Source organism: Vipera ursinii (genome assembly GCF_947247035.1).
Source record: "Vipera ursinii genome assembly, chromosome: 2".
NCBI classification, from domain to species: Eukaryota; Metazoa; Chordata; class Lepidosauria; order Squamata; family Viperidae; genus Vipera; species Vipera ursinii.
The window spans coordinates 20,494,414-20,566,502 of record NC_139513.1 but is presented as its reverse complement, the minus strand read 5'-3'; the positions used below and the strand labels follow the sequence as shown (position 1 = coordinate 20,566,502).

Below are 72,089 nucleotides of genomic sequence, written 5' to 3'. Positions count from 1 at the left end.
ATATACTATGTCCATAGAATTTTGTTGGTCTACTAATTTAGTCACTTTGTCAAAGAAAGAAATTAACTTGGTTTGTCATGAACTGTTTTTAACAAACCCATGTTGGCTCCCAGTTATAACTTTATTTGCTTTGAGATATTCACAGATCTGTTTTTGATTATCTTTTACACGATCTTCTCAGGTATTGATACCAGACTGATTGTTTTGTAGTTTCCTGGCTCTGGGTTTTTTCGTCATTGTTTTCATTGGCAAGAGATTTGCATCTTATCTAAAAAATATAATTAGCAAATTTTCTTGATAAAACATCTCTAAATTGGTTTCAAAAACTTGTGGGACCTGCTTTTTATTTGCTTGGCATTTTTGCTATTCTGCTTCTGTGAGCCAACCTTTGTAGTCAGTAAAAGGAAAAAAAGCAATTCCGTTTTTATGTTTGAAGGTCAGTTCAGTTGTCATGAGGGCTGATGAAGTGACCTGCTTGCTGATTTTAGAGAAAAGAGTCCCTCTGGACCAGCCTAGTATGTAGATGTTAGGGACTAGAACCCTGAGGGAGACTCATATCCTCATTCTGCTCTTCGGAACTACAATCCTGAGTGAGACTCATATTTTCTTGCTGCTGTTAGGGAATAGAACGCTGAGCGAAATGCATTTGGCTGCTCAAGCTTAAAATTTGGAGAGACAGGAGAAAGAGGGTGGATAGAAATTGGAAAGATAAATTAAGTATGCAAAGCAGATGTCACTTCCTGATTGGATAAACGGAAAACAACAATACTTGTTAAGATCATGGCTTTTGAAGATTATAAAACATAAAATATATCACAAGATAGGTGGCATTACAAATCTTTTAAAATAAATGAATAATTAAAAGAAATTATGTTGAGCTATGGAATGTTTTTGAGAACTGACAATCTGACAATATCTCTTTGTCCTTTTAAAAAATTTACACAAGGACTCAAAGCCAGATTCTGAACAAAACAAAGTTAAACAGTATGTTTCCAGATCAGTAAAGAAATGTGACAACACTGTACATTCCTTTCTTTATTCATCTCGTACATTGAATGGATATTAAAGAAATGTAGATTAGAAGACAAATAACATGATTTTAAATTGGTGGAGGAAACATCAACAAACTTCACTATGCTATTTATTGATAGTAAGATTAATCACATGGGAGGAAGAAAAAGTCTTTGAACAAATATGTCAAGTTTCCGACGTGTGGGCTTTTCAACTGACTTGAGGCATTGTTTACCGTAAAAGTCCTTTATGCTTCTTCGAAGGAAGCTGGAATCTGAAATCTTCACCCCTTGCACAATATATTAAAACACAATTCTCCACCTTTCTAATTTTGTCATTAATCATATTCTCCAATTAAATTAAAGAATCAGTTTCCCTTCCATTAGAAAACCCGCCAAGGTCTTATCTTCTTTACCTAGAGAGATGGCCTTGAAGGTGAAATTCTACTCATGCCCCCTCCCAACCTTTTAAAGCAATACACAAGTTTAACATATGAAATGGCTACTTCTTTATCTCTTGTCAAGCAATAGCATTCGATGTTAGCAGCGTTGAAAAAATAACTGTTTGTAATGTCTTATTTTAACTTAGCAATAATTTGGATAAAATATAACTGCCACAATCACGTTCACTTATTATTTTTCATTATTAGATTCTCCTTCAAGTTCATCTCAGGTCTTAGAATGATGATGTAACATTTGGGGACAAAGATGCAGCCAAGTAAGCCCAGGCTGGAGGTCAGGATGGAGAAGATCTGCACAGCCACCATGTATTTTCCTTTGGTGCTTAGGTAGGCAGGGACAAAAGAAACCCAAACACTGCAGAAGAGCAGCATGCTGAAGGTGATCCACTTGGCTTCGTTGAAGGCCCCTGGTAGTTTTCGGGCTAGAAAAGCCACCAAGAAACAAATGAAAGCCAGAAAGCCCAAGTAGCCAAGGGCAGAATAGAACATGATGACTGAACCTTCATTGCATTGCAGTACAATCTTCCCTTTTTGGGAATATAAGTCAGAATCTGGGAATGGGGGAAAGATTCCCAGCCATATGAAACAGATGCCCACCTGAACACCAGAGCAGGAGAAGATAATGAAATTGGCCAGAGATTTCCCCAGCCATTTCCTCATTTTGCTGCCTGGCTTTGTGGCCAGAAATGCCATCACCACCATGATAGTCTTGGCCAGCAAGGATGACACAGCAACTGAGAAAACAACACTGAAGGCAGTTTGTCGAAGAAGGCAGGTCACTTTCTTGGGTTGACCAATGAACAGAAGGGAAGTCAAGAAGGAAAGCAAGAGAAAGATCAGAAGAATGTAGGTGAGATCACGGTTGTTAGCTTTGACTATGGGAGTTTCTCGATATTTAATAAAAATTCCTAGAACTAAGACAGTGATAAGAGACAAAAAAAGGGCAGAGACAGCTAGGATGAGACCTAGGTTTTCTCTGAAGGACAGGAAAGTTATAACTTTGGGGACACACTGATCCCGCTTCTCATTGGAGAGATGGTCATGTGGACATTTTGCACATTGGGCTACATCTGAAAAACACAACGAATTTTTAAATAGTGATTCAATGGTATTCCACGCATCATGACCAACTGACAAGAAGCAGGATGTAGATAAAGCAATGAAGTTTTTTTCTCTCTATTTTTTTAAAAAATGATATGATTAGAATAATGAAATGCAAGGGAAAAATGCTTACTTACTAAGCATGAATAAAGTAGATAATTATGTTTATGGAAAACATTCCTCTCTTCCCTTTTGTTGTTTCTCCAAGCTGTGAGCAGAATAAACACACACACAGAGAGAGACATACAGACACACACCACTTCCACATATAATCTATTTGTTTCTGTGTTTGTGTTTTACTTTAAAGTGTAAAGATTCTTGCTGGCATCTGATATTAGTTTTGATTCATCTCACAACTTTCTGACTAAAAATCATGTTCTAAAGCTTATATCCTGCTGTGCAATGTGTTCCACATACGAGACCTATTTTTTTAAAAAAAAGTTACTTAAGCTTCATCACAGATACTGTAGATCAGTGTTTCTCAACCTACACAACATTAAGACGTGCACTTCAATTCCCAGAATTCCTCAGCCAGAATTCCCCAATTCCCTGAATTCCATGACTCCCAAGGAATTCTGGGAGGTCATGTCCACATGACTTAATGCTGCCAGGAATCAATGCTGTAGGTATTTGTGTCATTGCTGCATATTCTCCAAAGTGACCTCCCAATCTGACATCACTGACAAAATATCTATTTTTCCAATTCTCTCCTAAATTTGTTCTTGCAATTGCCAGAAAAAATATCTTACTAGAATTTGAGGTTAGGTTTGTTTTGTATAGGTGTTTCAAATGCTGTCATGTTTCTTAAGGTCTCTCAGTATTTTTCAAGATTGCTTGTTATTGTTTCAGGAACTTGTGAAAACATCCACCATGGTGAATTTTACCTTCACTGAACAGTTGTTGCAGTGTTTTTAGTCTGTTTCTTGAATCTAATGGTATATTGGTATATGAGAACAAATCTTGCTAATACCAGAGCCGTGGTGGTACAGTGATTAGAATGCAGTATTGCAGGCTAACTCTGCCCACTGCCTGGAGTTCGATACTGACCAGCTCAAGGTTGAATCAGTCTTCCATCCTTTCAAGGTCAGTAAAATGAGGACCCAGATTGTTGAGGGGCAATATGCTTAGAGCATGCTGTAAAGCACTATGAAGCAGTAAATAAGTCTAACTGCAATTCCTATTGCTACCATATTATCCTTAGAATAAAAGACTGGTGCTGCTTCTTTGTTCTTGAATTACCTACCTTCCTGCACAGAGATGGTTCCTTCCATACATGGAGAACAGTCATAGCAACAAACTGGTTCTCCCTCTCTCATCAGCTTGGTATATCCTGGGAGGCAACGTTCCGTACACCTAGAAAAGGGGGCCTTCTGAACAGAAAAAAAATCAGAGAAATGTATGAATGAGGGGATTACTTCTAAAAATGGAAGTGAGCACCAAAGTGGGTTCATGAATTCAAGAGGGTACTTTCAAGATCTTTTCCCACATACAATTAAAATATGTTTGTTTCAGTGAAATTTCTCCACTAACAATTTCATTTCAGCAGGCTATGATCTCAGAGTTCCCTTAATGTTCAGAAAGAGCTGCTGACTCTCCAGTCCAATCATCATTATCCTAGGATTATTCTGCATTTGGGCTTCAGATCCTGTCAGCTTCAGCCAACTGGTCAAAGATACAAAACTGTGGAAAGTCTAGTCCAAAGCATGGAAAGCAAAGGGTTACTTCGTCTTGTCTTAGCAATTGCTAGAACACCATCTGTCACAACATTTCCTCTGCCTTCTTACAATATGTATTTCTTAGATCTCAATTTACTATCAACTCAGTCTCAAAGAAGACTCCAGTTCTGAAAAAAAAACATTGAATGATTCAATAGAAGAAAATCTGTGTAACTCAGGGTTGAATTGTAAATTCCTTGATGTTCTCTGGTTTTGACTGCCTGTTTGTAGATATTTCATCACTTGAATAGATAACATTATCAGTGCTATCATCAGGCATTGATGATGTTACTTAGTTGGGAAATTAACCAGTGAAATTACCTGCAAACAAACAAACAAGCTCAGAGAACACCAAAGATTCCACTGAATAAAATGCCCTACCGTAAGTCCCTCAGTGTCGAAGGCCAGTTCATTGGTTTGTGATGCTCCTAGGTTTCCTTACATGCTACAAACAGCTTTGGGATAGCCAACAACATGTTTTCCATTCTACATCACAACAATGTTGGTATTCCCATCATAAGCAATAGATTTTTTAAAAAAGTATTCTATTAGTTTTCTATCATTACAATTCATTTGTGCTTAATGAACAATGTGTTGTCTGGGTTGATTTTTGCCTAGACATAATGGTTAAATTCTTACTCTCTGTCCCGCTTTTCCAATCATTGATAAAAAATAAGTTCTATATTTGGAAGTATTCTGTATCTTCTTTTCCTTTGATTCTCAATCTGAGTCTGTCAATTTCTGCCCAGTCCAATATTTTCTTAATTATCGCTTCTTTTGATGGTGTTATCTGATTTTTCCAGTGCTATGCAAACACAATCCTTGCTGCGGTTAATACATGTAATGTTAAATATACATTTTGTTTATCAAACTTTTCTGGCATTATGCCTAGTAAAAAAAGTTCAGGTTTAAAATCTACATGTTTTCCTAACACCTTTTCTCACCAAGTATGTATTTTAGTCCAAATTTTTTTTTGCTTTTACACATGTCCACCATAAGTGATAATATGTACCGGGATTTTGATTACATTTCCAACATTTGCTAGACATATTTTTAAACATTTTTGCTAATCTAAGAATAGTAATTTCAGTCAAGAATCTTTTCAATCTCTCTGCTATTATTGAGGCAAAAAAATTATAATCCACATTTAATTATGATTTTGGACTATAATTTTTTATCTGTGTCAAATCTGAATCTTCTCTTGATATTAAAGTAATACTTGCTTCCATCCATGTTTGGTAGTTTGGCCTCTAATAATACCTCGTTACACACTTCCTTCATTGGTAGACTTAATGTATCTTGCAGACATTTGTAAACCTCTGTGGGTAGCCCATCCGGTCCTGGGGTTTTATCGTTTTTCTGGTTTTTTAATAGCTTTTATCACTTCCATCATTGTAATTTTTTCATTTAATATATTTTTTAGGTTTTCTTGTATTTTTGGTAGGTTTGCATTTTCAAAGTATTGTATCATTTTTTCTCAAGAAATTCCTTCTATATAATTTTTCATAAAGGTCTTTCTTTTTTTAATTGCATCAGTTTGGAATTGTAAGTCACCCTTCTCATTTTGTAGTTTATTATCAGTTTCTTCTCTCTTTCTTTTTTCAGTTTATATGCCAACCATCTTCCTGGCTTGTTTGCATTTTCAAAAAAGTTTTGTTTTACCCTTTTTATTTGTAGAGCCAATTCTTCTGACTCTATTAAATTTAATTTACCGTAGTTTCCGGCGTATAAGACTACTTTTTAACCCATGAAAATCTTCTCAAAAGTCAGGGGTCGTCTTATACGCCGGGTGCTGAAACTTTAGGGACAGGGCTGGCTGGAAACCCTGGAGCGGATCTCCCATTTGGTCTTTTTTTTTTAAATCCCATTTATATCCTGCCCTTCTCCGAAGACTCAGGGTGGCTTACAATTTAAAGCACAAATCAATGTGCTTAGCAATAGCCTTCATTCTGTGTATATGCCTGTTTATTAGGGCTTTCACACACACCCAGCAGCATTATTACAAAGTCAGCTTATTGCCCCCAACAATGTGGGTCCTCATTTTACCTACCTTGGAAGGATGGAAAGCTGAGTCAACCTTGAGCCTGGTGGGATGCGAACCTGCACTAATTGCAGGCAGCTTGTGTTACTTAAGGCTCTGTGCAGGGAAAGCTTTAGAGTTAATTAGGAAAAGTGAAAAAGTGAATTAGGAAAATAGAGAATGGTTGCTGGAATCAGGGGCTGCCACAAAGAAGAGGGAGTCAAGCTATTCTCCAAAGCACCTGAAAGCAGGACAAGAAGTAATGGATGGAAACTAATCAAGGAGAGAAGCAACCTAGAACTAAGGAGAAACTTCCTGACAGTTAGAACAATTAACCAGTGGAACAACCTGCCTCCAGAAGTGGTGAATGCTCCAACACTGGAAGTTTTTAAGAAGAGACTGGACAGCCATTTGTCTGAAATGGTATAGGGTTTCCTGCCTTAGCAGGGGGTTGGACTAGATGACCTCCAAGGTCCCTTACAACTTATTATTATTATTATTATTATTATTATTATTATTATTATTATTATTATTATTATTATTATTATTTAATCCACTTGCACTGTTTTATGTCTACATATTTGATGACAAACAGCCTTATGTTTATAAGTGACAGTTTTCCTACTAAGCGCCTGCATGTCATAAGCATTTGAATTAAAATTACCATATTAAAATCAAATCTGATGTTTTTTAATTTTTATTTGGTGTGCATTGGAAGAGGGGTAGTCTTATACGGCGAGTATAGCCCAAACCCTATAATTTAACAGGAAATGTAGGGGGTCGTCTTATATGCCCAGTCGTCTTATACTCTGGAAAATACGGTATGTTTCACTGTCTCCATTTGTCTTTTCACAATTTTCTTTTCTTGATGTATTTGTAATTCTAATTCCAGTTTCTTCAATTCTTCTCTTAGTGCTGTAAATTGTTCTTTTTTTCTTTGTTCTTTTTAGCCATATATGTTATAGCTAATCCTCTAAAATATGCTTTGGCTGTGTCCCATGTATTCTGAATTTAAATCTCTTCCTTTTTATTTTTTTTAAAGAAAAACTCTGTTTCCTTTATTGATAATTCTACAAAGTGTTTCTCTTTTAACAAGGATTGATTCAAACTCCATCTTGATTTCTTCTTTATCTCTTTCTGGGTCAGCTTTATTGGATTATGGTCTGCCCAAATGTTAGGTTTTACCTCAATCTCATATATATTATTACTTAGCTCAGGGGACATCCATATCATATCAATTCTAGGCCAAGATTTACTGTATGTCTATTCAAATAAAATGTGTACTGGGTCTTTTTAGGGTTTCTTTCTCTCTAAGTATCCTGTATGGAAATTTCTTCTGCCATTCTGTCTTTCTTCCTTTTCCCCTCCTTTGCTCCTTCTATAATCTAATTTTCTATCAACAATTGTATTAAAATCTCCTATCAAGCAAACGTTTTGGTGTTCCATTTCCATTATTTTCCTGTTATGTATTCCAGAGAATAGTGTTCAAAAATGATAGCTAGAAACAGGATCTTCTCACCCAGTTCCATGTCATGCTGTTATTGATCCTCTCATTGGGCTAGTCCTCACCCTTCCCAGCTGTCAGAAGCTCTTGGTCAGACTGCATGAATGCAGTCTGTCCTTCTTCTGTCAGTTTGGAGGGATTTCCTTGGATCAAATGGGCTAACTGACATTTGCCCATTATCAATGAGGGTTTCCTCCTTTGTTGTCGCCTCTCCGGGACAACCTTTGGCCCGGCAGAAGGAAATCAGCTGTGGGGTATGGAGCTCTCCTCTCCCCACATCTATATCGCTATGACGTCAAACTGGATATCTCTTATCATAAAAATAGATCTTTTGATAGGAACAGGAGAAATAGTCTCCTTTAACCTATCCTTTTAGCTGTGGTGACTCTCCATATAAGTTAAAAGACTGATAAACCACAAAATCACATGGATAGATAGGAACAGGTGAACAATAAAACCCACATAGAGGCAGACTTGGTTACCTTGTTAAAAGATGTTGGCCATATGATGGCGCTCTCATCGACTGAGATCTTGATGTCTGAAGAGACTTCTTTTTCAATATTCCCAATTATCACCCCAGCAGCAGATTTGTTGGGAAATACTGCCCAGTCCACGATATTAAAGTCAGCAGTGGAAATTCCATACTCATCCAAATAAACGTCATTTACAGAAAAATTGTAAATCTGGAAGTTTCTTAGAAATGGATGGAGCTGAAAAGACATGGAGAATCATCCTTGCAATGTATACATTCTCATTTGAGCACTAAGTCAAAACAGAGGTACTTTATCGCAGCGCTTCTGTATGCAAATGTGGTAGGAAGATTCTATTTTTCTCTCTAATTACCTCTCTCCCTCTCTTTCTTTCCCACTCCCATTGTTTCTCCCAGGCTCTTTCCACTCTTTCTGTCTCTCTGTCTATGTCTGTCTGTCTCTCCCTCTCACACACATACAGATCTTTTTAGTTTATTATTTTAGCCTGCTCTGCTTGATGAAATTGGTAATCTCAGATCCCAAACATGTTGTGCAACAATGATGGAAGTTCAGTAGAACATGATGGTTATTGTCCCATCCTACTGCTTATTTATTCAGCAATTCTGAAAAGAACCTTCCAGTCTCTTCAGAAATCATAACCTATTCTCACAAGCATCCTCAATCAGCACACCAGGCTTAATCTAGAAGATTCAGCAGCACAATCTATCTGTTTCTCTCTCTCTAAAATGTCTCATCTTGTCAGAACAAATATTAGAAACAGGCAATTGTTCTTGGGTTATCCCCATCATCTCTGCTTATCTTTATGATAACATGTAAGAATTGAAAGGGAACCATTATTAAAATATTGAAGAAGCATTACATGCCACGGTTGAACCATCTGGAGTGTCTGGTGGTCCCCAGAAGGCATCCTCCTCTTACTCGTTTGGGAGGAAAAGGCAGCACTGGAGACTGATGCCACAACCTGGATAGTTGTGGAAATACTGGAGCCATCCTCAGACAAGATTCTTGCAACCAGATCTGGGAATGGGATTTCCCAGGTCTCTTTTTCCAGGCATGTGATCCAAACTTTCTTAGACAACAAAGGTCTTGAATAAGAACACTGAAATGCTTCCTCCCCAAACATCCCTGTAGCAAAATGACGTGAAAGAAAATCATGATATTGTGTCCATTTCTTTGCCTTAGTTGAGAAGGATAATAAAAGATGGTAATGCTGGAGATTAACATATTGGTAAAATAATCTCACATTTAAATCTGACAAAGCTGTAGCAATCCATACTTTTCCCTCAAACAGGATTTTTGTCTTTTCAATGTTTGGTATTAGTAATGCTAGTATTAATGAGGACTGAAAGTCCAAGTGACAAACAATACTTTTCACTTTACTGTCGCTAACATATTGAAGGATGTACTCATCCCTCCCTGATCTAAGAAAAATGGGTAAGCTTTCTGAGAAGGCAACACAGACACCTTTCCTTAAGGCTTCTGGCACAAAGGTTCTTCTGAATTTTTCTCCGGTTTCATTGTCTGGAGCAACAAGGCCAATCCACGTCCATCGGAAATGCAGGAGCAACTTGATAATTGCCAAGTGAGGAGGCTCTTGTTTTGGACTCACCCGGTAGAAAAAAGGGAAATTATATTTCTGCTCTGGAATGTGGCTGATGACCCCATAGTTGATCTAAGGTGAAACAGAAAAGATGGTTGATTGCTTTGCTCTTAAGGACAAAAATAAGTGCTTACTTCTAAGGGTTTTTTTTTTCTGATGCTAACTCTCTACTCACATATCAGCTGGTCAATTATATTCACTAAGTTATATAACTGCACAGAACTATTCATTAGATATGCTGTTTTCTTGTCCTATTCTTTTTTTTCCTTTCCCCAATAACAAATTGCTGTATTACACTGTTTCTCTTTTTGCTGTGCTCTTTTATTGTAAAGGCTTTAAAAATATAGAGAGATTTTGTTTGGAATTGGTTGGAATAAGGGTGAAAAGTTGTTTTTTTTTCTCCCAAGACTGCAGTGACCAGAAGACAGGGAGAGGAGGCAGAAGGGTGGGAAAAGAGGATGCAAATTCCATGCAAAGGATGATTGACAGCACTTCATTTGAGCTATGGGTGGAGGTTCGTTCAGATGAAAAATCTCTTTGTAACCTGTTTATCTTTTAAAAACAATCACGATATACAATGATGTAAGAATGAAGAAAGGTATTTGAATGCCTGATGAAAATAGAATAGTTCAGGCGTCCTTTAAGATGTGTCATCTAAATCATTTTATTTATTGTCTGACCCCTTTTGGATTATCATTAGACTTTACAAAATGAAATTAGCTTCAGTGTTCATTCCTACTTGTGGAATTTTGTAGATGCCCAGCATAGTTGAAATGGAAGGAAAGAGCTCCGAATCGGTCCCTTCAAGCACAGCCAGAAGGTTATTTGGTCTTCCACAACTGTAGTTTGGGACATTCTCCTGCCCTGTAGACAGCAAGTCCATCATGACCTCGTATGTTATCCTTGCATTGAAAAAGTTCTCATAGATGCTGTAGCCCAGGGTGATGTTGGGTAGCAGCTTTGGATTCTGGTTGATCTCATGAGTGGCAAAGAAGAAGGGCAGGACATGCCAGAAGCTCATACTCTGTATACTGCAAGATAAGAGACTGCAGTTGGTTTTCATCTTCAATTCATAAAATCACATCATATTTCCTGAAGCTGTTCCTTTAAGGACATTTATAACTAATCACTTGGATTGCTGTATTATACGTCTAGTGCACAGGTTTGACAATCTAACGATCTGTAACCCAGGATGATGTTTGGTAACAGCTTTGGATTCTGATTGATCTCATGAAGGGGAAAGCAAGAGAAGATCAGACCAAAAGCTCAATTCCTATATTGTACTGCAGGAAATATTCTCAGAAATTCACTCTCTAATAAAATAATGTAAGATGCCTGTATCATTCATTTCTTGGACCTTGCCAGGAGATGGACTTCTTTGGATCTTGCTATTAGAAGGACAGTCCTATTGACCACAAATGACTTTCTTTCCAATGGTTTTCTTCAGGCTCAAAATCATCCCAATTGGAAATTGTAGATCTGATCCCAACCATGACCTCCAAGGTCCCATTATTATTATTATTATTATTATTATTATTATTATTATTATTATTATTATTATTATTATTATTATTCATTGCACAGTCAGCCAGATGTTCAGACTGGATTTGGCATTTTTGTCGACCTATCGAGTCCTTACCAAGGACCTGGGATAGGCAGATGTGGATGTTTGATGGTATTACAGATATCATCGCAGGATGGAAGCAGTTCCTAGTAAGGCTGCCTTTTGCAATTGACTAATGGAGAATTTGTCAATGCCAATGGTGTTCAAGTGGTTCTCCAATTGTTTTGGGATTGCACCAAAGGCACCTATTACTATTGGTACTACCCTTGCCTTTGCCACAGTCTTTCTATTTCTATTTGTAGGTCTTTGTATTTTGTTATCTTCTCCAGTTCTTTCTCGTCTATTTTGCTGTCTCCAGGCACTGCCATATCCACTATCCAAACTTTATTGTCTTTCTTATTGACAATTGTTAAGTCCAGGGTGTTATGTTGCAGGTGCTTCTCTGTTTGAATTCTGAAGTTGTTGTTGTTGTTGTTGTTGTTGTTGTTGTTGTTGTTGTTGTTATTGTTATTATTATTATTATTATTATTATTATTATTATTATTATTATTATTATTATTATTATTATTATTATTATTATCCAAAGCACCAAAAAGAAACAATGGATAGAAATTAACCAAGGAGAGAAGCAACCTAGAACTAAGGAGAAATTTTCTAACTGTGAGAGCAATCAACCAATGGAATAGCTTTCCTTCAGAAGTTGTATGTGCTCCATCACTGGAGGCTTTCAAAAAGAGACTGGACACCATTTGTTTGAAATGGCTCCAGCAGGGGTTGGACTAGAAGACCTCCCAGGTCGCTTCCAACTCTATGTTCTATATTCATTATTTTCTCCAAATGGTGACTTGGAAATGCATTTTATAGTAATTGATCAACTGTCTTAGCAACTGGATACATTTATTTAAAATTCACTTCAGAAAATCATTTTCACATAAAAAACAAGGTTCTATGAAATAAGTCTCTTTATGTTGATTTGATTGCTAATTGGAGGAATATTTAAGTGGAATTATTCTGGGAAAGGTCTAGGTGATTCTCAGAGAATGCCTGGACAAGTTCCTGTAGTTTTCCTGGCAAGGTTTTTTAGAGGTGATTTGCCATTGCCTTCTTCCTAGGATTAAGAGAAAGTGACTGATCCAGGGCCAGCCAGCTTAATTTATATCCAAGGAAGGACTAGAGGTCATGCTTTCATGATTTCTAACCTGAAACATTAACCACCACATCAAACATTCATTTAATAGGGCGATTAAATAACTCTCATCTCTTCAAGGTTCACTAGATCGCCTACCAATTCTGATGTCTTTTACACCTTTTTCTTTCAGAAAGTTTTCCAACAATAGCTTATCATATTTCTGAACTTTGTGGATCAGCTTGCAAAATTAAGAACAGATTTTAACAGTAGACCACTAGAATCATAGATGTCAATGTTAAAAATTAAAACATAAAATTGTAGCATTCATACCAGCTAACCATCCATATTAAAAGGAAAATAGTGGAAAACATAAAATTAATCACCAGCGTTAAGTACATGTCAGGAATTATACATATAAAATGTTAACATTTATATCAGCTAACCTTCCCTATTAAAAGGAAAATAGTGGAAAAGATAAAAGATAAAAGATAAAATTAATCACTAGTCTAAAGTACTTATCAGGAATTACCTTTCAAATCTGTGGTTTGGAGGCTCAAAGAAGAGGTATGGTTTAAATATTGTGGTAGATGTAGATATGATTCCACTAATCAGGAAATCTCCTGGCTTATAATAATTAAATCTGTGGTCTTCTTTCTGTATATTTAATGGACATTTCATTGTCAGCATCCCACATGGAAAATGGGACACCAGGAGAAGCAGCAGCAGCAGCAGTATTTCAGATATCATGATGAAGATCTTCTGTAGTTCTCTGAGACAGGCACCCACTGTCTTTGGCCTCAGAGCTGTCTAAGGAGAAGCACAGTTCTCTTGCAAAAGAACACAGATCCACTGACTTGATCAAGCAAGAGAAACTTTAATCTGGCACATTAAAGGGGCAGCATTAAAAGTCAGACCTGTACATTTGTGCCGACAGGAGTTTCACCGTGTGTTCTTCATCATCCTTGAGCTCCTCGTGGACCAGAGCTTCAGATTTTTATAAGAATTAATAAATATTTGTGAAATCCATTGATGTGGGTTACTAACATCTACCTTGTTTCAAAATAACCTTGGGTGGGAAAAGTCCCCTAGGCTTTAGTGGAAGATGAAGTAATCATTCTGATTTTGATAATTAGACAGGGATTTGAGAATCACAGTCGATTCTCTGTATGACCTCATTTACTACTCTGCATGAGGTGGAAAACTTTACTTGACTTATGGGTGTATTTCCAATTTAATCATCAAAACAACAACTCAGGGTATTTCTTAATCCTGTTATTCAAGAAACGTACTGTGCAATGAGTACTCTGGGGGAAGGAGAATATCTGGTCCTTTTATATTTGGGTTTCTCATTGAGTCACAGCACAGAGAAAGTACTGATTGTGCCACTGGTGGACCCTGAATCTCTGGTGGGGTATTCATCTTGCCTCTGCTGCATCTCTCCCGGGCTTTCAATATTCAATCATGATTTAACTTTAGAGTCTAGCTTTTAATGCCATCAATTATGCTATGCTTCTGGGTTGCCTGAAAGAATTGGGACTGGGAACCACATATCTGGAAAAGATAATCAGACAACAAATCAGCGAACACCTTGATACAAACAAAGTCATCACTAAAAGTCAACATGGGTTAGTCAAAAACAGATCGTGCCAGACAAATCTTATTACATTCTTTGACCAAGTGACACAATTAGTGGACCAGAGGAATGCTGTAGATATAATTTACTTGGACTTCAGTAAGGCATTTGATAAAGTAGATCACAAGCTACTACTTGATAAGATAGAAAAATGTGGGTTAGATAGCATCACCACCAGATGGATTCGTACCTGGCTGACAGGCCGTACTCAGCGTGTGGTCCTCAATGGAACTGCATCTACATGGAAGGAAGTGTGTAGTGGGGTGCCCCAGGGCTCTGTTCTGGGCCCAGTGCTCTTCAACATCTTCATCAACGATTTGGATGAGGGTATAGATGGGGAACTCATCAAATTTGCAGACGACACCAAGCTGGTAGGAATAGCCAACACTCCAGAAGATAGGTTTAAGATACAGGAGGATCTGGACAGACTCGAACACTGGGCACTATCTAACAAAATGAAATTCAATTGTGAAAAAAGTAAGGTTCTACATTTAGGCAGGAAAAATCAAATGCACAGGTATAGTATAGGTGGTACCTTGCTCAATAGTAGTAACTGTGAGAGAGATCTCGGAGTCCTAGTGGACAATCACTTCAATATGAGCCAAGAGTGTGCTGCAGCTGCCAAAAAAAGCCAACACAGTGCTAGGGTGCATTAACAGAGGGATAGAATCAAGATCACGTGAAGTACTAATACCACTTTACAATGCCTTGGTAAGGGCACACCTGGAATACTGCATCCAGTTTTGGTCACCACGATGTAAAAAAGATGTTGAGACTCTAGAAAGAGTACAGAGAAGAGCAACAAAGATGATTGGGGGACTGGAGGCTAAAACATATAGGGAACGGTTGCTGGAATTGGGTATGTGTAGTTTAACGAAGAGAAGGGTGAGGGGTGACATGATAGCAGTGTTCCAATATCTCAGGGGCTGCCACAAAAAAGAGGGAGCCAAGCTATTCTCCAAAGCACCTGAAAGCAGGACAAGAAGCAACGGATGGAAACTAGTCAAGGAGAGAAGCAACCTAGAACTAAGGAGAAACTTCCTGACAGTTAGAACAACTAACCAGTGGAACAACCTGCCTCCAGAAGTGGTGAATGCTCCAACACTGGAAGTTTTTAAGAAGAGACTGGACAGCCATTTGTTTGAAATGGTGTAGGGTTTCCTGCCTGAGCATGGGGTTGGACTAGATGACCTCCAAGGTCCCTTCCAACTACTTACTATTATTATTATTATTATTATTATTATTATTATTATTATTATTATTATTATTATTATTATTATTATTATTATATACTGATTTAAGCACCAATTAAATCGAGCTTTTTTTCCTTTCACCTGTGTCAAAATTATGTGCTCAGTAAAGTTTAGCATTAGAATTGGATAATCTCGGCTGTGTTTTTGTTGGCTTCATCAGTCAGAACCTTGACATCTACAGCTTTAAAATGCTCTGGAAGAAATAGATTATGGATCCATGGCAGTCATGGTTGAGGCCAGAATACAGTACAAGACACCATTGATCATGCTTGTAGATGACTTCTGGTAGGCTTGGGTTGGATGTGGTAGATCAAACCTGGTCCATACAATAACTGAAGAGCAACCCCTTAGATTTTGGAATATTGCTATCAGGTCACCCTTAGTCCTTCTTTTCATTAAACTAGACATATCCAATTCCAGCAACACTTCTGAATATACATTTTAGCCTCCATTCTCCTAATTATCTTTGTTGCTCTTCTCTGCACTCTTTCTAGTCTAGGCCAATTGAGAGAGTGGGAATGAATTTCCCTCTCCCCCAAAATTTATCACTTTCCTCTACTGAATCAATGCTCTTGTCATTTGCAAGTACAGAGCACCAGGGGAATTCTTTGTCTCATTTCTCCCTTTGTGAATTTCCATATACCTCACTCAAAGAAACTAAGAATATAGAACATAAAATAATATAATTGGATCTTCTCATCCAACCTCCTGCTCAGACAAGAGACCCTCTATAATTTAAGATAAATGGTTGTCCAGGCTCTTTTTTGAAAACTTTCAGTGATGGAGCACCCACAATTTCTGAAGGCAAGATGTTCCATTGGTTGGTTGCTCTCACCATTAGTAACATTCTCCTTACTTCTAGGTGGCTTCTATCCTTGATTAGTTTCCATCCACTCTTTCTTGTCTTGTCTTCTGGCGCTTTGGAAAATAAGATCACCCCCTCATCTTTCTGGGAGCCCCTCAAATAATGGAATACTGCTATCATGTTACCCCAAGCCTTTCTTTTTTCTAGACTGGCCATATCCAAATCCTGCAACCGTTCTTCATATGTTTTAGTCTCCAGGCCTTTAATCATCTTAGTTGCTCTTCTTTGTACTTTTTCCAAAGTCTCAACATCTGTTTTGTAATGTAACGACCAAAACTGGATGCAGTATTCCAGGTGTGGCCTTACTAAGGCTTTATAAAGCGCTGCTAATACTTCATGTGATTTTGATTCTATGCCTCTGTTTACACAACCAAGGATTGTATTAGCATTTTTGGCTGCTGCCACACACTGCTGGCTCATGTTTAAGTGATTGCCCATGAGGACTCCAAGGTCCCTCTCACAGCTATCTGTTGTTTTTCTTGCCTAAGTGTAAAACCTTGCTTTTTTCCACATTAAATTTCACTTTGTTGAAGAAAGCCCATTGCTCAAGTCTGTCAAGATCCTTTTGGATCCTGCATATGTCTTCTGGGATGTTGCTATTCCTGCCAGCTTATTCCCTTCCTTCTACTCCCTCATCTAAGTCATTTATGAAAATATTGATGAGTAGTGTACCTAAGGAGGATAGTTGTGGTACTTCGCTGCTTACTTCACTTCATGTAGCCATAGTATCATTAAGGATTACTCATTGATCTGTTTATCAGCCAGTTACAAATCCATCTGGTGATGATGATGTCTGTCCCATATTTTTCTAGCTTACCAAGAAATAGGTTATGGTCTACTTTGCCAAGTGCCTTACTGAAATCTAAATATACTATGTCCATAGAATTTTGTTGGTCTACTAATTTAGTCACTTTGTCAAAGAAAGAAATTAACTTGGTTTGTCATGAACTGTTTTTAACAAACCCATGTTGGCTCCTAGTTATAACTTTATTTGCTTTGAGATATTCACAGATCTGTTTTTGATTATCTTTTACATGATCTTCTCAGGTATTGATACCAGACTGATTGTTTTGTAGTTTTCTGGCTCTGGGTTTTTTCATCATTGTTTTCATTGGCAAGAGATTTGCATCTTATCTAAAAAATATAATTAGCAAATCTTCTTGATAAAACATCTCTAAATTGGTTTCAAAAACTTGTGGGATCTGCATTTTATTTGCTTGGCATTTTTGCTATTCTGCTTCTGTGAGCCAACCTTTGTAGTCAGTAAAAGGAAAAAAAGCAATTCCGTTTTTATGTTTGAAGGTCAGTTCAGTTGTCATGAGGGCTGATGAAGTGACCTGCTTGCTGATTTTAGAGAAAAGAGTCCCTCTGGGCCAGCCTAGTATGTAGATGTTAGGGACTAGAACCCTGAGGGAGACTCATATCCTCATTCTGCTCTTCGGAACTACAATCCTGAGTGAGACTCATATTTTCATGCTGCTGTTAGGGACTAGAACGCTGAGCGAAATGCATTTGGCTGGTCCAGCTTAAAATTTGGAGAGACAGGAGAAAGAGGGTGGATAGAAATTGGAAAGATAAATTAAGTATGCAAAGCAGATGTCACTTCCTGATTGGATAAACGGAAAACAACAATACTTGTTAAGATCATGGCTTTTGAAGATTATAAAACATAAAATATATCACAAGATAGGTGGCAATATAAATCTTTTAAAATAAATGAATAATTAAAAGAAATTATGTTGAGCTATGGAATGTTTTTGAGAACTGACAATCTGACAATATCTCTTTGTCCTTTTAAAAAATTTACACAAGGACTCGAAGCCAGATTCTGAACAAAACAAAGTTAAACAGTATGTTTCCAGATCAGTAAAGAAATGTGACAACACTGTACATTCCTTTCTTTATTCATCTCGTACATTGAATGGATATTGAAGAAATGTAGATTAGAAGACAAATAACATGATTTTAAATTGGTGGAGGAAACATCAACAAACTTCACTATGCTATTTATTGATAGTAAGATTAATCACATGGGAGGAAGAAAAAGTCTTTGAACAAATATGTGGGCTTTTCAACTGACTTGAGGCATTGTTTACCTTAAAAGTCCTTTATGCTTCTTCGAAGGAAGCTGGAATCTGAAATCTTCACCCCTTGCACAATATATTAAAACACAATTCTCCACCTTTCTAATTTTGTCATTAATCATATTCTCCAATTAAATTAAAGAATCAGTTTCCCTTCCATTAGAAAACCCGCCAAGGTCTTATCTTCTTTACCTAGAGAGATGGCCTTGAAGGTGAAATTCTACTCATGCCCCCTCCCAACCTTTTAAAGCAATACACAGGTTTAACATATGAAATGGCTACTTCTTTATCTCTTGTCAAGCAATAGCATTCGATGTTAGCAGCGTTGAAACAATAACTGTTTGTAACGTCTTATTTTAACTTAGCAATAATTTGGATAAAATATAACTGCTACAATCAAGTTCACTTATTATTTTTCATTATTAGATTCTCCTTCAAGTTCATCTCAGGTCTTAGAATGATGATGTAACATTTGGGGACAAAGATGCAGCCAAGTAAGCCCAGGCTGGATGTCAGGATGGAGAAGATCTGCACAGCCACCATGTATTTTCCTTTGGTGCTCAGGTAGGCAGGGACAAAAGAAACCCAAACACTGCAGAAGAGCAGCATGCTGAAGGTGATCCACTTGGCTTCGTTGAAGGCCCCTGGTAGTTTTCGGGCTAGAAAAGCCACCAAGAAACAAATGGAAGCCAGAAAGCCCAAGTAGCCAAGGGCAGAATAGAACATGATGACTGAACCTTCATTGCATTGCAGTACAATCTGCTCTTTTTGGGAATATAAGTCAGAATCTGGGAATGGGGGAAAGATTCCCAGCCATATGAAACAGATGCCCACCTGAACACCAGAGCAGGACAAGATAATGAAATTGGCCAGAGATTTCCCCAGCCATTTCCTCATTTTGCTGCCTGGCTTTGTGGCCAGAAATGCCATCACCACCATGATAGTCTTGGCCAGCAAGGATGACACAGCAACTGAGAAAACAACACTGAAGGCAGTTTGTCGAAGAAGGCAGGTCACTTTCTTGGGTTGACCAATGAATAGAAGGGAAGTCAAGAAGGAAAGCAAGAGAAAGATCAGAAGAATGTAGGTGAGATCACGGTTGTTAGCTTTGACTATGGGAGTTTCTCGATATTTAATAAAAATTCCTAGAACTAAGACAGTGATAAGAGACAAAAAAAGGGCAGAGACAGCTAGGATGAGACCTAGGTTTTCTCTGAAGGACAGGAAAGTTATAACTTTGGGGACACACTGATCCCGCTTCTCATTGGAGAGATGGTCATGTGGACATTTTGCACATTGGGCTACATCTGAAAAACACAACGAATTTTTAAATAGTGATTCAATGGTATTCCACGCATCATGACCAACTGACAAGAAGCAGGATGTAGATAAAGCAATGAAGTTTTTTTTCTCTCTATTTTTTTTAAAAATGATATGATTAGAATAATGAAATGCAAGGGAAGAATGCTTACTTACTAAGCATGAATAAAGTAGATAATTATGTTTATGGAAAACATTCCTCTCTTCCCTTTTGTTGTTTCTCCAAGCTGTGAGCAGGATAAACACAAACAGAGAGAGAGACACACAGACACACACCACTTCCACATATAATCTATTTGTTTCTGTGTTTGTGTTTTACTTTAAAATGTAAAGATTCTTGCTGGCATCTGATATTAGTTTTGATTCATCTCAAAACTTTCTGATTAAAAATCATGTTCTAAAGCTTTAAATATATCCTGCTGTGCAATGTGTTCCATGTACGAGACCTATTTTTTTTTTAAAAAAAGTTACTTAAGCTTCATCACAGATACTGTAGATCAGTGTTTCTCAACCTACACAACATTAAGACGTGCACTTCAATTCCCAGAATTCCTCAGCCAGAATTCCCCAATTCCCTGAATTCCATGACTCCCAAGGAATTCTGGGAGGTCATGTCCACATGACTTAATGCTGCCAGGAATCAATGCTGTAGGTATTTGTGTCATTGCTGCATATTCTCCAAAGTGACCTCCCAATCTGACATCACTGACAAAATATCTATTTTTCCAATTCTCTCCTAAATTTGTTCTTGCAATTGCCAGAAAAAATATCTTACTAGAATTTGAGGTTAGGTTTGTTTTGTATAGGTGTTTCAAATGCTGTCATGTTTCTTAAGGTCTCTCAATATTTTTCAAGATTGCTTGTTATTGTTTCAGGAACTTGTGAAAACATCCACCATGGTGAATTTTACCTTCACTGAACAGTTGTTGCAGTGTTTTTAGTCTGTTTCTTGAATCTAATGGTATATTGGTATATGAGAACAAATCTTGCTAATACCAGAGCCGTGGTGGTACAGTGATTAGAATGCAGTATTGCAGGCTAACTCTGCCCACTGCCTGGAGTTCGATACTGACCAGCTCAAGGTTGAATCAGTCTTCCATCCTTTCAAGGTCAGTAAAATGAGGACCCAGATTGTTGAGGGGCAATATGCTTAAAGCATGCTGTAAAGCACTATGAAGCAGTAAATAAGTCTAACTGCAATTCCTATTGCTACCATATTATCCTTAGAATAAAAGACTGGTGCTGCTTCTTTGTTCTTGAATTACCTACCTTCCTGCACAGAGATGGTTCCTTCCATACATGGAGAACAGTCATAGCAACAAACTGGTTCTCCCTCTCTCATCAGCTTGGTATATCCTGGGAGGCAACGTTCCGTACACCTAGAAAAGGGGGCCTTCTGAACAGAAAAAAAATCAGAAATGTATGAATGAGGGGATTACTTCTAAAAATGGAAGTGAGCACCAAAGTGGGTTCATGAATTCAAGAGGGTACTTTCAAGATCTTTTCCCACATACAATTAAAATATGTTTGTTTCAGTGAAATTTCTCCACTAACAATTTCATTTCAGCAGGCTATGATCTCAGAGTTCCCTTAATGTTCAGAAAGAGCTGCTGACTCTCCAGTCCAATCATCATTATCCTAGGATTATTCTGCATTTGGGCTTCAGATCCTGTCAGCTTCAGCCAACTGGTCAAAGATACAAAACTGTGGAAAGTCTAGTCCAAAGCATGGAAAGCAAAGGGTTACTTCGTCTTGTCTTAGCAATTGCTAGAACACCATCTGTCACAACATTTCCTCTGCCTTCTTACAATACGTATTTCTTAGATCTCAATTTACTATCAACTCAGTCTCAAAGAAGACTCCAGTTCTGAAAAAACATTGAATGATTCAATAGAAGAAACTCTGTGTAACTCAGGGTTGAATTGTAAATTCCTTGATGTTCTCTGGTTTTGACTGCCTGTTTGCAGATATTTCATTACTTGAATAGATAACATTATCAGTGTTATCATCAGGCATTGATGATGTTACTTAGTTGGGAAATTAACCAGTGAAATTACCTGCAAACAAACAACCAAGCTCAGAGAACACCAAAGATTCCACTGAATAAAATGCCCTACCGTAAGTCCCTCAGTGTCAAAGACCAGTTCCCTGGTTTGTGATGCTCCAAGGTTTCCTTACATGCTACAACCAGCTTTGGGATAGCCAACAACATGTTTTCCGTTCTACATCACAACAATGTTGGTATTCCCATCATAAGCAATAGATTTTTTAACGAAGTATTCTATTAGTTTTCTATCATTACAATTCATTTGTGCTTAATGAACAATGTGTTGTCTGGGTTGATTTTTGCCTAGACATAATGGTTAAATTCTTACTCTCTGTCCCGCTTTTCCAATCATTGATAAAAAATAAGTTCTATATTTGGAAGTATTCTGTATCTTCTTTTCCTTTGATTCTCAATCTGAGTCTGTCAATTTCTGCCCAGTCCAATATTTTCTTAATTATTGCTTCCTTTGGTGGTGTTATCTCATTTTTCCAGTGCCGTGCAAACACAATCCTTGCTGCGGTTAATACATGTAATGGTAAATATACATTTTGTTTATCAAACTTTTCTGGCATTATGCCTATGCCTTATAATCCACATTTAATAATGATTTTGGACTATAATTTTTTATCTGTGTCAAATCTGAATCTTCTCTTTTATATTAAAGTAATACTTGCTTCCATCCATGGGTTTGGTAGTTTGGCCTCTAATAATACCTCGTTACACACTTCCTTCATTGGTAGACTTAATGTATCTTGCAGACATTTGTAAACCTCTGCGGGTAGCCCATCCGGTCCTGGGGTTTTATCGTTTTTCTGGTTTTTTAATAGCTTTTATCACTTCCATCATTGTAATTTTTTCATTTAATATATTTTTTAGGTTTTCTAGTATTTTTGGTAGGTTTGCATTTTCAAAGTATTGTATCATTTTTTCTCGAGAAATTCCTTCTATATAATTTTTCATAAAAGTCTTTCTTTTTTAAATTGCATCAGTTTGACATTGTAAGTCACCCTTCTCATCTTGTAGTTTATTATCAGTCTCTTCTCTCTTTCTTTTTTCAGTTTATATGCCAACCACCTTCTTGGCTTGTTTGCATTTTCAAAAACGTTTTGTTTTACCCTTTTTATTTGTAGAGCCAATTCTTCTGACTGTATTAAATTTAATTTATGTTTCACTGTCTCCATTTGTCTTTTCACAATTTTCTTTTGTGGATGTATTTGTAATTCTAATTCCAGTTTCTTCAATTCTTCTCTTAGTGCTGTAAATTGTTCTTTTTTCTTTGTTCTTTTTAGCCATATATGTTATAGCTAATCCTCTAAAATATGCTTTGGCTGTGTCCCATGTATTCTGAATTTAAATCTCTTCCTTTTTATTTTTTTTAAAGAAAAACTCAGTTTCCTTTATTGAGAACTCTACAAAGTGTTTCTCTTTTAACAAGGATTGATTCAAACTCCATCTTGATTTCTTCTTTACCTCTTTCTGGGTCAGCTTTATTGGATTATGGTCTGCCCAAATGTTAGATTTTACCTCAATCTCATATATATTAGTACTTAGCTCATCCATATCATGTCAATTCTAGGCCAAGATTTATGTCTATTCGAATAAAATGTGTACTGGGTCTTTTGGGGGTTTCCTTCTCTCTAAGTATCCTGTATGGAAATTTCTTCTGCCATTCTGTCTTTCTTCCTTTTTCCCTCCTTTGCTCCTTCTTTAATCTAATTTTCTATCAACAATTGTATTAAAATCTCCTATCAAGCAAACGTTTTGATGTTCCATTTCCATTATTTTCCTGATGTATTCCAGAGAATAGTGTTCAAAAATGATAGCTAGAAACAGGATATTCTCATCCAGTTCCACGTCATGCTGTTATTGATCCTCTCATAGGGCTAGTCCTCACCCTTCCCAGCTGTCAGTAGCTCTTGGACAGACTGCATGAATGCAGTCTGTCCTTCTTCTGTCAGTTTGGAGGAATTTCCTTGGATCAAATGGGCTAACTGACATTTGCCCATGATCAATGAGGGTTTCCTCCTTTGTTGTCGCCTCTCTGGGGTGACCTTTAGCCCTTTGAGGCTCTCTAGCAGAAGGAAATTAGCTGCAGAGTATCAAGCTCTGCTCTCCCCACATCTATATTGCTATGACATCAAACCAGATATCCTTTATCATAAGAATAGATCTTTTGATAGGAACAGGAGAAATAGTCTCCTTCAGCCTATCCTTTTAGCTGTGGTGACTCTCCATATAAGTTAAAAGACTAATAAACCACAAAATCACATGGATACATAGGAACAGGTGAACAATAAAACCCACATAGAGGCAGACTTGGTTACCTTGTTAAAAGATGTTGGCCATATGATGGCGCTCTCATCGACTGAGATCTTGATGTCTGAAGAGCCTTCTTTCTCAATATTCCCAATTATCACCCCAGCAGCAGATTTGTTGGGAAATACTGCCCAGTCCATGATATTAAAGTCAGCAGTGGAAATTCCATACTCATCCAAATAAACGTCATTTACAGAAAAATTGTAAATCTGGAAGTTTCTTAGAAATGGATGGAGCTGAAAAGACATGGAGAATCATCCTTGCAATGTATACATTCTCATTTGAGCACTAAGTCAAAGCAGAGGTACTTTATCGCAGCGCTTCTGTATGCAAATGTGGTAGGAAGATTCTATTTTTCTCTCTAATTACCTCTCTCCCTCTCTTTCTTTCCCACTCCCATTGTTTCTCTCAGTCTCTTTCTACTCTTTCTGTCTCTCTGTCTATGTCTGTCTGTCTCTCCCTCTCACACACATACAGATCTTTTTAGTTTATTATTTTAGCCTGCTCTGCTTGATGAAATTGGTAATCTCAGATCCCAAACATGTTGCGCAACAATGACGGAGGTTCAGTAGAACATGATGGGTATTGTCCCATCCTACTGCTTATTTATTCAGCAATTGTGAAAAGAACCTTCCAGTCTCTTCAGAAATCATAACCTATTCTCACAAGCATCCTCAATCAGCACACCAGGCTTAATCTAGAAGATTCAGCAGCACAATCTATCTGTTTCTCTCTCTCTAAAATGTCTCATCTTGTCAGAACAAATATTAGAAACAGGCAATTGTTCTTGGGTTATCCCCATCATCTCTGCTTATCTTTATGATAACATGTAAGAATTGAAAGGGAACCATTATTAAAATATTGAAGAAGCATTACATGCCACGGTTGAACCATCTGGAGTGTCTGGTGGTCCCCAGAAGGCATCCTCCTCTTACTCGTTTGGGAGGAAAAGGCAGCACTGGAGACTGATGCCACAACCTGGATTGTTGTGGAAATACTGGAGCCATCCTCAGACAAGATTCTTGCAACCAGATCTGGGGATGGGATTTCCCAGGTCTCTTTTTCCAGGCATGTGATCCAAACTTTCTTAGACAACAAAGGGCTTGAATAAGAACACTGAAATGCTTCCTTCCCAAACTTCCCTGTAGCAGAATAATGTGAATTAAAATCATGATATTGTGTCCATTTCTTTGCCTTAGTTGAGAAGGATAATAAAAGATGGTTATGCTGGAGATTAACCATGTGGTAAAATAATCTCACATTTAAATCTGACAAAGCTGTAGCAATCCATACTTTTCTCTCAAACAGGATTTTTGTCTTTTCAATGTTTTGTATTAGTACTGCTAGTATTAATGAGGACTGAAAGTCCAACTGACAAACAATACTTTTCACTTTACTGTCAGTAAAATATTGAAGGATGTCCTTATCCCTCCCTGCTCTTGGAACCGTGGGTAAGCTTTCTGAGAAGGCAACGCAGACACCTTTCCTTAACGTTTCTGACACAAATGTTCTTCTGAACTTTTCTCCATTTTCATTGTCCGGAGCAACGAGGCCGATCCACGTCCATCGGAAATGCAGGAGCAACTTGACAATTGCCAAGTGAGGAGGTTCTTGTTTTGGACTCACCCGGTAGAAAAAAGGGAAATTATATTTCTGCTCTGGAATGTAGCTGATGACCCCATAGTTGATCTAAGGTGAAACAGAAAAGATGGTTGATTGCTTTGCTCTTAAGGACAAAAATAAGCCCTTACCTCTAAGGGGTTGTTTTTTTTCTGATCCTAACCCTCTACTCACATATCAGCTGGTCAATTATATTCACCAAGTTATACAACTGCACAGAACTATTCATTAGATATGCTGTTTTCTTGTCCTATTCTTTTATTTTACTTTCCCCAATAACAAATTGCTGTATTACACTTTCTCTTTTTTGCTGTGCTCTTTTATTGTAAAGGCTTTAAAAATATATATAATTTGATTTGCTTTGATCGTAGATTGGGGAAAATGGAACGTCATGTGAACGCAGCAGGAAGAAAAGTGTCAACTGGGTATGTTTTTATTCTCTTTAGGTGCAAATAGGGGGAAAAAACTCTCTTAAAGTAACATTTGCCTGTGTTGTTTTCATTCATTCAAGGTTGACTCAGCCTTCCATCCTTCCGAGGTAGGTAAAATGAGGACCCAGATTGTTGGGGGCAATTAAGCTGACTTTGTAATAATGCCGCTTGGGGGGCCCAAAAGCCCTAATAAGCAGGCATATACATAGAATGAAGGCTACTGCTAAGCTTGTAAGCCGCCCTGAGTCTTTGGAGAAGGGCAGGATATAAATGGAATTAAAATAAAAAAAATAAAAAATAAAAATTCCAATCCTTAGAGATTTTGTTTGGAATTGGTTGGAATAAGGGTGAAAAGATGTTTTTTTTCTCCCAAGACTGCAGTGACCAGAAGACAGGGAGAGGAGGCAGAAGGGTGGGAAAAGAGGATGCAAATTCCATGCAAAGGATGATTGACAGCACTTCATTTGAGCTATGGGTGGAGGTTCGTTCAGTTGAAAAATCTCTTTGTAACCTGTTTATCTTTTAAAAACAATCACGATATACAATGATGTAAGAATGAAGAAAGGTATTTGAATGCCTGATGAAAATAGAATAGTTCAGGCGTCCTTTAAGATGTGTCATCTAAATCATTTTATTTATTGTCTGACCCCTTTTGGATTATCATTAGACTTTACAAAATGAAATTAGCTTCAGTGTTCATTCCTACTTGTGGAATTTTGTAGATGCCCAGCATAGTTGAAATGGAAGGAAAGAGCTCCGAATCGGTCCCTTCAAGCACAGCCAGAAGGTTATTTGGTCTTCCACAACTGTAGTTTGGGACATTCTCCTGCCCTGTAGACAGCAAGTCCATCATGACCTCGTATGTTATCCTTGCATTGAAAAAGTTCTCATAGATGCTGTAGCCCAGGGTGATGTTGGGTAGCAGCTTTGGATTCTGGTTGATCTCATGAGTGGCAAAGAAGAAGGGCAGGACGTACCAGAAGCTCATACTCTGTATACTGCAAGATAAGAGACTGCAGTTGGCTTTCATCTTCAATTCATAAAATCACATCATATTTCCTGAAGCTGTTCCTTTAAGGACATTTATAACTAATCACTTGGATTGCTGTATTATACGTCTAGTGCACAAATTTGACAATCTAACGATCTGTAACCCAGGATGATGTTTGGTAAAAAGCTTTGGATTCTGATTGATCTCATGAAGGGGAAAGCAAGAGAAGATCAGACCAAAAGCTCAATCCCTATTTTGTACTGCAGGAAATATTCTCAGAAATTCACTCTCTAATAAAATAATGTAAGATGCCTGTATCATTCATTTCTTGGACCTTGCCAGGAGATGGACTTCTTTGGATCTTGCTATTAGAAGGACAGTCCTATTGACCACAAATGACTTTTTTTTCCCAATGGTTTTCTTCAGGCTCAAAATCATCCCAAATGGAAATTGTAGATCTGATCCCAACCATGACCTCCAAGGTCCCTTCCATTATTATTATTATTATTATTATTATTATTATTATTATTATTATTATTATTATTATTATTATTATTATTATTACTGTTGTTGTTGTTGTTTTTGTTGTTGTTATCCAAAGCACCAAAAAGAAACAATGGATAGAAATTAACCAAGGAGAGAAGCAACCTAGAACTAAGGAGAAATTTTCTAACTGTGAGAGCAATCAACCAATGGAATAGCTTTCCTTCAGAAGTTGTATGTGCTCCATCACTGGAGGCTTTCAAAAAGAGACTGGACACCATTTGTTTGAAATGGCTCCAGCAGGGGTTGGGCTAGAAGACCTCCCAGGTCGCTTCCAACTCTATGTTCTATATTCATTATTTTCTCCAAATGGTGACTTGGAAATGCATTTTATAGTAATGGATCACCTGTCTTAGCAACTGGATACATTTATTTAAAATTAACTTCAGAAAATCATTTTCACATAAAAAACAAGGTTCTATGAAATAAGTCTCTTTATGTTGATTTGATTGCTAATTGGAGGAATATTTAAGTGGAATTATTCTGGGAAAGGTCTAGGTGATTCTCAGCGAATGCCTGGACAAGTTCCTGTAGTTTTCCTGGCAAGGTTTTTTAGAGGTGATTTGCCATTGCCTTCTTCCTAGGATTAAGAGAAAGTGACTGATCCAGGGCCAGCCAGCTTAATTTATATCCAAGGAAGGACTAGAGTTCATGCTTTCATGATTTCTAACCTGAAACATTAACCACCACATCAAACATTCATTTAATAGGGTGATTAAATAACTCTCATCTCTCCAAGGTTCACTAGATTGCCGACCAATTCTGATGTCTTTTACATCTTTTTCTTTCAGAAAGTTTTCCAACAATAGCTTATCATATTTCTGAACTTTGTGGATCGGCTTGCAAAATTCAGAACAGATTTTAACAGTAGACCACTAGAATCATAGATGTCAATGTTAAAAATTAAAACATAAAATTGTAGCATTCATACCAGCTAACCATCCCTATTAAAAGGAAAATAGTGGAAAACATAAAATTAATCACCAGCGTTAAGTACATGTCAGGAATTACCTTTGAAATCTGTGATATGGAGGCTTAAAGAAGAGGTATGGTTTAAATACTGTGCTTGATGTAGAAATGATTCCACTAATCAGGAAATCTCCTGACTTGTAATAATTAAATATGTTACCTCCCTCTTTTGCAACGTTCAATGGACATTTGGTCATCAGCGTCCCACATGGATAATGGGATACCAGGAGAAGCAGCATCAGCAGTATTTCAGATATCATGATGAAGATCTTCTGTAGTTCTGTGAGACAGGTGCCCACTGTCTTTGGCCTCAGAGCTGTCTAAGGAGAAGCACAGTTCTCTTGCCAAAGAACACAGATGCACTGACTTGATCAAGCAAGGTAAAGTTTAATCTGGCACATTAAAAGGACAGCATTAAAATTCCGACCTGTACATTTGTGCCTACAGGAGTCTCACCATGTATTCTTCATCAACCTTAAGGTCCTTGTGGACCAGATTTTCAGATTTTTATAAGAATGACTAAATATTTGTGAAATCTGTTGATGAGGGTTATTAACATCTACCTTGTTTCAGAATTACTGTGGATGAAAGAAGTCCCCTAGGCTTTAGTGGAAGACAAAGTAATTGCTGTGATTTTGATAATTATACAGAGAGGAGGAAGAGGAACAAAAACTGTGCATATTGACAAAGTGAATGAAGTGGATGCAGGGAAATTGGAAAAAATGTTAAATATGCAAAGCAGATGTCAATTCCTGATTGGATAAACAGAAAACAAAAATATTTGTTAAGAACTTCAATTTTCAAGATTATAAAACATTGGCAAGAAACTAGGGTTTCGTGGCAAAGAAAAAGGTTAAATATCTGTACAAGTCAAAGTCTAAATTGTTTCAAAACAATTTTATACTCGGAAAAATAATTTGGAACTCTGATTTTATATATGGTGACAGCAACAAAACTACTCTGTGCACAAAAATGGAAGGAGGCTTCCATTCTCACCATGGACAAATATTTACAAAAGCTGATGGAATTAGCAAAGATGGCCCAATTCACTGTTTTGATAAAATAAAAGAATATAAGTACTTTTGTTTCTACTTGGAAACCCCTTCCTGACTTTGTGCTTGAGGTGGAAAAAATGATACGATGATTTTGGGTTTTACTGATTAGACTGATTTGTTGATAGAAAATGGCTAGTTCGTATTACTATAGAAATGTAAAAAGTTGAGATTCGATTTTAATATCTTATTTTATTGCAACAGGGAGTCAATACCTTTTTTTCCTTCTCCTGCCCCACTTTTCCCCACTTTTTCATTTTCCCTTTTCCTATTGTTGTCCTTTACTATTTGCTTTTGTATTTTCATATTTTACGTTATAAATGAATAAAATTTAAAAAGAACTAAAAAATGTACCTGTTTGGAATGATACTAGAAAAGATTTCTCATGATGGAGAATTTGCAGTTATTCCTACTGGATAAATCTGTGTAAGTAAGATGAATGTCTTATCAAATATGTTATTTTTATTCCAGACTTTACTGATATTGACAAGTAACACTGCAGTTAACCAATGGCAAAAGAATAAATCTAAATTCAGATGGCAAGGGGAGAAAATGAGAATTAGGGTTAGGGTTAGGGTTAGGTAAACTACTGCAAAATGATAAAGGAAGAGGAGCTTTGGGTTTACCAGATTTGAAACTATATTTTGATACTTGCTGTTGGATCTGGATGAAAGAGTGGGTGACTCTCCAAAATAAGAGATTACTCAAATTAGAAGGTCATGAACTAAGATTTGGATGGCATGCTTACTTATGATATGACAAGATTAAAATAAATGTTGACTTTAAGAATCTTTTTGTTAGGTGTGCCATCCTAAGGTTCTGAAATAAATCTAAAATAAAGTTCTCTATGAAGTTAACGCTTTGGGTGTCACCTTAGGAAGCTTTCTTTTAGAAAAGAAATGATAGTGAGGCCAGACTGGTGGATCTATGGTTAAATAAGTGAACTTACTCTGAAGTCCAAAGAAGAGTTGGAGTCAGAAGGATTTGTCTGTCACTGGTTTACATACTTACAATAGAAAGAAAGTAGACAAAAAAGTTTTGGGTTTGACTTTGTAAAAATGAATTTGAAATTGTATTATGTGGTAATGATGAACATGCTATTGCCAAGGTTTATACAGTGTGACTTAAATTGAAATTGGAAAATGAATATATGAAACAGTATATGATTAAATGGACAAAAAAATTCAGGGTATACTATAAAACTTGTACAATGGGAAAACATGTGGCTAAAGGGTTTAATTACACTTAATTACAATCTGAATCCCTTCATGTATTAACGCCTTGTCGTGGCAAAGGGGCTTGCATAATTCAATGAAACTATGAGCTATGCCATGCAGGGCCACCCAAGATAAACAGGTGATAGCAGAGAGTTCTGAGAAAATGTGATCCACTGGAGAAGGAAATGGCAACCCACTCCAGTATCTTTGCCATGAAAACCCCATGGACAGTACCAAAAGGCAAAAAGATATGATGCTGTAAGATGAGCCCCTCAGGTCAGAAGGCATCGAATATGCTACTGGGGAAGAGCAGAGGGCTAATACTAGTAGTGCCAGAAAGAATGAAGAATGAAATTGACCAGTTATATGAAGCGCTACATCACCTTATAGAACTAACAGCAAAAAACGATGTCCTTATCATCATGGGGGATAGGAATGCTAAAATAGGATGCCAAAAGATAACCAGAATAACAGGGAAGTTTGGCCTTGGAGTACAAAATGGATGTTGTGATTCAGGGTCAGCCTGTGGGTTTGGCAGTCGGGTCGGATTTTTAATTTTAATTTTAATTTATTAATATTTCTATACCGCCCTTCTCCCGAAGGACTCAGGGCGGTGAACAGGGCAAGAATAAAAAACACAGAATTACAAAAGTTAAAAAATGATTAAATACATGCCCACTAAAAAACAATTAATACATAGTAAAACCCCAATAAAATACAGTAAAAACCCCACCTATCCCCCATCAGGCCAGGCCAGCTTGTTCGAACAAGTATGTTTTTAGATCGCGGGGAAAGGAGTGAAGATCGGGCGCCGTCCGGAGCTCAACCGGTAACTGATTCCATAGCTCCGGGGCACCCACAGAGAAGGATCTCCCCCTGGGGGCCACCAATCGACATTCTCTGACCGGTGGCACCCTGAGGTGGCCCTCTCTGTGGGAACGCACAGGGCGGAGGGAAGTTGATGCCGGCAGCAGGTGTAATACTAGTAGCTCCAGAAAGAATGAAGAATGAAATTGACCAGTTATATGAAGCGCTACATCACCTTATAGAACTAACAGCAAAAAAACTATATCCATATCATCATGGGGGATGGGAATGCTAAAATAGGAAGCCAAAAGATAACCAGAGTAACAGGGAAGTTTGGCTTTGGAGTACAAAATGGATGTTGTGATTCAGGGTCAGCCTGTGGGTTTGGCAGTTGGGTCGGACGACTCAGAGGAGGAGGGGGTGTTGAAGAGCTTGCTGACAGGGTTGAAGATCTTGCTGATGAGAGCCCTCAGCCAGGCCCCTCCCACCTGGTCACGACGGAGACCCAGCTGTGTGAGCCTGACAGCGTGGATGAAGATGACCCACAGCTGGCCCTGTTCAAGGACACCCGACGCAGGAGGCAGTCAATCAGGAGTAAACAGAGGAAGGCAATGGGGCACCTCGGAAGGAGGCAGAGAGAAGCCACACCCTGAACTGTATAAAAGGGGAATGCGTGGGAGGGCTGGTTTGCTGAAGGCAACCGCTTGATTAGTTCCTGTTTCATAGCTCCTGTTTCATGGTTGGTGTCTTGTTTTTCTCTGTTTTATCTTAATAAATTTGGCAGGCTTAATTCCAGCCTCTTGCCGTTTGTAAAGGGGTTGTCCCTGCCTTTTCTGCAGGGCTGGTAGCAGGCTGGTACAGAACAATGGAAGCAGGGCACAGGCTGACAGAATTTTGTCAAGAGAATACAATGGTCGTAGCAAACTCTCTTTTTCAACAACTCAAGAGATGTCTACACATGGACATCATCAGATGGTCAACACAGAAATCAGATTGACTATGTGCTCTGCAGCCAAAGAAGGAGAAGCTCTATATAAGACAAGACAAGGAACTGACTGTGGTTCAGATCATGAGCTTCTCATTGCAAAATTTAGGCTTAAACTGAAGAAAGTAGGGGAAAGCACTAGGCCACTCAGATATGAACTAAATCATATCCCTGATGAATACAGGTGACAAATAGATTTAAGGAATTAGATCTGATAGACAGAGTGCCTGAAGATCTATGGATGGAGGTTCAGAACATTGTACAAGAGATAGCAACTAAAACCATCCCAAAGAAAAAGTAATGCAAGAAAGCAAAATGGCTGTCTGAGGAAACTTTGCAAATAGCTGAGGAAAGGAGGGAAGCAAAAGGCAAGGGAGAAAAAGAAAGATGTACCCAATTGAATGCAGAATTCCAGAAAATAGCTAGAAGAGATAAGAATGCCTTCTTAAATGAACAGTGCAAAGAAATAGAAGAAAACAATAGAATAGGGAGGACCAGAGATCTCTTTAAGAAAATTGGACAGATGAAGGGAACGTTTCATGCAAAAATGGGCACGATAAAGAACCAAAATGGCAGGGACCTCACAGAGGCAGAAGAGATTAAGAAGAGGTGGCAAAATTACACAGAAGAACTATACAACTATCGCACGATTGCACTCATTCCACATGCTAGTAAAGTTATGCTTAAAATCCTACAAGCTAGACTCCAGCAGTATGTGGATCGAGAACTGCCAGAAGTACAGGCAGGATTTCAAAGAGGCAGAGGAACTAGAGATCAAATTGCCAACATATGCTGGATCATGGAGAAAGCTAGAGAGTTCCAGAAAAACACCTACTTCTGCTTCATTGACTATGCTAAAGCTTTTGATTGTGTGATCACAACAAATTGTGCAAGTTCTTAAAGAGATGGGAGTACCAGACCATCTTATTTGTCTCTTGAGAAACCTATATGCGGGTCAAGAAGCAACAGTGAGAATTGGACACAGAACCACCGATTGGTTCAAAATTGGGAAAGGAGTCCGGCAAGGCTGTATACTGTCACCCTGTCTATTTAACTTATATGCAGAACATCATGAGAAAGGCAGGGCTAGATGAATCAAAAGTTGGAATTATGATTGCCAGGAGAAATATCAACAACCTAAGATATGCAGATGATACCACTCTAATGGCACAAAGTGAAGAGGAACTAAAAAGCCTCTTGTTGTGGGTGAAGAAGGAGAGTCCAAAAGTTGGCTTGAAACTTAACATTAAGAAAACCAAGATCATGGCATCCAGCCCTCTCAATTCCTGGCAAATAGATGAGGAAGAAATGGAGGTAGTGACAGATTTTATTTTCCTAGAATACTGCAGATGGGGACTGAAGCCAAGAAATTAAAAGATGCTTGCTCCTGGTTAGGAAAGCCATGGCAAATCTAGAGCAGATACATCACCCTGCCAACAAAAGTGCATATACTCAAGGCTATGGTCTTCCCAGTTGCAATGTATGGCAGTGAAAGTTGGACAATAAGAAAGGCTGAGAGGCAAAGAATTGAAGCCTTTGAACTGTGGTGCTGGAGAAGACTCCTGTGCTCATATCCATTTCAAAGCCGAAGACCCAGTGCTTGTCTGAGGATGTCTCTGTGGTCATGTGGCCTGCATGACTAGATGCCAAAGGCACATGGAACACTGTTACCTTCCCTCCCTATTTTTCTACTTGCATTTTTACGTGCTTTCGAACTGCTAGGTTGGCTCATAGCCCTTAATAATAACAATATCATGCAAGGTATCTAGTGACACCAGTGCCCCCTAATACAGCTAGAAGTTTAAAAGGCTAAAGGGGGCTTCAACTTGGGAGATATGAAGTTCTTCTTTGGCTGCTTGATGAAAAAAAGGGAAGAGCTCTTTTCTGGAATAATAAACTGGGAAGCGGGGAAGATTCTTCCTGAATAATACTATGCATCTTGGAAAATCTCCAACTTTGTCTGTCTTTATTATTCACTTAATATATTTTTTCTTCTTATTTCCAATTCTTAGAGATTTCCTGGACAGGTTCCTGCAGTTTTCCTGGCAAGGTTTTTCAGAAGTGGTTTCCTATTGTCTCTTTCTTAGAATTAAGTTAAATAACTCTCATCTCTCTGAGGTTCAGTAAACCACCTACCCATTCTGACGTCTTTTACATCTTTTTATTTCTTGCAGAATGTTTTCCACAATACCCTATCATTTTTCTAAATTTTGCATGTCACCTTGCAAAATTCAGAATAAAAATTCACCAGCCATGACAGAGTCTATCCTTGCACAGACACATTGTTAACTATTAAATCATTAATATTATTCCTTTGCCATAAAGTAACATTTTACTTTTATTGTTATTATTATCTTCTCAGACAGTATACTGTGTAGAATAATATACTGTAATATTTCCATAATTTTTAACTTTAGACCGCTAATGACTCACACCCTGGACGGTATCTCTTTACTCTCCTACCATCCGGTAGGAGATATAGGAATATGGCCAGCCATACCAACAGGCTGAAAAATAGCTTTTATCCGTGGGCTGTTGGGCTTTTAAAAGGGACATAATCTTATGCAGAATTGACTTGGGAGGCCGGTGTGTGGTGTAGTTGGTTCACATGGTGTGGTGGGATGGAGGGTTTGTTGTCACTGTGTGTTGGGGGGAGAGAGCACGGGGGGAGGCTCAGCTAATCTCAATGTACACATGTTGTACTTTGACAATAAAGGTTTATTTATTATTATTATTATTATTATTATTATTATTATTATTATTATTATTATTATTATTATTATTATTATTATATTCTATAATATTTCCATAATTTTAACTGTAGACCGCTAATGTTGTAGATGTCAACATTAAAAATTAAAACATATAAAATGTTAACATTTATATCAGCTAACCTTCCCTATTAAAAGGAAAATAGTGGAAAAAATAAAAGATAAAAGATAAAATTAATCACTAGTGTAAAGTACTTATCAGGAATTACCTATGAAATCTGTGGTTTGGAGGCTCAAAGAAGTATGGTTTATTTATTTATTTTATTTATTTTATTGGATTTATATACCGCCCTTTCCCTGAAAAAAAATAAAAACCCCAATTAAAATTAAAATTCTCAGCCCGGGCCACAGAGTTCGAAGAGCCAGGTCTTCAGGTCCCGGTGAAATGAATGAAGGTCGGGGGCAGTCCTAAGCTCCATGGGCAGCTGGTTCCAGGGGGCAGGCGCACCCACTGAGAAGGCCCTCCCCTGGGTGTTATCTGCCGGCAATCTTTTACCGGCGGCACCCTGAGAAGACCCTCCCTGTGGGAGCGCACTGGATGAAGGGAACTTGATGCTTGATTCCCTTAGATATCACGGACCCAAGCCATTTAGGGCTTTATAGGTCATCACCAGCACCTTGAATCTCACCCGGAGGGCAACCGGGAGCCAATGCAGCTCGCGGAGTAGAGGTGTTACATGGGAGTATTGGGAAACCCCCATCACAACTCGCGCGGTCACATTCTGCACCAGCTGAAGCTTCCGAGTGGTCCTCAAGGGCAGCCCCATGTAGAGAGCATTGCAGTAGTCTAAACGGGAGGTCACGAGCGCATGAGTGACTGTGTGTAGGGCATCTCGGTCCAGGTAGGGTCACAACTGGCGCACCAGGCGAACCTGGGCAAAAGCCCCCCTGGTCACGGCTCCTATATGGTCTTCAAAATTGAGCCGTGAATCCAGGAGGACGCCCAAGTTGCGAGCCCTATCAACGGGGGGTAACACCTCACCCCCCATCATTAAAGGTGGAATAGTCTGGTTAACCCGAGATGCCGATATGCACAGCCACTCAGCCTTGGCACGATTGAGACGAAGCCTGTTTCTCCCCATCCAGACCTGGACCACCTCCAGGCAACGGGACATCATGGCAAGGGCATCGCTGGGGTGGTTTGGGGTGGAGAGAAAAAGTTGGGTATCATCAGCGTACTGATGATACCCCACCCCGAAACCACAAATGATCTCACCCAGCGGCTTCATATAGATGTTGAACAGGAGGGGCGAGAGAACCAACCCCTGAGGAACTCCACAAACGAGAGGCCTCGAGGTGGATTTCTGCCCTCCCATCAACACCAACTGCGAGTGGCCCAGGAGATATTAGGAGAACCACCATAAAATGGTGCCTCCCACTCCCAACCCCCTGAGACGCCGCAGTAGGATACCATGGTCGATGGTATCAAAAGCCGCTGAGACATCTAATAGGACTAGGACAGAGGAACAACCCCTGTCCCGAGCCTGCCAGAGATCATTCACGAGCGCGACCAATGCCATCTCCGTGCTGTGTCCGGGCCTGAAACCCAATTGGTATGGGTCCAGATAATCAGTTTCCTCCAGGAACAGAGGAAGCTGATGCGCCACCACACTCTCAACAACCTTCGCCATAAAGGGAAGGTTGGAGACTGGACGATAGTTATTTAGAACAGCTGGGTCCAGGACAGGCTTTTTGAGGAGGGGCCTCACCACCGCCTCCTTCAAGGCGGCGGGGAAGACACCCTCCTTCAAAGAAGCAGTTATTACTGCCTGGAACCAGCCTCGTGTCTCCTCTCGGGCCACATAAACCAGCCAGGAGGGGCATGGATCCAACAAACAGGTGGTGGAGCTCAGCCTCCCCATGATCCTGTCCACATCATCAGGGGAAACATAAAATATTAAATATGGTGCTAGATGTAGATATAATTCCACTAATCAGGAAATCTCCTGGCTTATAATAATTAAATCTGTGGTCTTCTTTCTGTATATTTAGTGGACATTTCATTGTCAGCATCCCACATGGAAAATGGGACACCAGGAGAAGCAGCTGCAGCAGTATTTCACATATCATGATGGAGATCTTCTATAGTTCTCTGAGACAGGCACCCACTGTCTTTGGCCTCAGAGCTGTCTAAGGAGAAGCATAATAATAATAATAATAATAATAATAATAATAATAATAATAATAATAATAATAATAATAATAATAATAACAACAACAATAACAACAACAACAATAACAACAACAGCAACAGCAACAGTATCTTAAGCCTATCTTCTGGAATATTGGCTATTCCTGCCAGCATGGTGTCGTCTGCAAATTTGATGAGTTCCCCATCTATCCCCTCATCCAAATCGTTGATGAAGATATTGAAGAGCACTGGGCCCAGAACAGAGCCCTGGGGCACTCCAGTACACACTTCCTTCCATGTAGATGCAGTTCTCTTGCAAAAGAACACAGATCCAGTGACTTGATCAAGCAAGATAAACTTTAATCTGGCACATTAAAGGGGCAGCATTAAAAGTCAGACCTGTACATTTGTGCCGACAGGAGTCTCACCGTGTGTTCTTCATCATCCTTGAGCTCCTCGTGGACCAGAGCTTCAGATTTTTATAAGAATTAATAAATATTTGTGAAATCCATTGATGTGGGTTACTAACATCTACCTTGTTTCAAAATTACCTTGGGTGGGAAAAGTCCCCTAGCCTTTAGTGGAAGATGAAGTAATCATTCTGATTTTGATAATTAGACAGGGATTTGAGAATTACAGTCGATTCTCTGTATGACTTCATTTATTACTCTGCATGAGGTGGAAAACCTTACTTGACTTATGGGTGTATTTCCAATTTAATCATCAAAACAACAACTCAGGGTATTTCTTAATCCTGTTATTCAAGAAACGTACTGTGCAATGAGTACTCTGGGGGAAGGAGAATATCTGGTCCTTTTATATTTGGGTTTCTCATTGAGTCACAGCACAGAGAAAGTACTGATTGTGCCACTGGTGGACCCTGAATCTCTGGTGGGGTATTCATCTTGCCTCTGCTGCATCTCTCCCAGGCTTTCAATATTCAATCATGATATGACTTTAGAGTCTAGCTTTTAATGCCATCAATTATGCTATGCTTCGGGGTTGCCTGAAAGAATTGGGACTGGGAACCACATTTCTGGAAAAGATAATCAAACAACAAATCAGCGAACACCTTAATGCAAACAAAGTCATCACTAAAAGTCAACATGGGTTTGTCAAAAACGGATCATGCCAGACAAATCTTATTACATTCTTTGACCAAGTGACACAATTAGTGGACCAGAGGAATGCTGTAGATATAATTTACTTGGACTTCAGTAAGGCATTTGATAAAGTAGATCACAACCTACTACTTGACAAGATAGAAAAATGTGGGTTAGATAGCATCACCACCAGGTGGATTCGTAGCTGGCTGACAGGCCGTACTCAGTGTGTGGTCCTCAATGGAACTGCATCTACATGGAAGGAAGTGTGTACTGGAGTGCCCCAGGGCTCTGTTCTGGGCCCAGTGCTCTTCAATATCTTCATCAACGATTTGGATGAGGGGATAGATGGGGAACTCATCAAATTTGCAGACGACACCAAGCTGGCAGGAATAGCCAATACTCCAGAAGATAGGCTTAAGATACAGGAGGATCTGGACAGACTCGAACACTGGGCACTATCTAACAAAATGGAATTGAATGGTGAAAAAAGTAAGGTTCTAAATTTAGGCAGGAAAAATCAAATGCACAGGTATAGTATAGGTGGTACCTTGCTCAATAGTAGTAACTATGAGAGGGATCTCAGAGTCTTAGTGGAAAATCACTTCAATATGAGCCAGCAGTGTGCTGCAGCTGCCAAAAAAGCTAACACAGTGCTAAGCTGCATTAACAGAGGGATAGAATCAAGATCACATGAAGTACTAATACCACTTTACAATGCCTTGGTAAGGGCACACCTGGAATACTGCGTTCAGTTTTGGTCACCATGATGTAAAAAAGATGTTGAGACTCAAGAAAGAGTACAGAGAAGAGCAACAAAGATGATTGGGGGACTGGAGGCTAAAACAAATAGGGAACGGTTGCTAGAATTGGGTATGTGTAGTTTAATGAAGAGAAGGGTGAGGGGTGACATGATAGCAGTGTTCCAATATCTCAGGGGCTGCCACAAAGAAGAGGAAGTCAAGCTATTCTCCAAAGCACCTGAAAGCAGGACAAGAAGCAACAGATGGAAACTAGTCAAGGAGACAAGCAACCTAGAACTAAGGAGAAACTTCCTGACAGTTAGAACAACTAACCAGTGGAACAACCTGCCTCCAGAAGTGGTGAATGCTCCAACACTGGAAGTTTTTCAGAAGAGACTGGCCAGCCATTTGTCTGAAATGGTGTAGGGCTTCCTGCCTGAGCAGGGGGTTGGACTAGATGACCTCCAAGGTCCCTTCCAACTTCTTCTTCTTCTTCTTCTTCTTCTTCTTCTTATTATTATTATTATTATTATTATTATTATTATTATTATTGTTGTTGTTGTTGTTGTTGTTGTTGTTGTTGTTGTTGTTGTTGTTGTTGTTTACTGATTTAAGCACCAATTAAATAGAGCTGGTTTTCCTTTCACCTGTGTCAAAATTATGTGCTCAGTAAAGTTTTGCATTAGAATTGGATAATCTCGGCTGTGTTTTTGTTGGCTTTGTCAGTCAGAACCTTGACACCTACAGCTTTAAAATGCTCTGGAAGAAATAGATTATGGATCCATGGCAGTCATGGTTGAGGCCAGAATATACATTTTAGCCTCCATTCTCCTAATTATCTTTGTTGCTCTTCTCTGCACTCTTTCTAGTCTAGGCCAATTGAGAGAGTGGGAATGAATTTCCCTCTCCCCCAAAATTTATCACTTTCCTCTACTGAATCAATGCTCTTGTCATTTGCAAGTACAGAGCACCAGGGGAATTCTTTGTCTCATTTCTCCCTGTGTGAATTTCCATATACCTCACTCAAGGAAACTAAGAATATAGAACATAAAATAATATAATTGGATCTTCTCGTCCAACCTCCTGCTCAGACAAGAGACCCTCTATAATTTATGATAAATGGTTGTCCAGGCTCTTTTTTGAAAACTTTCAGTGATGGAGCACCCACAATTTCTGAAGGCAAGATGTTCCATTGGTTGGTTGCTCTCACCATTAGTAACATTCTCCTTACTTCTAGGTGGCTTCTATCCTTGATTAGTTTCCATCCACTCTTTCTTGTCTTGTCTTCAGGTGCTTTGGAAAATAAGATCACCCCCTCATCTTTCTGGGAGCCCCTCAAATAATGGAATACTGCTATCATGTTACCCCAAGCCTTTCTTTTTTCTAGACTGGCCATATCCAAATCCTGCAACCGTTCTTCATATCTTTTAGTCTCCAGGACTTTAATCATCTTAGTTGCTCTTCTTTGTACTTTTCCAAAGTCTCAACATCTGTTTTGTAACGTAGCAACCAAAACTGGATGGAGTATTCCAGGTGTGGCCTTACTAAGGCCTTACTAAGGCTTTATAAAGCGCTGCTAATACTTCATGTGATTTTGATTCTATGCCTCTGTTTACACAACCAAGGATTGTATTAGCATTTTTGGCTGCTGCCACACACTGCTGGCTCATGTGTAAGTGATTCTCCATGAGGACTCCAAGGTCCCTCTCACAGCTATCTGTTGTTTTTCTTGCCTAAGTGTAAAACCTTGCTTTTTTCCACATTAAATTTCACTTTGTTGAAGAAAGCCCATTGCTCAAGTCTGTCAAGATCCTTTTGGATCCTGCATATGTCTTCTGGGATGTTGCTATTCCTGCCAGCTTATTCCCTTCCTTCTACTCCCTCATCTAAGTCATTTATGAAAATATTGATGAGTAGTGTACCTAAGGAGGATAGTTGTGGTACTTCACTGCTTACTTCACTTCATGTAGCCATAGTATCATTAAGGATTACTCATTGATCTGTTTATCAGCCAGTTACAAATCCATCTGGTGATGAAGATGTCTGTCCCATATTTTTCTAGCTTACCAAGAAATAGGTTATGGTCTACTTTGCCAAGTGCCTTACTGAAATCTAAATATACTATGTCCATAGAATTTTGTTGGTCTACTAATTTAGTCACTTTGTCAAAGAAAGAAATTAACTTGGTTTTTTATGAACTGTTTTTAACAAACCCATGTTGGCTCCCAGTTATAACTTTATTTGCTTTGAGATATTCACAGATCTGTTTTTGATTATCTTTTACACGATCTTCTCAGGTATTGATACCAGACTGATTGGTTTGTAGTTTCCTGGCTCTGGGTTTTTTCGTCATTGTTTTCATTGGCAAGAGATTTGCATCTTATCTAAAAAATATAATTAGCAAATTTTCTTGATAAAACATCTCTAAATTGGTTTCAAACACTTGTGGGACCTGCTTTTTATTTGCTTGGCATTTTTGCTATTCTGCTTCTGTGAGCCAACCTTTGTAGTCAGTAAAAGGAAAAAAAGCAATTCCGTTTTTATTTTTGAAGGTCAGTTCAGTTGTCATGAGGGCTGATGAAGTGACCTGCTTGCTGATTTTAGAGAAAAGAGTCCCTCTGGACCAGCCTAGTATGTAGATGTTAGGGACTAGAACCCTGAGGGAGACTCATATCCTCATTCTGCTCTTCGGAACTACAATCCTGAGTGAGACTCATATTTTCTTGCTGCTGTTAGGGAATAGAACGCTGAGCGAAATGCATTTGGCTGGTCAAGCTTAAAATTTGGAGAGACAGGAGAAAGAGGGTGGATAGAAATTGGAAAGATAAATTAAGTATGCAAAGCAGATGTCACTTCCTGATTGGATAAACGGAAAACAACAATACTTGTTAAGATCATGGCTTTTGAAGATTATAAAACATAAAATATATCACAAGATAGGTGGCATTACAAATCTTTTAAAATAAATGAATAATTAAAAGAAATTATGTTGAGCTATGGAATGTTTTTGAGAACTGACAATCTGACAATATCTCTTTGTCCTTTTAAAAAATTTACACAAGGACTCAAAGCCAGATTCTGAACAAAACAAAGTTAAACAGTATGTTTCCAGATCAGTAAAGAAATGTGACAACACTGTACATTCCTTTCTTTATTCATCTCGTACATTGAATGGATATTAAAGAAATGTAGATTAGAAGACAAATAACATGATTTTAAATTGGTGGAGGAAACATCAACAAACTTCACTATGCTATTTATTGATAGTAAGATTAATCACATGGGAGGAAGAAAAAGTCTTTGAACAAATATGTCAAGTTTCCGACGTGTGGGCTTTTCAACTGACTTGAGGCATTGTTTACCGTAAAAGTCCTTTATGCTTCTTCGAAGGAAGCTGGAATCTGAAATCTTCACCCCTTGCACAATATATTAAAACACAATTCTCCACCTTTCTAATTTTGTCATTAATCATATTCTCCAATTAAATTAAAGAATCAGTTTCCCTTCCATTAGAAAACCCGCCAAGGTCTTATCTTCTTTACCTAGAGAGATGGCCTTGAAGGTGAAATTCTACTCATGCCCCCTCCCAACCTTTTAAAGCAATACACAAGTTTAACATATGAAATGGCTACTTCTTTATCTCTTGTCAAGCAATAGCATTCGATGTTAGCAGCGTTGAAAAAATAACTGTTTGTAATGTCTTATTTTAACTTAGCAATAATTTGGATAAAATATAACTGCCACAATCACGTTCACTTATTATTTTTCATTATTAGATTCTCCTTCAAGTTCATCTCAGGTCTTAGAATGATGATGTAACATTTGGGGACAAAGATGCAGCCAAGTAAGCCCAGGCTGGAGGTCAGGATGGAGAAGATCTGCACAGCCACCATGTATTTTCCTTTGGTGCTTAGGTAGGCAGGGACAAAAGAAACCCAAACACTGCAGAAGAGCAGCATGCTGAAGGTGATCCACTTGGCTTCGTTGAAGGCCCCTGGTAGTTTTCGGGCTAGAAAAGCCACCAAGAAACAAATGAAAGCCAGAAAGCCCAAGTAGCCAAGGGCAGAATAGAACATGATGACTGAACCTTCATTGCATTGCAGTACAATCTTCCCTTTTTGGGAATATAAGTCAGAATCTGGGAATGGGGGAAAGATTCCCAGCCATATGAAACAGATGCCCACCTGAACACCAGAGCAGGAGAAGATAATGAAATTGGCCAGAGATTTCCCCAGCCATTTCCTCATTTTGCTGCCTGGCTTTGTGGCCAGAAATGCCATCACCACCATGATAGTCTTGGCCAGCAAGGATGACACAGCAACTGAGAAAACAACACTGAAGGCAGTTTGTCGAAGAAGGCAGGTCACTTTCTTGGGTTGACCAATGAACAGAAGGGAAGTCAAGAAGGAAAGCAAGAGAAAGATCAGAAGAATGTAGGTGAGATCACGGTTGTTAGCTTTGACTATGGGAGTTTCTCGATATTTAATAAAAATTCCTAGAACTAAGACAGTGATAAGAGACAAAAAAAGGGCAGAGACAGCTAGGATGAGACCTAGGTTTTCTCTGAAGGACAGGAAAGTTATAACTTTGGGGACACACTGATCCCGCTTCTCATTGGAGAGATGGTCATGTGGACATTTTGCACATTGGGCTACATCTGAAAAACACAACGAATTTTTAAATAGTGATTCAATGGTATTCCACGCATCATGACCAACTGACAAGAAGCAGGATGTAGATAAAGCAATGAAGTTTTTTTCTCTCTATTTTTTTAAAAAATGATATGATTAGAATAATGAAATGCAAGGGAAAAATGCTTACTTACTAAGCATGAATAAAGTAGATAATTATGTTTATGGAAAACATTCCTCTCTTCCCTTTTGTTGTTTCTCCAAGCTGTGAGCAGAATAAACACACACACAGAGAGAGACATACAGACACACACCACTTCCACATATAATCTATTTGTTTCTGTGTTTGTGTTTTACTTTAAAGTGTAAAGATTCTTGCTGGCATCTGATATTAGTTTTGATTCATCTCACAACTTTCTGACTAAAAATCATGTTCTAAAGCTTATATCCTGCTGTGCAATGTGTTCCACATACGAGACCTATTTTTTTAAAAAAAGTTACTTAAGCTTCATCACAGATACTGTAGATCAGTGTTTCTCAACCTACACAACATTAAGACGTGCACTTCAATTCCCAGAATTCCTCAGCCAGAATTCCCCAATTCCCTGAATTCCATGACTCCCAAGGAATTCTGGGAGGTCATGTCCACATGACTTAATGCTGCCAGGAATCAATGCTGTAGGTATTTGTGTCATTGCTGCATATTCTCCAAAGTGACCTCCCAATCTGACATCACTGACAAAATATCTATTTTTCCAATTCTCTCCTAAATTTGTTCTTGCAATTGCCAGAAAAAATATCTTACTAGAATTTGAGGTTAGGTTTGTTTTGTATAGGTGTTTCAAATGCTGTCATGTTTCTTAAGGTCTCTCAGTATTTTTCAAGATTGCTTGTTATTGTTTCAGGAACTTGTGAAAACATCCACCATGGTGAATTTTACCTTCACTGAACAGTTGTTGCAGTGTTTTTAGTCTGTTTCTTGAATCTAATGGTATATTGGTATATGAGAACAAATCTTGCTAATACCAGAGCCGTGGTGGTACAGTGATTAGAATGCAGTATTGCAGGCTAACTCTGCCCACTGCCTGGAGTTCGATACTGACCAGCTCAAGGTTGAATCAGTCTTCCATCCTTTCAAGGTCAGTAAAATGAGGACCCAGATTGTTGAGGGGCAATATGCTTAGAGCATGCTGTAAAGCACTATGAAGCAGTAAATAAGTCTAACTGCAATTCCTATTGCTACCATATTATCCTTAGAATAAAAGACTGGTGCTGCTTCTTTGTTCTTGAATTACCTACCTTCCTGCACAGAGATGGTTCCTTCCATACATGGAGAACAGTCATAGCAACAAACTGGTTCTCCCTCTCTCATCAGCTTGGTATATCCTGGGAGGCAACGTTCCGTACACCTAGAAAAGGGGGCCTTCTGAACAGAAAAAAAATCAGAGAAATGTATGAATGAGGGGATTACTTCTAAAAATGGAAGTGAGCACCAAAGTGGGTTCATGAATTCAAGAGGGTACTTTCAAGATCTTTTCCCACATACAATTAAAATATGTTTGTTTCAGTGAAATTTCTCCACTAACAATTTCATTTCAGCAGGCTATGATCTCAGAGTTCCCTTAATGTTCAGAAAGAGCTGCTGACTCTCCAGTCCAATCATCATTATCCTAGGATTATTCTGCATTTGGGCTTCAGATCCTGTCAGCTTCAGCCAACTGGTCAAAGATACAAAACTGTGGAAAGTCTAGTCCAAAGCATGGAAAGCAAAGGGTTACTTCGTCTTGTCTTAGCAATTGCTAGAACACCATCTGTCACAACATTTCCTCTGCCTTCTTACAATATGTATTTCTTAGATCTCAATTTACTATCAACTCAGTCTCAAAGAAGACTCCAGTTCTGGAAAAAAAACATTGAATGATTCAATAGAAGAAAATCTGTGTAACTCAGGGTTGAATTGTAAATTCCTTGATGTTCTCTGGTTTTGACTGCCTGTTTGTAGATATTTCATCACTTGAATAGATAACATTATCAGTGCTATCATCAGGCATTGATGATGTTACTTAGTTGGGAAATTAACCAGTGAAATTACCTGCAAACAAACAAACAAGCTCAGAGAACACCAAAGATTCCACTGAATAAAATGCCCTACCGTAAGTCCCTCAGTGTCGAAGGCCAGTTCATTGGTTTGTGATGCTCCTAGGTTTCCTTACATGCTACAACCAGCTTTGGGATAGCCAACAACATGTTTTCCATTCTACATCACAACAATGTTGGTATTCCCATCATAAGCAATAGATTTTTTAAAAAAGTATTCTATTAGTTTTCTATCATTACAATTCATTTGTGCTTAATGAACAATGTGTTGTCTGGGTTGATTTTTGCCTAGACATAATGGTTAAATTCTTACTCTCTGTCCCGCTTTTCCAATCATTGATAAAAAATAAGTTCTATATTTGGAAGTATTCTGTATCTTCTTTTCCTTTGATTCTCAATCTGAGTCTGTCAATTTCTGCCCAGTCCAATATTTTCTTAATTATTGCTTCCTTTGGTGGTGTTATCTCATTTTTCCAGTGCCGTGCAAACACAATCCTTGCTGCGGTTAATACATGTAATGTTAAATATACATTTTGTTTATCAAACTTTTCTGGCATTATGCCTAGTAAAAAAAGTTCAGGTTTAAAATCTACATGTTTTCCTAACACCTTTTCTCACCAAGTATGTATTTTAGTCCAAATTTTTTTTTGCTTTTACACATGTCCACCATAAGTGATAATATGTACCGGGATTTTGATTACATTTCCAACATTTGCTAGACATATTTTTAAACATTTTTGCTAATCTAAGAATAGTAATTTCAGTCAAGAATCTTTTCAATCTCTCTGCTATTATTGAGGCAAAAAAATTATAATCCACATTTAATTATGATTTTGGACTATAATTTTTTATCTGTGTCAAATCTGAATCTTCTCTTGATATTAAAGTAATACTTGCTTCCATCCATGTTTGGTAGTTTGGCCTCTAATAATACCTCGTTACACACTTCCTTCATTGGTAGACTTAATGTATCTTGCAGACATTTGTAAACCTCTGTGGGTAGCCCATCCGGTCCTGGGGTTTTATCGTTTTTCTGGTTTTTTAATAGCTTTTATCACTTCCATCATTGTAATTTTTTCATTTAATATATTTTTTAGGTTTTCTTGTATTTTTGGTAGGTTTGCATTTTCAAAGTATTGTATCATTTTTTCTCAAGAAATTCCTTCTATATAATTTTTCATAAAGGTCTTTCTTTTTTTAATTGCATCAGTTTGGAATTGTAAGTCACCCTTCTCATTTTGTAGTTTATTATCAGTTTCTTCTCTCTTTCTTTTTTCAGTTTATATGCCAACCATCTTCCTGGCTTGTTTGCATTTTCAAAAAAGTTTTGTTTTACCCTTTTTATTTGTAGAGCCAATTCTTCTGACTCTATTAAATTTAATTTACCGTAGTTTCCGGCGTATAAGACTACTTTTTAACCCATGAAAATCTTCTCAAAAGTCAGGGGTCGTCTTATACGCCGGGTGCTGAAACTTTAGGGACAGGGCTGGCTGGAAACCCTGGAGCGGATCTCCCATTTGGTCTTTTTTTTTTAAATCCCATTTATATCCTGCCCTTCTCCGAAGACTCAGGGTGGCTTACAATTTAAAGCACAAATCAATGTGCTTAGCAATAGCCTTCATTCTGTGTATATGCCTGTTTATTAGGGCTTTCACACACACCCAGCAGCATTATTACAAAGTCAACTTATTGCCCCCAACAATGTGGGTCCTCATTTTACCTACCTTGGAAGGATGGAAAGCTGAGTCAACCTTGAGCCTGGTGGGATGCGAACCTGCACTAATTGCAGGCAGCTTGTGTTACTTAAGGCTCTGTGCAGGGAAAGCTTTAGAGTTAATTAGGAAAAGTGAAAAAGTGAATTAGGAAAATAGAGAATGGTTGCTGGAATCAGGGGCTGCCACAAAGAAGAGGGAGTCAAGCTATTCTCCAAAGCACCTGAAAGCAGGACAAGAAGTAATGGATGGAAACTAATCAAGGAGAGAAGCAACCTAGAACTAAGGAGAAACTTCCTGACAGTTAGAACAATTAACCAGTGGAACAACCTGCCTCCAGAAGTGGTGAATGCTCCAACACTGGAAGTTTTTAAGAAGAGACTGGACAGCCATTTGTCTGAAATGGTATAGGGTTTCCTGCCTTAGCAGGGGGTTGGACTAGATGACCTCCAAGGTCCCTTACAACTTATTATTATTATTATTATTATTATTATTATTATTATTATTATTATTATTATTATTATTATTATTATTATTATTATTATTATTTAATCCACTTGCACTGTTTTATGTCTACATATTTGATGACAAACAGCCTTATGTTTATAAGTGACAGTTTTCCTACTAAGCGCCTGCATGTCATAAGCATTTGAATTAAAATTACCATATTAAAATCAAATCTGATGTTTTTTAATTTTTATTTGGTGTGCATTGGAAGAGGGGTAGTCTTATACGGCGAGTATAGCCCAAACCCTATAATTTAACAGGAAATGTAGGGGGTCGTCTTATATGCCCAGTCGTCTTATACTCTGGAAAATACGGTATGTTTCACTGTCTCCATTTGTCTTTTCACAATTTTCTTTTCTTGATGTATTTGTAATTCTAATTCCAGTTTCTTCAATTCTTCTCTTAGTGCTGTAAATTGTTCTTTTTTTCTTTGTTCTTTTTAGCCATATATGTTATAGCTAATCCTCTAAAATATGCTTTGGCTGTGTCCCATGTATTCTGAATTTAAATCTCTTCCTTTTTATTTTTTTTAAAGAAAAACTCTGTTTCCTTTATTGATAATTCTACAAAGTGTTTCTCTTTTAACAAGGATTGATTCAAACTCCATCTTGATTTCTTCTTTATCTCTTTCTGGGTCAGCTTTATTGGATTATGGTCTGCCCAAATGTTAGGTTTTACCTCAATCTCATATATATTATTACTTAGCTCAGGGGACATCCATATCATATCAATTCTAGGCCAAGATTTACTGTATGTCTATTCAAATAAAATGTGTACTGGGTCTTTTTAGGGTTTCTTTCTCTCTAAGTATCCTGTATGGAAATTTCTTCTGCCATTCTGTCTTTCTTCCTTTTCCCCTCCTTTGCTCCTTCTATAATCTAATTTTCTATCAACAATTGTATTAAAATCTCCTATCAAGCAAACGTTTTGGTGTTCCATTTCCATTATTTTCCTGTTATGTATTCCAGAGAATAGTGTTCAAAAATGATAGCTAGAAACAGGATCTTCTCACCCAGTTCCATGTCATGCTGTTATTGATCCTCTCATTGGGCTAGTCCTCACCCTTCCCAGCTGTCAGAAGCTCTTGGTCAGACTGCATGAATGCAGTCTGTCCTTCTTCTGTCAGTTTGGAGGGATTTCCTTGGATCAAATGGGCTAACTGACATTTGCCCATTATCAATGAGGGTTTCCTCCTTTGTTGTCGCCTCTCCGGGACAACCTTTGGCCCGGCAGAAGGAAATCAGCTGTGGGGTATGGAGCTCTCCTCTCCCCACATCTATATCGCTATGACGTCAAACTGGATATCTCTTATCATAAAAATAGATCTTTTGATAGGAACAGGAGAAATAGTCTCCTTTAACCTATCCTTTTAGCTGTGGTGACTCTCCATATAAGTTAAAAGACTGATAAACCACAAAATCACATGGATAGATAGGAACAGGTGAACAATAAAACCCACATAGAGGCAGACTTGGTTACCTTGTTAAAAGATGTTGGCCATATGATGGCGCTCTCATCGACTGAGATCTTGATGTCTGAAGAGACTTCTTTTTCAATATTCCCAATTATCACCCCAGCAGCAGATTTGTTGGGAAATACTGCCCAGTCCACGATATTAAAGTCAGCAGTGGAAATTCCATACTCATCCAAATAAACGTCATTTACAGAAAAATTGTAAATCTGGAAGTTTCTTAGAAATGGATGGAGCTGAAAAGACATGGAGAATCATCCTTGCAATGTATACATTCTCATTTGAGCACTAAGTCAAAACAGAGGTACTTTTTCGCAGCGCTTCTGTATGCAAATGTGGTAGGAAGATTCTATTTTTCTCTCTAATTACCTCTCTCCCTCTCTTTCTTTCCCACTCCCATTGTTTCTCCCAGGCTCTTTCCACTCTTTCTGTCTCTCTGTCTATGTCTGTCTGTCTCTCCCTCTCACACACATACAGATCTTTTTAGTTTATTATTTTAGCCTGCTCTGCTTGATGAAATTGGTAATCTCAGATCCCAAACATGTTGTGCAACAATGATGGAAGTTCAGTAGAACATGATGGTTATTGTCCCATCCTACTGCTTATTTATTCAGCAATTGTGAAAAGAACCTTCCAGTCTCTTCAGAAATCATAACCTATTCTCACAAGCATCCTCAATCAGCACACCAGGCTTAATCTAGAAGATTCAGCAGCACAATCTATCTGTTTCTCTCTCTCTAAAATGTCTCATCTTGTCAGAACAAATATTAGAAACAGGCAATTGTTCTTGGGTTATCCCCATCATCTCTGCTTATCTTTATGATAACATGTAAGAATTGAAAGGGAACCATTATTAAAATATTGAAGAAGCATTACATGCCACGGTTGAACCATCTGGAGTGTCTGGTGGTCCCCAGAAGGCATCCTCCTCTTACTCGTTTGGGAGGAAAAGGCAGCACTGGAGACTGATGCCACAACCTGGATAGTTGTGGAAATACTGGAGCCATCCTCAGACAAGATTCTTGCAACCAGATCTGGGAATGGGATTTCCCAGGTCTCTTTTTCCAGGCATGTGATCCAAACTTTCTTAGACAACAAAGGTCTTGAATAAGAACACTGAAATGCTTCCTCCCCAAACATCCCTGTAGCAAAATGACGTGAAAGAAAATCATGATATTGTGTCCATTTCTTTGCCTTAGTTGAGAAGGATAATAAAAGATGGTAATGCTGGAGATTAACATATTGGTAAAATAATCTCACATTTAAATCTGACAAAGCTGTAGCAATCCATACTTTTCCCTCAAACAGGATTTTTGTCTTTTCAATGTTTGGTATTAGTAATGCTAGTATTAATGAGGACTGAAAGTCCAAGTGACAAACAATACTTTTCACTTTACTGTCGCTAACATATTGAAGGATGTACTTATCCCTCCCTGATGTAAGAACCATGGGTAAGCTTTCTGAGAAGGCAACACAGACACCTTTCCTTAAGGCTTCTGGCACAAAGGTTCTTCTGAATTTTTCTCCGGTTTCATTGTCTGGAGCAACAAGGCCAATCCACGTCCATCGGAAATGCAGGAGCAACTTGATAATTGCCAAGTGAGGAGGCTCTTGTTTTGGACTCACCCGGTAGAAAAAAGGGAAATTATATTTCTGCTCTGGAATGTGGCTGATGACCCCATAGTTGATCTAAGGTGAAACAGAAAAGATGGTTGATTGCTTTGCTCTTAAGGACAAAAATAAGTGCTTACTTCTAAGGGTTTTTTTTTCTGATGCTAACTCTCTACTCACATATCAGCTGGTCAATTATATTCACTAAGTTATATAACTGCACAGAACTATTCATTAGATATGCTGTTTTCTTGTCCTATTCTTTTTTTTCCTTTCCCCAATAACAAATTGCTGTATTACACTGTTTCTCTTTTTGCTGTGCTCTTTTATTGTAAAGGCTTTAAAAATATATAGAGATTTTGTTTGGAATTGGTTGGAATAAGGGTGAAAAGTTGTTTTTTTTTCTCCCAAGACTGCAGTGACCAGAAGACAGGGAGAGGAGGCAGAAGGGTGGGAAAAGAGGATGCAAATTCCATGCAAAGGATGATTGACAGCACTTCATTTGAGCTATGGGTGGAGGTTCGTTCAGTTGAAAAATCTCTTTGTAACCTGTTTATCTTTTAAAAACAATCACGATATACAATGATGTAAGAATGAAGTAAGGTATTTGAATGCATGATGAAAATAGAATAGTTCAGGCGTCCTTTAAGCTCTGTCATCTAAATCATTTTATTTATGACCTGACCCCTTTTGGACTATCATTAGACTTTACAAAATGAAATTAGCTTCAGTGTTCATTCCTACTTGTGGAATTTTGTAGATGCCCAGCATAGTTGAAATGGAAGGAAAGAGCTCCGAATCGGTCCCTTCAAGCACAGCCAGAAGATTATTTGGTCTTCCACAACTGTAGTTTGGGACATTCTCCTGCCCTGTAGACAGCAAGTCCATCATGACCTCATATGTTATCCTTGCATTGAAAAAGTTCTCATAGATGCTGTAGCCCAGGGTGATGTTGGGTAGCAGCTTTGGATTCTGGTTGATCTCATGAGTGGCAAAGAAGAAGGGCAGGACGTGCCAGAAGCTCATACTCGGTATACTGCAAGATAAGAGACTGCAGTTGGCTTTCATCTTCAATTCATAGAATCACATCATATTTCCTGAAGCTGTTCCTTTAAGGACATTTATAACTAATCACTTGGATTGCTGTATTATACGTCTAGTGCACAAATTTGACAATCTAACGATCTGTAACCCAGGATGATGTTTGGTAACAGCTTTGGATTCTGATTGATCTCATGAAGGGGAAAGCAAGAGAAGATCAGACCAAAAGCTCAATTCCTATATTGTACTGCAGGAAATATTCTCAGAAATTCACTCTCTAATAAAATAATGTAAGATGCCTGTATCATTCATTTCTTGGACCTTGCCAGGAGATGGACTTCTTTGGATTTTGCTATTAGAAGGACAGTCCTATTGACCACAAATGACTTTCTTTCCAATGGTTTTCTTCAGGCTCAAAATCATCCCAATTGGAAATTGTAGATCTGATCCCAACCATGACCTCCAAGGTCCCATTATTATTATTATTATTATTATTATTATTATTATTATTATTATTATTATTATTATTATTATTATTATTATTCATTGCACAGTCAGCCAGATGTTCAGACTGGATTTGGCATTTTTGTCGACCTATCGAGTCCTTACCAAGGACCTGGGATAGGCAGATGTGGATGTTTGATGGTATTACAGATATCATCGCAGGATGGAAGCAGTTCCTAGTAAGGCTGCCTTTTGCAATTGACTAATGGAGAATTTGTCAATGCCAATGGTGTTCAAGTGGTTCTCCAATTGTTTTGGGATTGCACCAAAGGCACCTATTACTATTGGTACTACCCTTGCCTTTGCCACAGTCTTTCTATTTCTATTTGTAGGTCTTTGTATTTTGTTATCTTCTCCAGTTCTTTCTCGTCTATTTTGCTGTCTCCAGGCACTGCCATATCCACTATCCAAACTTTATTGTCTTTCTTATTGACAATTGTTAAGTCCAGGGTGTTATGTTGCAGGTGCTTCTCTGTTTGAATTCTGAAGTTGTTGTTGTTGTTGTTGTTGTTGTTGTTGTTGTTGTTATTATTATTATTATTATTATTATTATTATTATTATTATTATTATTATTATTATTATTATCCAAAGCACCAAAAAGAAACAATGGATAGAAATTAACCAAGGAGAGAAGCAACCTAGAACTAAGGAGAAATTTTCTAACTGTGAGAGCAATCAACCAATGGAATAGCTTTCCTTCAGAAGTTGTATGTGCTCCATCACTGGAGGCTTTCAAAAAGAGCCTGGACACTATTTGTTTGAAATGGCTCCAGCAGGGGTTGGACTAGAAGACCTCCCAGGTCGCTTCCAACTCTATGTTCTATATTCATTATTTTCTCCAAATGGTGACTTGGAAATGCATTTTATAGTAATTGATCAACTGTCTTAGCAACTGGATACATTTATTTAAAATTCACTTCAGAAAATCATTTTCACATAAAAAACAAGGTTCTATGAAATAAGTCTCTTTATGTTGATTTGATTGCTAATTGGAGGAATATTTAAGTGGAATTATTCTGGGAAAGGTCTAGGTGATTCTCAGAGAATGCCTGGACAAGTTCCTGTAGTTTTCCTGGCAAGGTTTTTTAGAGGTGATTTGCCATTGCCTTCTTCCTAGGATTAAGAGAAAGTGACTGATCCAGGGCCAGCCAGCTTAATTTATATCCAAGGAAGGACTAGAGGTCATGCTTTCATGATTTCTAACCTGAAACATTAACCACCACATCAAACATTCATTTAATAGGGCGATTAAATAACTCTCATCTCTTCAAGGTTCACTAGATCGCCTACCAATTCTGATGTCTTTTACACCTTTTTCTTTCAGAAAGTTTTCCAACAATAGCTTATCATATTTCTGAACTTTGTGGATCAGCTTGCAAAATTAAGAACAGATTTTAACAGTAGACCACTAGAATCATAGATGTCAATGTTAAAAATTAAAACATAAAATTGTAGCATTCATACCAGCTAACCATCCATATTAAAAGGAAAATAGTGGAAAACATAAAATTAATCACCAGCGTTAAGTACATGTCAGGAATTATACATATAAAATGTTAACATTTATATCAGCTAACCTTCCCTATTAAAAGGAAAATAGTGGAAAAGATAAAAGATAAAAGATAAAATTAATCACTAGTCTAAAGTACTTATCAGGAATTACCTTTCAAATCTGTGGTTTGGAGGCTCAAAGAAGAGGTATGGTTTAAATATTGTGGTAGATGTAGATATGATTCCACTAATCAGGAAATCTCCTGGCTTATAATAATTAAATCTGTGGTCTTCTTTCTGTATATTTAATGGACATTTCATTGTCAGCATCCCACATGGAAAATGGGACACCAGGAGAAGCAGCAGCAGCAGCAGTATTTCAGATATCATGATGAAGATCTTCTGTAGTTCTCTGAGACAGGCACCCACTGTCTTTGGCCTCAGAGCTGTCTAAGGAGAAGCACAGTTCTCTTGCAAAAGAACACAGATCCACTGACTTGATCAAGCAAGAGAAACTTTAATCTGGCACATTAAAGGGGCAGCATTAAAAGTCAGACCTGTACATTTGTGCCGACAGGAGTTTCACCGTGTGTTCTTCATCATCCTTGAGCTCCTCGTGGACCAGAGCTTCAGATTTTTATAAGAATTAATAAATATTTGTGAAATCCATTGATGTGGGTTACTAACATCTACCTTGTTTCAAAATAACCTTGGGTGGGAAAAGTCCCCTAGGCTTTAGTGGAAGATGAAGTAATCATTCTGATTTTGATAATTAGACAGGGATTTGAGAATCACAGTCGATTCTCTGTATGACCTCATTTACTACTCTGCATGAGGTGGAAAACTTTACTTGACTTATGGGTGTATTTCCAATTTAATCATCAAAACAACAACTCAGGGTATTTCTTAATCCTGTTATTCAAGAAACGTACTGTGCAATGAGTACTCTGGGGGAAGGAGAATATCTGGTCCTTTTATATTTGGGTTTCTCATTGAGTCACAGCACAGAGAAAGTACTGATTGTGCCACTGGTGGACCCTGAATCTCTGGTGGGGTATTCATCTTGCCTCTGCTGCATCTCTCCCGGGCTTTCAATATTCAATCATGATTTAACTTTAGAGTCTAGCTTTTAATGCCATCAATTATGCTATGCTTCTGGGTTGCCTGAAAGAATTGGGACTGGGAACCACATATCTGGAAAAGATAATCAGACAACAAATCAGCGAACACCTTGATACAAACAAAGTCATCACTAAAAGTCAACATGGGTTAGTCAAAAACAGATCGTGCCAGACAAATCTTATTACATTCTTTGACCAAGTGACACAATTAGTGGACCAGAGGAATGCTGTAGATATAATTTACTTGGACTTCAGTAAGGCATTTGATAAAGTAGATCACAAGCTACTACTTGATAAGATAGAAAAATGTGGGTTAGATAGCATCACCACCAGATGGATTCGTACCTGGCTGACAGGCCGTACTCAGCGTGTGGTCCTCAATGGAACTGCATCTACATGGAAGGAAGTGTGTAGTGGGGTGCCCCAGGGCTCTGTTCTGGGCCCAGTGCTCTTCAACATCTTCATCAACGATTTGGATGAGGGTATAGATGGGGAACTCATCAAATTTGCAGACGACACCAAGCTGGTAGGAATAGCCAACACTCCAGAAGATAGGTTTAAGATACAGGAGGATCTGGACAGACTCGAACACTGGGCACTATCTAACAAAATGAAATTCAATTGTGAAAAAAGTAAGGTTCTACATTTAGGCAGGAAAAATCAAATGCACAGGTATAGTATAGGTGGTACCTTGCTCAATAGTAGTAACTGTGAGAGAGATCTCGGAGTCCTAGTGGACAATCACTTCAATATGAGCCAAGAGTGTGCTGCAGCTGCCAAAAAAAGCCAACACAGTGCTAGGGTGCATTAACAGAGGGATAGAATCAAGATCACGTGAAGTACTAATACCACTTTACAATGCCTTGGTAAGGGCACACCTGGAATACTGCATCCAGTTTTGGTCACCACGATGTAAAAAAGATGTTGAGACTCTAGAAAGAGTACAGAGAAGAGCAACAAAGATGATTGGGGGACTGGAGGCTAAAACATATAGGGAACGGTTGCTGGAATTGGGTATGTGTAGTTTAACGAAGAGAAGGGTGAGGGGTGACATGATAGCAGTGTTCCAATATCTCAGGGGCTGCCACAAAAAAGAGGGAGCCAAGCTATTCTCCAAAGCACCTGAAAGCAGGACAAGAAGCAACGGATGGAAACTAGTCAAGGAGAGAAGCAACCTAGAACTAAGGAGAAACTTCCTGACAGTTAGAACAACTAACCAGTGGAACAACCTGCCTCCAGAAGTGGTGAATGCTCCAACACTGGAAGTTTTTAAGAAGAGACTGGACAGCCATTTGTTTGAAATGGTGTAGGGTTTCCTGCCTGAGCATGGGGTTGGACTAGATGACCTCCAAGGTCCCTTCCAACTACTTACTATTATTATTATTATTATTATTATTATTATTATTATTATTATTATTATTATTATTATTATTATTATTATTATTATTATTATTATTATATACTGATTTAAGCACCAATTAAATCGAGCTTTTTTTCCTTTCACCTGTGTCAAAATTATGTGCTCAGTAAAGTTTAGCATTAGAATTGGATAATCTCGGCTGTGTTTTTGTTGGCTTCGTCAGTCAGAACCTTGACATCTACAGCTTTAAAATGCTCTGGAAGAAATAGATTATGGATCCATGGCAGTCATGGTTGAGGCCAGAATACAGTACAAGACACCATTGATCATGCTTGTAGATGACTTCTGGTAGGCTTGGGTTGGATGTGGTAGATCAAACCTGGTCCATACAATAACTGAAGAGCAACCCCTTAGATTTTGGAATATTGCTATCAGGTCACCCTTAGTCCTTCTTTTCATTAAACTAGACATATCCAATTCCAGCAACACTTCTGAATATACATTTTAGCCTCCATTCTCCTAATTATCTTTGTTGCTCTTCTCTGCACTCTTTCTAGTCTAGGCCAATTGAGAGAGTGGGAATGAATTTCCCTCTCCCCCAAAATTTATCACTTTCCTCTACTGAATCAATGCTCTTGTCATTTGCAAGTACAGAGCACCAGGGGAATTCTTTGTCTCATTTCTCCCTTTGTGAATTTCCATATACCTCACTCAAAGAAACTAAGAATATAGAACATAAAATAATATAATTGGATCTTCTCATCCAACCTCCTGCTCAGACAAGAGACCCTCTATAATTTAAGATAAATGGTTGTCCAGGCTCTTTTTTGAAAACTTTCAGTGATGGAGCACCCACAATTTCTGAAGGCAAGATGTTCCATTGGTTGGTTGCTCTCACCATTAGTAACATTCTCCTTACTTCTAGGTGGCTTCTATCCTTGATTAGTTTCCATCCACTCTTTCTTGTCTTGTCTTCTGGCGCTTTGGAAAATAAGATCACCCCCTCATCTTTCTGGGAGCCCCTCAAATAATGGAATACTGCTATCATGTTACCCCAAGCCTTTCTTTTTTCTAGACTGGCCATATCCAAATCCTGCAACCGTTCTTCATATGTTTTAGTCTCCAGGCCTTTAATCATCTTAGTTGCTCTTCTTTGTACTTTTTCCAAAGTCTCAACATCTGTTTTGTAATGTAACGACCAAAACTGGATGCAGTATTCCAGGTGTGGCCTTACTAAGGCTTTATAAAGTGCTGCTAATACTTCATGTGATTTTGATTCTATGCCTCTGTTTACACAACCAAGGATTGTATTAGCATTTTTGGCTGCTGCCACACACTGCTGGCTCATGTTTAAGTGATTGCCCATGAGGACTCCAAGGTCCCTCTCACAGCTATCTGTTGTTTTTCTTGCCTAAGTGTAAAACCTTGCTTTTTTCCACATTAAATTTCACTTTGTTGAAGAGAGCCCATTGCTCAAGTCTGTCAAGATCCTTTTGGATCCTGCATATGTCTTCTGGGATGTTGCTATTCCTGCCAGCTTATTCCCTTCCTTCTACTCCCTCATCTAAGTCATTTATGAAAATATTGATGAGTAGTGTACCTAAGGAGGATAGTTGTGGTACTTCGCTGCTTACTTCACTTCATGTAGCCATAGTATCATTAAGGATTACTCATTGATCTGTTTATCAGCCAGTTACAAATCCATCTGGTGATGATGATGTCTGTCCCATATTTTTCTAGCTTACCAAGAAATAGGTTATGGTCTACTTTGCCAAGTGCCTTACTGAAATCTAAATATACTATGTCCATAGAATTTTGTTGGTCTACTAATTTAGTCACTTTGTCAAAGAAAGAAATTAACTTGGTTTGTCATGAACTGTTTTTAACAAACCCATGTTGGCTCCTAGTTATAACTTTATTTGCTTTGAGATATTCACAGATCTGTTTTTGATTATCTTTTACATGATCTTCTCAGGTATTGATACCAGACTGATTGTTTTGTAGTTTTCTGGCTCTGGGTTTTTTCATCATTGTTTTCATTGGCAAGAGATTTGCATCTTATCTAAAAAATATAATTAGCAAATCTTCTTGATAAAACATCTCTAAATTGGTTTCAAAAACTTGTGGGATCTGCATTTTATTTGCTTGGCATTTTTGCTATTCTGCTTCTGTGAGCCAACCTTTGTAGTCAGTAAAAGGAAAAAAAGCAATTCCGTTTTTATGTTTGAAGGTCAGTTCAGTTGTCATGAGGGCTGATGAAGTGACCTGCTTGCTGATTTTAGAGAAAAGAGTCCCTCTGGGCCAGCCTAGTATGTAGATGTTAGGGACTAGAACCCTGAGGGAGACTCATATCCTCATTCTGCTCTTCGGAACTACAATCCTGAGTGAGACTCATATTTTCATGCTGCTGTTAGGGACTAGAACGCTGAGCGAAATGCATTTGGCTGGTCCAGCTTAAAATTTGGAGAGACAGGAGAAAGAGGGTGGATAGAAATTGGAAAGATAAATTAAGTATGCAAAGCAGATGTCACTTCCTGATTGGATAAACGGAAAACAACAATACTTGTTAAGATCATGGCTTTTGAAGATTATAAAACATAAAATATATCACAAGATAGGTGGCAATACAAATCTTTTAAAATAAATGAATAATTAAAAGAAATTATGTTGAGCTATGGAATGTTTTTGAGAACTGACAATCTGACAATATCTCTTTGTCCTTTTAAAAAATTTACACAAGGACTCGAAGCCAGATTCTGAACAAAACAAAGTTAAACAGTATGTTTCCAGATCAGTAAAGAAATGTGACAACACTGTACATTCCTTTCTTTATTCATCTCGTACATTGAATGGATATTGAAGAAATGTAGATTAGAAGACAAATAACATGATTTTAAATTGGTGGAGGAAACATCAACAAACTTCACTATGCTATTTATTGATAGTAAGATTAATCACATGGGAGGAAGAAAAAGTCTTTGAACAAATATGTGGGCTTTTCAACTGACTTGAGGCATTGTTTACCTTAAAAGTCCTTTATGCTTCTTCGAAGGAAGCTGGAATCTGAAATCTTCACCCCTTGCACAATATATTAAAACACAATTCTCCACCTTTCTAATTTTGTCATTAATCATATTCTCCAATTAAATTAAAGAATCAGTTTCCCTTCCATTAGAAAACCCGCCAAGGTCTTATCTTCTTTACCTAGAGAGATGGCCTTGAAGGTGAAATTCTACTCATGCCCCCTCCCAACCTTTTAAAGCAATACACAGGTTTAACATATGAAATGGCTACTTCTTTATCTCTTGTCAAGCAATAGCATTCGATGTTAGCAGCGTTGAAACAATAACTGTTTGTAACGTCTTATTTTAACTTAGCAATAATTTGGATAAAATATAACTGCTACAATCAAGTTCACTTATTATTTTTCATTATTAGATTCTCCTTCAAGTTCATCTCAGGTCTTAGAATGATGATGTAACATTTGGGGACAAAGATGCAGCCAAGTAAGCCCAGGCTGGATGTCAGGATGGAGAAGATCTGCACAGCCACCATGTATTTTCCTTTGGTGCTCAGGTAGGCAGGGACAAAAGAAACCCAAACACTGCAGAAGAGCAGCATGCTGAAGGTGATCCACTTGGCTTCGTTGAAGGCCCCTGGTAGTTTTCGGGCTAGAAAAGCCACCAAGAAACAAATGGAAGCCAGAAAGCCCAAGTAGCCAAGGGCAGAATAGAACATGATGACTGAACCTTCATTGCATTGCAGTACAATCTGCTCTTTTTGGGAATATAAGTCAGAATCTGGGAATGGGGGAAAGATTCCCAGCCATATGAAACAGATGCCCACCTGAACACCAGAGCAGGAGAAGATAATGAAATTGGCCAGAGATTTCCCCAGCCATTTCCTCATTTTGCTGCCTGGCTTTGTGGCCAGAAATGCCATCACCACCATGATAGTCTTGGCCAGCAAGGATGACACAGCAACTGAGAAAACAACACTGAAGGCAGTTTGTCGAAGAAGGCAGGTCACTTTCTTGGGTTGACCAATGAATAGAAGGGAAGTCAAGAAGGAAAGCAAGAGAAAGATCAGAAGAATGTAGGTGAGATCACGGTTGTTAGCTTTGACTATGGGAGTTTCTCGATATTTAATAAAAATTCCTAGAACTAAGACAGTGATAAGAGACAAAAAAAGGGCAGAGACAGCTAGGATGAGACCTAGGTTTTCTCTGAAGGACAGGAAAGTTATAACTTTGGGGACACACTGATCCCGCTTCTCATTGGAGAGATGGTCATGTGGACATTTTGCACATTGGGCTACATCTGAAAAACACAACGAATTTTTAAATAGTGATTCAATGGTATTCCACGCATCATGACCAACTGACAAGAAGCAGGATGTAGATAAAGCAATGAAGTTTTTTTTCTCTCTATTTTTTTAAAAATGATATGATTAGAATAATGAAATGCAAGGGAAGAATGCTTACTTACTAAGCATGAATAAAGTAGATAATTATGTTTATGGAAAACATTCCTCTCTTCCCTTTTGTTGTTTCTCCAAGCTGTGAGCAGGATAAACACAAACAGAGAGAGAGACACACAGACACACACCACTTCCACATATAATCTATTTGTTTCTGTGTTTGTGTTTTACTTTAAAATGTAAAGATTCTTGCTGGCATCTGATATTAGTTTTGATTCATCTCAAAACTTTCTGATTAAAAATCATGTTCTAAAGCTTTAAATATATCCTGCTGTGCAATGTGTTCCATGTACGAGACCGATTTTTTTTTAAAAAAAAGTTACTTAAGCTTCATCACAGATACTGTAGATCAGTGTTTCTCAACCTACACAACATTAAGACGTGCACTTCAATTCCCAGAATTCCTCAGCCAGAATTCCCCAATTCCCTGAATTCCATGACTCCCAAGGAATTCTGGGAGGTCATGTCCACATGACTTAATGCTGCCAGGAATCAATGCTGTAGGTATTTGTGTCATTGCTGCATATTCTCCAAAGTGACCTCCCAATCTGACATCACTGACAAAATATCTATTTTTCCAATTCTCTCCTAAATTTGTTCTTGCAATTGCCAGAAAAAATATCTTACTAGAATTTGAGGTTAGGTTTGTTTTGTATAGGTGTTTCAAATGCTGTCATGTTTCTTAAGGTCTCTCAATATTTTTCAAGATTGCTTGTTATTGTTTCAGGAACTTGTGAAAACATCCACCATGGTGAATTTTACCTTCACTGAACAGTTCTTGCAGTGTTTTTAGTCTGTTTCTTGAATCTAATGGTATATTGGTATATGAGAACAAATCTTGCTAATACCAGAGCCGTGGTGGTACAGTGATTAGAATGCAGTATTGCAGGCTAACTCTGCCCACTGCCTGGAGTTCGATACTGACCAGCTCAAGGTTGAATCAGTCTTCCATCCTTTCAAGGTCAGTAAAATGAGGACCCAGATTGTTGAGGGGCAATATGCTTAAAGCATGCTGTAAAGCACTATGAAGCAGTAAATAAGTCTAACTGCAATTCCTATTGCTACCATATTATCCTTAGAATAAAAGACTGGTGCTGCTTCTTTGTTCTTGAATTACCTACCTTCCTGCACAGAGATGGTTCCTTCCATACATGGAGAACAGTCATAGCAACAAACTGGTTCTCCCTCTCTCATCAGCTTGGTATATCCTGGGAGGCAACGTTCCGTACACCTAGAAAAGGGGGCCTTCTGAACAGAAAAAAAATCAGAAATGTATGAATGAGGGGATTACTTCTAAAAATGGAAGTGAGCACCAAAGTGGGTTCATGAATTCAAGAGGGTACTTTCAAGATCTTTTCCCACATACAATTAAAATATGTTTGTTTCAGTGAAATTTCTCCACTAACAATTTCATTTCAGCAGGCTATGATCTCAGAGTTCCCTTAATGTTCAGAAAGAGCTGCTGACTCTCCAGTCCAATCATCATTATCCTAGGATTATTCTGCATTTGGGCTTCAGATCCTGTCAGCTTCAGCCAACTGGTCAAAGATACAAAACTGTGGAAAGTCTAGTCCAAAGCATGGAAAGCAAAGGGTTACTTCGTCTTGTCTTAGCAATTGCTAGAACACCATCTGTCACAACATTTCCTCTGCCTTCTTACAATACGTATTTCTTAGATCTCAATTTACTATCAACTCAGTCTCAAAGAAGACTCCAGTTCTGAAAAAACATTGAATGATTCAATAGAAGAAACTCTGTGTAACTCAGGGTTGAATTGTAAATTCCTTGATGTTCTCTGGTTTTGACTGCCTGTTTGCAGATTTTTCATTACTTGAATAGATAACATTATCAGTGTTATCATCAGGCATTGATGATGTTACTTAGTTGGGAAATTAACCAGTGAAATTACCTGCAAACAAACAACCAAGCTCAGAGAACACCAAAGATTCCACTGAATAAAATGCCCTACCGTAAGTCCCTCAGTGTCAAAGACCAGTTCCCTGGTTTGTGATGCTCCAAGGTTTCCTTACATGCTACAACCAGCTTTGGGATAGCCAACAACATGTTTTCCGTTCTACATCACAACAATGTTGGTATTCCCATCATAAGCAATAGATTTTTTAACGAAGTATTCTATTAGTTTTCTATCATTACAATTCATTTGTGCTTAATGAACAATGTGTTGTCTGGGTTGATTTTTGCCTAGACATAATGGTTAAATTCTTACTCTCTGTCCCGCTTTTCCAATCATTGATAAAAAATAAGTTCTATATTTGGAAGTATTCTGTATCTTCTTTTCCTTTGATTCTCAATCTGAGTCTGTCAATTTCTGCCCAGTCCAATATTTTCTTAATTATTGCTTCCTTTGGTGGTGTTATCTCATTTTTCCAGTGCCGTGCAAACACAATCCTTGCTGCGGTTAATACATGTAATGGTAAATATACATTTTGTTTATCAAACTTTTCTGGCATTATGCCTATGCCTTATAATCCACATTTAATAATGATTTTGGACTATAATTTTTTATCTGTGTCAAATCTGAATCTTCTCTTTTATATTAAAGTAATACTTGCTTCCATCCATGGGTTTGGTAGTTTGGCCTCTAATAATACCTCGTTACACACTTCCTTCATTGGTAGACTTAATGTATCTTGCAGACATTTGTAAACCTCTGCGGGTAGCCCATCCGGTCCTGGGGTTTTATCGTTTTTCTGGTTTTTTAATAGCTTTTATCACTTCCATCATTGTAATTTTTTCATTTAATATATTTTTTAGGTTTTCTAGTATTTTTGGTAGGTTTGCATTTTCAAAGTATTGTATCATTTTTTCTCGAGAAATTCCTTCTATATAATTTTTCATAAAAGTCTTTCTTTTTTAAATTGCATCAGTTTGACATTGTAAGTCACCCTTCTCATCTTGTAGTTTATTATCAGTCTCTTCTCTCTTTCTTTTTTCAGTTTATATGCCAACCACCTTCTTGGCTTGTTTGCATTTTCAAAAACGTTTTGTTTTACCCTTTTTATTTGTAGAGCCAATTCTTCTGACTGTATTAAATTTAATTTATGTTTCACTGTCTCCATTTGTCTTTTCACAATTTTCTTTTGTGGATGTATTTGTAATTCTAATTCCAGTTTCTTCAATTCTTCTCTTAGTGCTGTAAATTGTTCTTTTTTCTTTGTTCTTTTTAGCCATATATGTTATAGCTAATCCTCTAAAATATGCTTTGGCTGTGTCCCATGTATTCTGAATTTAAATCTCTTCCTTTTTATTTTTTTTAAAGAAAAACTCAGTTTCCTTTATTGAGAACTCTACAAAGTGTTTCTCTTTTAACAAGGATTGATTCAAACTCCATCTTGATTTCTTCTTTACCTCTTTCTGGGTCAGCTTTATTGGATTATGGTCTGCCCAAATGTTAGATTTTACCTCAATCTCATATATATTAGTACTTAGCTCATCCATATCATGTCAATTCTAGGCCAAGATTTATGTCTATTCGAATAAAATGTGTACTGGGTCTTTTGGGGGTTTCCTTCTCTCTAAGTATCCTGTATGGAAATTTCTTCTGCCATTCTGTCTTTCTTCCTTTTTCCCTCCTTTGCTCCTTCTTTAATCTAATTTTCTATCAACAATTGTATTAAAATCTCCTATCAAGCAAACGTTTTGATGTTCCATTTCCATTATTTTCCTGATGTATTCCAGAGAATAGTGTTCAAAAATGATAGCTAGAAACAGGATATTCTCATCCAGTTCCACGTCATGCTGTTATTGATCCTCTCATAGGGCTAGTCCTCACCCTTCCCAGCTGTCAGTAGCTCTTGGACAGACTGCATGAATGCAGTCTGTCCTTCTTCTGTCAGTTTGGAGGAATTTCCTTGGATCAAATGGGCTAACTGACATTTGCCCATGATCAATGAGGGTTTCCTCCTTTGTTGTCGCCTCTCTGGGGTGACCTTTAGCCCTTTGAGGCTCTCTAGCAGAAGGAAATTAGCTGCAGAGTATCAAGCTCTGCTCTCCCCACATCTATATTGCTATGACATCAAACCAGATATCCTTTATCATAAGAATAGATCTTTTGATAGGAACAGGAGAAATAGTCTCCTTCAGCCTATCCTTTTAGCTGTGGTGACTCTCCATATAAGTTAAAAGACTAATAAACCACAAAATCACATGGATACATAGGAACAGGTGAACAATAAAACCCACATAGAGGCAGACTTGGTTACCTTGTTAAAAGATGTTGGCCATATGATGGCGCTCTCATCGACTGAGATCTTGATGTCTGAAGAGCCTTCTTTCTCAATATTCCCAATTATCACCCCAGCAGCAGATTTGTTGGGAAATACTGCCCAGTCCATGATATTAAAGTCAGCAGTGGAAATTCCATACTCATCCAAATAAACGTCATTTACAGAAAAATTGTAAATCTGGAAGTTTCTTAGAAATGGATGGAGCTGAAAAGACATGGAGAATCATCCTTGCAATGTATACATTCTCATTTGAGCACTAAGTCAAAGCAGAGGTACTTTATCGCAGCGCTTCTGTATGCAAATGTGGTAGGAAGATTCTATTTTTCTCTCTAATTACCTCTCTCCCTCTCTTTCTTTCCCACTCCCATTGTTTCTCTCAGTCTCTTTCTACTCTTTCTGTCTCTCTGTCTATGTCTGTCTGTCTCTCCCTCTCACACACATACAGATCTTTTTAGTTTATTATTTTAGCCTGCTCTGCTTGATGAAATTGGTAATCTCAGATCCCAAACATGTTGCGCAACAATGACGGAGGTTCAGTAGAACATGATGGGTATTGTCCCATCCTACTGCTTATTTATTCAGCAATTGTGAAAAGAACCTTCCAGTCTCTTCAGAAATCATAACCTATTCTCACAAGCATCCTCAATCAGCACACCAGGCTTAATCTAGAAGATTCAGCAGCACAATCTATCTGTTTCTCTCTCTCTAAAATGTCTCATCTTGTCAGAACAAATATTAGAAACAGGCAATTGTTCTTGGGTTATCCCCATCATCTCTGCTTATCTTTATGATAACATGTAAGAATTGAAAGGGAACCATTATTAAAATATTGAAGAAGCATTACATGCCACGGTTGAACCATCTGGAGTGTCTGGTGGTCCCCAGAAGGCATCCTCCTCTTACTCGTTTGGGAGGAAAAGGCAGCACTGGAGACTGATGCCACAACCTGGATTGTTGTGGAAATACTGGAGCCATCCTCAGACAAGATTCTTGCAACCAGATCTGGGGATGGGATTTCCCAGGTCTCTTTTTCCAGGCATGTGATCCAAACTTTCTTAGACAACAAAGGGCTTGAATAAGAACACTGAAATGCTTCCTTCCCAAACTTCCCTGTAGCAGAATAATGTGAATTAAAATCATGATATTGTGTCCATTTCTTTGCCTTAGTTGAGAAGGATAATAAAAGATGGTTATGCTGGAGATTAACCATGTGGTAAAATAATCTCACATTTAAATCTGACAAAGCTGTAGCAATCCATACTTTTCTCTCAAACAGGATTTTTGTCTTTTCAATGTTTTGTATTAGTACTGCTAGTATTAATGAGGACTGAAAGTCCAACTGACAAACAATACTTTTCACTTTACTGTCAGTAAAATATTGAAGGATGTCCTTATCCCTCCCTGCTCTTGGAACCGTGGGTAAGCTTTCTGAGAAGGCAACGCAGACACCTTTCCTTAACGTTTCTGACACAAATGTTCTTCTGAACTTTTCTCCATTTTCATTGTCCGGAGCAACGAGGCCGATCCACGTCCATCGGAAATGCAGGAGCAACTTGACAATTGCCAAGTGAGGAGGTTCTTGTTTTGGACTCACCCGGTAGAAAAAAGGGAAATTATATTTCTGCTCTGGAATGTAGCTGATGACCCCATAGTTGATCTAAGGTGAAACAGAAAAGATGGTTGATTGCTTTGCTCTTAAGGACAAAAATAAGCCCTTACCTCTAAGGGGTTGTTTTTTTTCTGATCCTAACCCTCTACTCACATATCAGCTGGTCAATTATATTCACCAAGTTATACAACTGCACAGAACTATTCATTAGATATGCTGTTTTCTTGTCCTATTCTTTTATTTTCCTTTCCCCAATAACAAATTGCTGTATTACACTTTCTCTTTTTTGCTGTGCTCTTTTATTGTAAAGGCTTTAAAAATATATATAATTTGATTTGCTTTGATCGTAGATTGGGGAAAATGGAACGTCATGTGAACGCAGCAGGAAGAAAAGTGTCAACTGGGTATGTTTTTATTCTCTTTAGGTGCAAATAGGGGGAAAAAACTCTCTTAAAGTAACATTTGCCTGTGTTGTTTTCATTCATTCAAGGTTGACTCAGCCTTCCATCCTTCCGAGGTAGGTAAAATGAGGACCCAGATTGTTGGGGGCAATTAAGCTGACTTTGTAATAATGCCGCTTGGGGGGCCCAAAAGCCCTAATAAGCAGGCATATACATAGAATGAAGGCTACTGCTAAGCTTGTAAGCCGCCCTGAGTCTTTGGAGAAGGGCAGGATATAAATGGAATTAAAATAAAAAAAATAAAAAATAAAAATTCCAATCCTTAGAGATTTTGTTTGGAATTGGTTGGAATAAGGGTGAAAAGTTGTTTTTTTTTCTCCCAAGACTGCAGTGACCAGAAGACAGGGAGAGGAGGCAGAAGGGTGGGAAAAGAGGATGCAAATTCCATGCAAAGGATGATTGACAGCACTTCATTTGAGCTATGGGTGGAGGTTCGTTCAGTTGAAAAATCTCTTTGTAACCTGTGTATCTTTAAAAAACAATCAAGATATACAATGATGTAAGAATGAAGAAAGGTATTTGAATGCCTGATGAAAATAGAATAGTTCAGGCGTCCTTTAAGCTCTGTCATCTAAATCATTTTATTTATGACCTGACCCCTTTTAGACTATCATTAGACTTTACAAAATGAAATTAGCTTCAGTGTTCATTCCTACTTGTGGAATTTTGTAGATGCCCAGCATAGTTGAAATGGAAGGAAAGAGCTCCGAATCGGTCCCTTCAAGCACAGCCAGAAGATTATTTTGTCTTCCACAACTGTAGTTTGGGACATTCTCCTGCCCTGTAGACAGCAAGTCCATCATGACCTCGTATGTTATCCTTGCATTGAAAAAGTTCTCATAGATGCTGTAGCCCAGGGTGATGTTGGGTAGCAGCTTTGGATTCTGGTTGATCTCATGAGTGGCAAAGAAGAAGGGCAGGACGTGCCAGAAGCTCATACTCGGTATACTGCAAGATAAGAGACTGCAGTTGGCTTTCATCTTCAATTCATAGAATCACATCATATTTCCTGAAGCTGTTCCTTTAAGGACATTTATAACTAATCACTTGGATTGCTGTATTATACGTCTAGTGCACAGGTTTGACAATCTAACGATCTGTAACCCAGGATGATGTAACAGCTTTGGATTCTGATTGATCTCATGAAGGGGAAAGCAAGAGAAGATCAGACCAAAAGCTCAATCCCTATTTTGTACTGCAGGAAATATTCTCAGAAATTCACTCTCTAATAAAATAATGTAAGATGCCTGTATCATTCATTTCTTGGACCTTGCCAGGAGATGGACTTCTTTGGATCTTGCTATTAGAAGGACAGTCCTATTGACCACAAATGACTTTCTTTCCAATGGTTTTCTTCAGGCTCAAAATCATCCCAAATGGAAATTGTAGATCTGATCCCAACCATGACCTCCAAGGTCCCTTCCATTATTATTATTATTATTATTATTATTATTATTATTATTATTATTATTATTATTATTACTGTTGTTGTTGTTGTTTTTGTTGTTGTTATCCAAAGCACCAAAAAGAAACAATGGATAGAAATTAACCAAGGAGAGAAGCAACCTAGAACTAAGGAGAAATTTTCTAACTGTGAGAGCAATCAACCAATGGAATAGCTTTCCTTCAGAAGTTGTATGTGCTCCATCACTGGAGGCTTTCAAAAAGAGACTGGACACCATTTGTTTGAAATGGCTCCAGCAGGGGTTGGGCTAGAAGACCTCCCAGGTCGCTTCCAACTCTATGTTCTATATTCATTATTTTCTCCAAATGGTGACTTGGAAATGCATTTTATAGTAATGGATCACCTGTCTTAGCAACTGGATACATTTATTTAAAATTCACTTCAGAAAATCATTTTCACATAAAAAACAAGGTTCTATGAAATAAGTCTCTTTATGTTGATTTGATTGCTAATTGGAGGAATATTTAAGTGGAATTATTCTGGGAAAGGTCTAGGTGATTCTCAGCGAATGCCTGGACAAGTTCCTGTAGTTTTCCTGGCAAGGTTTTTTAGAGGTGATTTGCCATTGCCTTCTTCCTAGGATTAAGAGAAAGTGACTGATCCAGGGCCAGCCAGCTTAATTTATATCCAAGGAAGGACTAGAGTTCATGCTTTCATGATTTCTAACCTGAAACATTAACCACCACATCAAACATTCATTTAATAGGGTGATTAAATAACTCTCATCTCTCCAAGGTTCACTAGATTGCCGACCAATTCTGATGTCTTTTACATCTTTTTCTTTCAGAAAGTTTTCCAACAATAGCTTATCATATTTCTGAACTTTGTGGATCGGCTTGCAAAATTCAGAACAGATTTTAACAGTAGACCACTAGAATCATAGATGTCAATGTTAAAAATTAAAACATAAAATTGTAGCATTCATACCAGCTAACCATCCCTATTAAAAGGAAAATAGTGGAAAACATAAAATTAATCACCAGCGTTAAGTACATGTCAGGAATTACCTTTGAAATCTGTGATATGGAGGCTTAAAGAAGAGGTATGGTTTAAATACTGTGCTTGATGTAGAAATGATTCCACTAATCAGGAAATCTCCTGACTTGTAATAATTAAATATGTTACCTCCCTCTTTTGCAACGTTCAATGGACATTTGGTCATCAGCGTCCCACATGGATAATGGGATACCAGGAGAAGCAGCATCAGCAGTATTTCAGATATCATGATGAAGATCTTCTGTAGTTCTGTGAGACAGGTGCCCACTGTCTTTGGCCTCAGAGCTGTCTAAGGAGAAGCACAGTTCTCTTGCCAAAGAACACAGATGCACTGACTTGATCAAGCAAGGTAAAGTTTAATCTGGCACATTAAAAGGACAGCATTAAAATTCCGACCTGTACATTTGTGCCTACAGGAGTCTCACCATGTATTCTTCATCAACCTTAAGGTCCTTGTGGACCAGATTTTCAGATTTTTATAAGAATGACTAAATATTTGTGAAATCTGTTGATGAGGGTTATTAACATCTACCTTGTTTCAGAATTACTGTGGATGAAAGAAGTCCCCTAGGCTTTAGTGGAAGACAAAGTAATTGCTGTGATTTTGATAATTATACAGAGAGGAGGAAGAGGAACAAAAACTGTGCATATTGACAAAGTGAATGAAGTGGATGCAGGGAAATTGGAAAAAATGTTAAATATGCAAAGCAGATGTCAATTCCTGATTGGATAAACAGAAAACAAAAATATTTGTTAAGAACTTCAATTTTCAAGATTATAAAACATTGGCAAGAAACTAGGGTTTCGTGGCAAAGAAAAAGGTTAAATATCTGTACAAGTCAAAGTCTAAATTGTTTCAAAACAATTTTATACTCGGAAAAATAATTTGGAACTCTGATTTTATATATGGTGACAGCAACAAAACTACTCTGTGCACAAAAATGGAAGGAGGCTTCCATTCTCACCATGGACAAATATTTACAAAAGCTGATGGAATTAGCAAAGATGGCCCAATTCACTGTTTTGATAAAATAAAAGAATATAAGTACTTTTGTTTCTACTTGGAAACCCCTTCCTGACTTTGTGCTTGAGGTGGAAAAAATGATACGATGATTTTGGGTTTTACTGATTAGACTGATTTGTTGATAGAAAATGGCTAGTTCGTATTACTATAGAAATGTAAAAAGTTGAGATTCGATTTTAATATCTTATTTTATTGCAACAGGGAGTCAATACCTTTTTTTCCTTCTCCTGCCCCACTTTTCCCCACTTTTTCATTTTCCCTTTTCCTATTGTTGTCCTTTACTATTTGCTTTTGTATTTTCATATTTTACGTTATAAATGAATAAAATTTAAAAAGAACTAAAAAATGTACCTGTTTGGAATGATACTAGAAAAGATTTCTCATGATGGAGAATTTGCAGTTATTCCTACTGGATAAATCTGTGTAAGTAAGATGAATGTCTTATCAAATATGTTATTTTTATTCCAGACTTTACTGATATTGACAAGTAACACTGCAGTTAACCAATGGCAAAAGAATAAATCTAAATTCAGATGGCAAGGGGAGAAAATGAGAATTAGGGTTAGGGTTAGGGTTAGGTAAACTACTGCAAAATGATAAAGGAAGAGGAGCTTTGGGTTTACCAGATTTGAAACTATATTTTGATACTTGCTGTTGGATCTGGATGAAAGAGTGGGTGACTCTCCAAAATAAGAGATTACTCAAATTAGAAGGTCATGAACTAAGATTTGGATGGCATGCTTACTTATGATATGACAAGATTAAAATAAATGTTGACTTTAAGA

General features: G+C 38.0%; 4 protein-coding genes across 4 annotated transcripts; all 4 read right to left on the bottom strand.

Annotated features, from left to right (window-relative positions):
* Positions 1–1,636: 1,636 nt before the first annotated feature.
* LOC310634766 (vomeronasal type-2 receptor 26-like) lies at positions 1,637–10,923 on the bottom strand (the record flags this gene model as incomplete). Its single annotated transcript, XM_083353302.1, has 5 exons — positions 1,637–2,541; positions 3,816–3,942; positions 8,294–8,521; positions 9,546–9,974; positions 10,642–10,923. 5 exons carry the CDS (start codon positions 10,921–10,923, stop codon positions 1,637–1,639), a joined length of 1,971 nt encoding a protein of 656 aa, XP_083209428.1.
* Positions 10,924–18,832: 7,909 nt separating this feature from the next.
* Positions 18,833–27,152, bottom strand: LOC310634765 (vomeronasal type-2 receptor 26-like; the record flags this gene model as incomplete). The annotated part of the gene is made up of 5 exons (XM_083353301.1): positions 18,833–19,737; positions 21,020–21,146; positions 24,122–24,349; positions 25,374–25,802; positions 26,871–27,152. 5 exons carry the CDS (start codon positions 27,150–27,152, stop codon positions 18,833–18,835), a joined length of 1,971 nt encoding a protein of 656 aa, XP_083209427.1.
* Positions 27,153–43,228: 16,076 nt separating this feature from the next.
* On the bottom strand, positions 43,229–52,531 carry LOC310634763 (vomeronasal type-2 receptor 26-like; the record flags this gene model as incomplete). The annotated part of the gene is made up of 5 exons (XM_083353299.1): positions 43,229–44,133; positions 45,407–45,533; positions 49,903–50,130; positions 51,155–51,583; positions 52,250–52,531. The coding sequence occupies 5 exons, from the start codon at positions 52,529–52,531 to the stop codon at positions 43,229–43,231; spliced, it is 1,971 nt and encodes a 656-aa protein (XP_083209425.1).
* A 7,906-nt stretch (positions 52,532–60,437) lies between these two features.
* LOC310634762 (vomeronasal type-2 receptor 26-like) lies at positions 60,438–68,757 on the bottom strand (the record flags this gene model as incomplete). Its single annotated transcript, XM_083353298.1, has 5 exons — positions 60,438–61,342; positions 62,624–62,750; positions 65,726–65,953; positions 66,978–67,406; positions 68,476–68,757. 5 exons carry the CDS (start codon positions 68,755–68,757, stop codon positions 60,438–60,440), a joined length of 1,971 nt encoding a protein of 656 aa, XP_083209424.1.
* Positions 68,758–72,089: the final 3,332 nt, after the last annotated feature.